Raw genomic sequence first — 72,089 nt, 5'->3', positions numbered from 1 at the left:
CAAGCCATCAAGGAAGGAAAGATCAAGCCATCTTTCGCAGGTATATACACAATCAAATCTAACGATTCTAATCATGCTATTTCTTGGGTTCTTGATACCGGTTGTGGTTATCACATTTGTTCTAATGTGCAGGGACTAAGAAGAAGTAGGGATGTGGAGCAAGGAAGGATCAATCTAATCATGGGGAACAGAAGATCATCGCCTGTGACCAAGATTGGAGTGTATTCTTTAGTGCTTAGGAATAGTTTGGTTTTAGATTTGAACAATTGTTGCTATTCGCCAGAAATGGCTAGAAACATAATTTCATTTCATGGTTTATATAGACAAGGATTTAGATTTTCTTTTAATAATGAGAATGGTTCTATTTTGGCTTATCTAAATGGTGTCTTTTACTTTGAAGCTATACCATGTAATGGAATATATGAAACTGTTATGATTGTTGATAACTTAGGAAATGATGTTTTGAATATTGATTCTTCCACTAGTATGGATAAAGCATCCTTGTGGCATTGTCGTCTTGGACATGTCAACAAGAAACGCATAGCACAACTCCAAAAGGATGGAGTGTTGGAATCATTCGACCTTAGGGAAGATGACACATGCGAGTCTTGTTTACTTGGAAAGATGACTAAGTCACCCTTCACTAGTACTTGTGAAAGGGGTGAGGGCCTATTGGACCTAATACATACCGATGTATGTGGACCCTTTAGATCAACCACGAAGGATGGGAACCGCTTCTATGTGACTTTTACCGATGACTATAGTAGATATGGGTATATCTACTAAATAAAGCGAAAGTCAGACACCTTTGAAAAGTTCAAAGAGTTCAAGAATGAAGTGGAGAATCAATTGGGCAGGAAATCAAGATGCTTCGATCCGATCGAGGAGGAGAGTACCTAAGTCTTGAATTCCACGATTATCTCAAGGAGTGTGGAATAGTTTCGCAATTGACGCCTCCTAGGACACCGCAGTTGAATGGTGTGGCAGAAAGGCGTAATCGAACCTTATTGGATATGGTTCGCTCTATGATGAGTCGTGCTTCACTACCTATCTTCTTTTGGGGGTATGCCTTAGAGACTGCCGCCCATATCCTTAACTGAGTCCCTACTAAGAAGGTTGCCGAAACACCTCACGAGATGTGGACAGGGAAAGCTCCCTCGTTGGTGCATATCAAGGTTTGGGGTTGCGAGGCTTTCGTAAGACGAGATACTCATGACAAGCTTGAACCTCGAAGTGAGCGATGTATTTTCATCGACTACCCGCAGACATCCTTTGGATATCTCTTCTATAGACCGAAAGACAATGTTGTCTTTGTTGCGAGGAGAGGAGTTTTCCGAGAGCGAGAACTCATAAGCCAAGGAGACAGTGGGAGGCAAATCGAACTTGAAGAGATTCAAGATTCGATAGATGAAGGAACCTCTACCGCTGGCATTCAACCCGAGGAGGAAACTCCGGTTGAACCGATTGACGAATCCTTACCTCTTAGACGTTCCGATAGAGTTAGAGTTCATCCCCATTTTTATGGTTTTCATATTACTACCGAAGGGGACACGTATATTAGTGATGGTACACTAGTAAATGTTGATGAACCTAATAGCTATAAGGAAGCCATGGCAGGCCCGGAGTCTGCGAAATGGAAAGAGGCAATGGATAGCGAGATCCAATCCATGTACGATAACCAAGTTTGGAATTTCATTGATTATGTGCCCGAACGTAAGACCGTTGGGTGCAAATGGATCTTCAAAAAGAAGACCGACGTGGATGGGAACGTACACACATATAAAGCGCGATTGGTCGCGAAGGGCTTTACTCAAACTCCCGAAGTTGACTATGATGAGACCTTCTCACCAGTTGCGAAGATTAAATCTATTAGAGTGATGCTAGCAATTGCTGCATTTCATGATTATGAGATTTGGCAAATGGATGTCAAGACCGCTTTCCTTAACGGAAAGTTGGCTGAGGATGTTTACATGGCTCAGCCAGAGGGGTTTGTGGATCCGAAGCATCCGAATAGAGTGTGTAAGCTTGAGAAGTCCATTTATGGACTTAAACAAGCGTCTCGCAGATGGAATCTTTGCTTCGATGAGAAAGTCAAAGAGTTTGGATTTGTACGAAGCGAAGACAAATCTTGTGTATATGTCAAAGCTAGTGGGAGTATAGTAAGCTTTCTCGTTCTATATGTCGATGACATATTACTCATAGGGAACGACATCCCGACTCTGCAGGAGGTTAAGTCCTGGCTCGGGAAGTGTTTCGCTATGAAGGACCTCAGAGAGGCTTCTTACATTTTGGGAATAAGGATAGTAAGGGAAAGAAGTAAGAGACTAATTGGACTTAGTCAGAATACTTACATAGAGAAGGTACTAAAACGTTTTAGTATGGAAAACTCAAAAAAGGGAGAACTACCGATACAAGGAAATGCCAAGTTGAGTAAGACTCAAAGTCCGAGTACCAAAGCTGAGATAGAAGAAATGAGCCGAGTACCATACGCTTCCGCAGTTGGCTCAATCATGTACGCTATGACTTGTACTCGCCCTGATGTAGCCTTTGCTTTGAGCATGGTTAGCAGATATCAAGGGAACCCTGGCAAAGCACATTGGATTGCGGTGAAGAACATCCTTAAGTACCTTCGGAGGACGAAGGAATGGTTCTTAGTCCTTGGAGGGAGTGATGACTTGAAGGTGCGAGGGTATAGTGACGCCAGCTTTCAGATCGACAGGGACAACTACCGTTCGCAGTCGGGCTGGGTCTTTACCCTAAATGGAGGAGCAGTGACATGGAAAAGTTCCAAGCAGGAAACCATAACTGATTCAACGTGTGAATCAGAGTACATCGCAGCAAGCGAAGCGTCGAAGGAGGCAATATGGCTAAAGAACTTCATTGGTGATCTTGGAGTTGTGCCGGCCATAAAGGAGCCCATGGAGATTTTCTGTGATAACGAAGGTGCGGTTGCCTTGACCAAGGAACCGAGGGATCATGGTAGATCTCGACATATCGACAGAAAATATCACTTCATTAGACATCGTGTAGAAGAAGGACAACTCGTAGTGAAGAGGATATCATCAGAAGATAACCCAGCAGATCCGCTTACGAAGGGACTGAGTAGGGTTAAGCACTTGCAGCATGCTAGGAGTATTGGGCTGAAGGATGATATTAGTATAGATTAGATAGTATTAGAAACATATAATAGATAAATGTAATTAACATTTGATGATTAAATAAAGGAGTTTTATTTATGAGTAAAGTTACTGTCACATGTTAATTATTTAACTATTGTTTCACTTTGCATGTTTTGACTTCCAGAATAATTGAGTTTATTAGGAATAATCGAATTATTCAAATGGTCCACAATCGTTCATATGTTGGGAGTAGATATGAATGAAGATTGTCATGAATTGGGGTGTAGAATGTCTAAATGGTGTTAGACATAGTAAGGGTTGCTGCAACGTTCATGAGTGCTTATGAACTGGTTTTGAGCATTGGAATAAACCCGCGCTTGCTGGAATCACCTTATGGAATATGATATAAAAGGTGATCGCAAGACGATAATATCATATAGTCTTAAAACCTAGATATATTGTTTATTATTTGTTAATTGATTGTGCATCGATAATGCGAAAACGCATCAGTAACTTGATGTTATAAAACGCATTGTTGTGTATAGTTGGTTAATGAATAAGTAAATGCATATAAGTCGAAGTTTATCTGTAAATTTTATCCTAAGAGGGTAGAAGAGATATCTTGGCCACTCGATGATTTGATTTGACTTATGTGTCGGGCCCGGTCAGAACTGAATTGATGTGTTTGATTAAGTTCTATATCAAATAAATCGGAGATCGAGAAATCTAAATGCTTGACTAACCATTCCATAGGATTGTCAACATGATATCTAACAGAGAACTGTAAGATCCCTTATCTAAAGGACAAGATTGATTAGATCAGAGTTGACAGCGTCTTTGAGAGCTACGATTGCAAACCGAATTGTACTTGTATAGTTACTAGACTTATCCAAGTGGGAGACTGTTGGAATAGTGTCTAAGGCTGCAACTATATTAGGCAAGTATTTGATCCGGTTGTGCATGGTCCTTTTGGGTTGCCTTCACCATAGCAACTTGAAGGATGATTTGTTAAGAGAGAGTAAATATTATAAGGAATAATATATGGCTATTTGATTAATATAAGTCATAAATTAATTGGTATTAATTTGGTGACTTAAAGAGATTAATTAAATAAGAGGGTATAAACTGTCAATTGTTTGATAGTTACACTTTAGACTATAAATCCTTATCCTAGATAGGATGGACGATTTCTAGGGCTTGGATAAGCCAAAATCGTCTATAGGGTTATCTATGGAATGGACTTGGATAGCCTTAAGAGAAGATTATCCAATTAGGGTTTAGGTTGTAACCCTTAAGGAGTCTACAAGTATAAATAGACCCTAGGGGTGAGGGAATTCGACACACAACCTAAAGTAAGGAACCTCTGGCCGAATTCCTCCCCTCTCCTCTCTCCTAAATCATCTTGATTGCTATTGGTGTTCGTAAGCCATTAGAGGAGTGACATTTGTGACTCTAGAAGCTCCAAGACAACAAGATCAACAAGGAACTCAAAGGTATGATTCTAGATCTGTTTCAATGTTGTTATTCAACCTAATTAGCCATTAGAAGTCTTGGATTCAAAGCATGTTTAATTAGAAAGCCTAAATCCAAGCATTAGGGTTTTGCATGCGCACATAGGAAATTTCTTATGGCAAAAACCCATCAGATTGGACCATATTGGCTCCAGGAGGACATGGCACTAAGACCCATGTTCCATTTGAAATAAGTGTATTTTATTCCTCATGCATGGCTTTTTGCCAAATGTTTCAAAGCCTGTACGTGTGACCTCAGGATATATGAGATAGAGTAGGAATCAAGGTTAACGCATTGGGTAGGCTTGAAAATTCGTTGTTAGAACGAGTATTCTTGTGATGAGTGGGAGCAGGAAGAGGAGGAGAAAGGGAAGGAATGGGAATTGAATCCTCAATGGGTAAATTATGGATGGTTTGAGAAAGAGTTAGGTCAGTAGTGTGAAGAGTGGGTGTAATATATGATGGATTAGGAATTTGACAGGTGATGGGTAAGACTTCCGTGTTAAAGAGAAAGTCATAGGATGGAGGTTCGGTGGGAGTAACTGAACTATAAGGGAAGATAGTCTCGTCAAAAGGTACATGGCAAGAGATTATGATATTTCAAGTGTAAAGGTCGTAACAATGAAACCCACAGTGATATGTGTGATAGCCCAACAAATGCATGGGGTTGAATAGGGTCGAAGTTTATTGGTAGTGTGGATTTAGGGAAAACATAAAATCCAAAGACACGGAGATGATTATATGTAGGATGACAGTGAAATAGGCGATAGTGAGGAGTATTATTGGCTACGGGCACAGACGGAAGGATATTAAGGAGGTAAGTAGCCACGTGAAGAGCCTCTGCCTAAAAGGTTAGTGGGATGTGAGAGTAGAGGAGGAGAGTACGCATCATATTATTGACAATATGGATCATGCGTTCAAATTTCCCATTTTGTTTATATGTTTGAGGGCAAGAAAATTTGAATGTAATGACATGAGAATCAAAATAGTCATGAAATAAATTATTATTATATTCACAACCATTGTCACATTGGAAATGTTTAATTGTAACCCTGAGTTTATTTTTCACAATATTGGAGAAATGGAGAAAATTTTGAAAAGATTCATATTTGTTTTTAAGTTGATATACCCACAGATAGTGAGAGTAATGATCGAGAAATAAAATCTAATATTAAAATCCACTAACACTAATAATTAGGGGTGTAAGTGAGACAAGCCAACTCGCGAAAAACTCGAGACCGACTCGGAAAATACTCGAAGTTGACTCGACCTTAATCTTGCCGAGCTCAAGCTCGAGCTACCCGAGTACCTTATCGAGCCGAGCTCGAGTACAAAAATACTCAGCTCGTAAGGCTCGCGAGCTTAGTTGAGCTTAGTGTAATTTACATATATGCCATTTCTTTATAATTGTTCATTTATAAGATATATATCATTTCTTTATAATTATTCATTTACGACATATATGCTTGATGTTATATTGCTATTAGCTGATTAATAGTGGTTTTTTTTGGTAGTTTGGATATTTACATGTGGAATGTTTAATATTTCTTACTCAATTTAGTGATTTTGATTTTATAAAATATCAGTCGAGCCAAGCTCAAGACTATCGAGTATTTCACGAGCCCGGGCTTGAGCTTAAACTCAAGGCTCGAGTCGAGTTTGAGCTGAGTTTCGTGCTCGAGTATTTTAGTCGAGCCAAGCTTCGAGTTTGGTAGTATTCGGCTCGACTCGACTCGTTTACACCTCTACTAATAATAGGAGAAATGCACAAGTCTGAATGAATAATATCAAAAGGTTCATAAACAATAGAGTTCGAAATATAAAATGGGAGTCTAGTGTGTTTCCCAAGTTGACAAGTTTGATAAATGAGACTAGTGCCTTTATTACAAGAATTAGAGCTATCGGAGTATAAATGTTTCAAAACTTGGTCGCCCGGTTGACCAAGGCGTTGATGCTATATGGTGGAGTTGGTGGTGAGGAAAGCATGACTGGTGGAAGCGGTCACCGGGTAAAGAGGTCTTTAGGTATCACAACGGATGGGAGGTCGCCGTGTCTTATAATCAAGAACAGTAAAACCAAAATGGCCAAAATCAATAGAGCAATTATTTTGAGTGGTAAATTGTCGGACGAATATAAGATTTTTAATAATGTTTAGTGTAATGAGTACGTTTTTTAAATGGAGTGGACGGGAGGGGTTAGATAAGGGAAAATTTGTATGTCCCGAGGTCGTGACAGGAATTGTCGAACCATTACCAACAAAAATTGAACAAGTATAAGCATTATTAAAATATATTTAAGTATACCTGCATTCATGTGAATGTGATTGGTTGCCCTGGTATCGATAACCCACCCATCATTTATTGGGTCGTTTAGAGACATTGTGTTAAACATGCTTGGAAGTGAAGTGGGTTGATCTGGGCTACCCAGTCAAGCCCATGGGGGCTGGAAATTGCTATTGGATTGCATATGAACTTATGGATTGTTGTAGGGTGAATATTGGGCATGGGGTGGTCTACTACCGAGGAGCCCAACTGAGTTATGTGAAGGTGGTCTACTTTTCTTGTTTACACGACCGTGTAAATGGAACCCTTTAATTTACACGGGCCGTGTAAACGTCTCGATAGTTTTAAAGTGGTTTTATCGCTTATAATTCAGACAATCAGTTTTATGGGGAGTTAGGTCAGATTTTGGGAAGAAAGAAGGCGATTTTCAGAGCTTTTGCAAGTAGATTAACACTTGGAAAACACTTTAATTTCTTTTTGTAAGTCAATTTGAAGTTTAAACTTGTTTGATTTGTAGTTCAACCTAGACATGTGTGGTTGATTTTATCATCATTTCCGAATCTGAATTCTTAAGTATGTGTTGTTAGGTTGTAACTTGAATTTGACTTGTGTTTAACATCTAGTAATCTTTGATTTGATCTTAATCATGTGTTTGGTTGGTTCTTTTTTTCACTTGATCAATGAACTAGGGTTCTAGTCAATCTAGTTAATCAAATCATGAAATTCGTATATGTTTTATGATTTGATGTTGGTAACACTCACTTACTTGGTTGTAATTAGATCAAAATTAGTGCTGTCAAAGATTAAACGTTTATATTCCCAAGCTTAGGAGGAATGTTATACATTGTTGGTAATTAGTGCAAGAACTTGATGTCATTTAATGATTTGATGCTAGAGCTTATTTGAATTGAATCAATTAAATGAAGTTTTATTTGAAGAGCTTGTTTTGAATAAAATACTTTTGCCAATTTAGATATTAGAGTTTATTAATATCCAACTTACCAACCTAGATTAAACATGAGTTATAATCCTATTACATCTTTCAACATAATACATATATAAGAGTCAGAATCGGAAATGTACTTCTTTTACTGCGTTTGTTATCAATCTTTCTTATTTATGAAGTTTAATTCAAGTTCAAACACAAACACCCATTTTAATATTATTTGTATTATGTGTGAAAATATGGCAAGATAAGAAGTCTTGTATTCCTGTGGACCGACCCTGCTTACTCTATACTATCTTTAGTATTAGAAATAGTAGTGATTTGAGCTATATTAATATTATTTTATCCTATCATTTGTTGGTTTGACACCCAAACAAATTGGCGCCAGCACAACCGCAACATTCATCATCTGCTGAGTGATATCCATAGAGTTCTTGTGCTCCCCACACAGCCGCAGCAGCCATCAGCATCCCAACCCCAATGGCCTCCCTATTATCCTACAGATTATCCTTCACAGTTCCCTCCATATCCTCCGCCCGGGCCTCAATAGGACGGCTACTCCTCTCTCCAAGCATCGAGGATGATGCTTATTTTAAGCATAGGGAGGGGCATCCATCCATGCATAAATCCCGTTGCATGTAGGTTGCATGTAGTTTTGTACATATTGCATTAATTTTCATTTCATTTTCTTTTTCATTTTTTTCTGCATGGAAAATTTTTCAAAAACCAAAATGATTTTCTTTCTATTCTAATTTTTATTATTTTCTTTGTATCTAAATTTTTGTATTGCATTGCATTGCATTATTTTTCTTTGTCATTTTTAGAAGAAAAAAATTAAAAAAAAAAAGAACCAACCAAACACATGATTAAGATCAAATCAAAGATTACTAGATGTTAAACACTAGTCAAATTCAAGTTACAACCTAACAACACATAGTTAAGAATTCAGATTCGGAAATGATGATAAAATCAACCACACATGTCTTGGTTGAACTACAAATCAAAGAAGTTTAAACTTCAAATTGACTTACAAAAAGAAATTAAATTTTTTTTCAAGTGTTAATCTACTTGCAAAAGCTCTGAAAATCGCCTTCTTTCTTCCCAAAATCCGACCTAACTCCCCATAAAACTGATTGTCTGAATTATAAGGGACAAAACCACTTTAAAACTGTCGAGACGTTTACACGGCCCGTGTAAATTAAAGGGTGCCATTTACACGGCCGTGTAAACAAGAAAAGTAGAATGTTTAATTCTTCCAGGTCTTCGAAGTAGAATGCCCTTGCATATACGTTTACACGGCCCGTGTAAATTGTAGGTATACGTTTACACGGCCGTGTAAACTCCTGTGAAGCCAAATTCTTCATTTCTTCATTCTCTCTCTTCAAAGGTCCAAAACTTCTACAATTTTGTCTCCAACTCCTAATAACTTCCTCCATCAAGATCCAATCTTCAAAAGTCCCTGAAATATCATAAAAGTGTGTGAATGGAATTGCATCATGAAAAATCCCGAAAATATGCAAAATGCATGAGTTTAAACCTAAATGTAATGCACTTTTATGAACTAAAACTACAAAATGAATACATGAAATGCACCTAACAGTTGGTAACCAACGTTTTGTCCAGCGTCGATTGATATCTGACCGACGACGATAGATGGAGGTTGGCAGCAACAATTGTTCCCTCTTCCTTGATTGGAATTGCGACGGTAAGTATTCCCTCCTCCCCGGTTTGAATTGGTTGTGGAAGTATGGAAAATCTGAGGAGAAGAAGAGTGATTATCATTATATGGAGAAGGAACCAGGTTGGTAAGAAGCCTTTGTTCTTCAACTAGCGACATAGACCTAGCTTCATGAAAGGTTGGAAGAGGTTTGCTATGTAGAATAATCCCATCAGTGGTTTCAAACTTACTGGATAATCCGTGGATGGCATGGATAACAATGTTTTTTTTCTTTAACCTTCTCACATATTCCTTCCAGCAAATCCACAAGTTTCTTAATTTTGGTGAAGTAATCATGAACCGAAAGTTCCACTATAGTGATCGATCATAGCTCACTTTCAAGTTGCATAGTAGTGGCATCTTTGTTTTCGCGGAATAGGGCTTCAATATTACACCAAATATTCCTTGTTGTGGCATTGGTGGAGTAAATAGAAGTGATGAGAGATTGGGAGATGGAGCCGAACAACCATAGTTTCAAGATTTGGTAAAATTCTTGCCAATTTGAATTAGTGGGTGGATTAAAAGGTGTTGTCAATGTGATCACGAACATCAAAAGCGACGCAATAGGCTAAGAAGAGATCACACCAAGGGTCGTAGTTATGAGTGTTGAGATCAAGAGCTAATGGAATGTATGTTTAATGATGTTGATAGCATAGGCTTTTGCATGAGGAGTAGGCCGATGTAGTAGAGCACATCCAGCCAATAGGGTTTAACAGGGAAGAAGACGGGAGCAAAAATGGTTAGGATGAGATTGTGGAAGAAAGGGGAGATATTTTAGGAGGTTTTTGAGAAAGGATCTGATACCATGTAGAATGATATCATTCTCATTGATTTGGTAATCGAATACAATATCCTACACATAGAAGATACATAGGGGCACTTGGGCCTGAAGCCTATAGATATACAAATACATGGGATTATACAAATTGTGTACACTAACAAAAACAAAGGATAAGAACAACTTATCAACATTGAAAAGAAACTTTTAATGAATTAATTGGGGCGTTTTTTAGCCAATCAATTCAAGCAGATTTAGAGTTAGAAGAATCCATTTAAAATCACTACAAGAAACTGGATGGTCAAAAAGGCTAAAGGACTAAAGAATAGAGAGAGGAAACTATCCAAAACTATTGGGAGACAACTAAAGTTCGGCGGAAGAAAACAGGGCGATGCATGAAGGCAACGACAAACTAACTAATTTGTACATTGCTGGATTTCCAGGAGGAACCAAGAAGTCTGAACTATGGAAAATCTTTTCAAATTTTGTGCAAGTAGCAGATGTATATTTTGGGTGGAAGAAAGACTCCAGGAAGATGAACTTTGTTTTCTTGAGATGCAGGGGAGTGGAAGATGAAAAAACTTTGGACGATAGAGTGCAAGGTACCAAATGAAGAGATAGCCTACTCCATATCAACCCGGCATTAGACAAAAGTAAAACAAATCAAACAATAAACTGGTATTTTCAACAACAAAGGGTTATGCTGTCGCCACCACCCCAAAATGCAACCAATATATCAACTAACCAGGTTGGTGAAGGAAACAGATATCATCATTCGTTCACTCAAGTATTGGGTGGACTCAGAGGGATTCTAACGTCCGACATCCCCACGATACCCCTAAATCCTAAAATGTATATGAAGGTCCGGATTTTCAAAAGAACCTTGATTGGTGAAGCCTATAGGATTGACCATATTAGGAACCTTTCTAATAGGGAAAATTACTTAGAAGCCCAACATAGTTTCCGAACCATTCAAAAACCCCAATTATGTTTTTTTTTTTCTATTTAAGAAAACCCTAGGAAATTAACTTTTGTCTAAAAAAGCCCAACTAACTTATATTTTTGTTCAATTCTCGTTAAGGTCAAATGGCTAATGAAAGTCAATGAATGACATGAGTTATGGTGTGGAATTAAATATCGAGAAATACCTTGTAAGAGCAACGAAGTTTCGAATCCGTTCAAAAAATCCTAAACACACAGTTTCGATAAGACAAAACATGATTGGGTTTTTTGAACGAATTTGAAACTTAGTTGGTGTTACAAGTCATTTTCCTGATATTTAATTCCACATCATAAGCTATGTCATTCGCTGACCGTAATAGGAATGGAACAAAAGTGTAAGTTAGTTGGGCTTCTTTAGACAAAAGGTAAGGTTTGTTGGATTTTCTTGAACATACAAAACATAATTGAAGTTTTTTAAACAGTTTGGAAACTTCGTTGGGCTTACAAGCCATTTTCCCTTTCGACAACTATGTTAATGAATGAGGATATCAAATACTTGGCTGGCTTGGACATAGCTTTAGGTTTTGGCAATAGACTATAGATAGAGAATTCCACAAGGATAACAATGATGGGATTTATACATTGCAAACAATCCTATGTGTGCATGCAACCCTAATTTGAGGATCTATGTTTCTCACTATTAGACATACACGCATTGAACACAAAACTAGAAAACCTAGGAGGCACATGTAATTTTCGAAATCAACATATAAGTAGGGCTAGGATACATATCTTGATTATTATATTGTAATAACAATCAAATCCTTGAAGATCTTGAACTTTGGTAGCAAGCGCCACAAGTGTCACACCTCTAATGGATCATAAACAAACCTAGAAACCAAGGATTACTATGGAGAGAGAAGGGAAGTGGAAAATCCAACCCTATATGGGTTTATATAAGTGATAAGGAAGGTTTAGGATAAGGCAGATGTATCTTAGATAACTCTAATCCCTTAACTTCCTCCCTAAGGCTTCCAAGGCACCCTTAGATCCCAAGGAAACCATAGGACACACTAGATTTCCTTCCCCACCTCTAAGGGAGGTTCTAGAATGCTTCAATGCTCAACTTTTGAACATTGTCACCTTTAGTCCTTGCAGTTTCAATTAATTCCTTTAATCCTAAAATTAATTCCAAATTAAAATCTGATTAAATATTAATTAAACAATATGATTTCTAATCAATATATTATATCCATAATACATTAATAAATCATTTATCTTGATTTCAAGTTAATTTATTAACCAAGTAATAAATTAATAAATCATTGTTCTCTCTCAAACAATTATCCTATTCCATTGTCAGGTTTGAAGGCAACCCAAAAGGACATTGTTGCTATCAATTCAAGTATATACCAATTATAGTTATGGGCTTAGACACCTAATCCAACAGTCTCCCACTTGGATAAGTCTAATAACTATAGTTTCAACTATAACTTCAAAAAGTGACTAGCAAATTTTAGCTACCAAAAGTCGCTGTCGAACTCTGATCTTATCAGTGACGTGTCCTTTAGATAAGTGATCATATATTCCTCCATTATAGATATCGTATAGACATGAGACATGGATTTTGATCATTCTCTCAGTCTATGTTCTGTTTCCCGATTTTCGATTTATGACGACCATGACTGATTGAACAAATCAAATCAGTCCTGTCTTGGCCAAGCACTTTAGGGTGTCATTACTAAATCATCGAGGGGACCACAAATATCGTTTTTATCCCACTTTGGGTAAAAGGAATGGGTAAAATTCGAATCAATTGCTGGCTTGCACCTACTGATCGAATCACACACAACAATAAGTTTTATAACACCAAGTTACTAGTGCATTTACTTATTGTCAATGTGTAACTGACCAGCAAATAAAAACTCACACGTCTCAGTTTCAAGAATATACAATGTTATCGTCTCACTAATCACCTGTGATAAATCCATGAAGTGATTTAAGTGAGCGTGGGTTTAATCCAATAATCTAATCTTATCAAAGCACCCATGAACTCTGCAGCAAACTGGCGCTATGCCTAAACACTTTAGACAATCTACAAACAGATTCATGACAGTCTTCCTTCATACCTACTTCCAACATATGACTGACTGTGGAGGTACATCATAACCCGGTTATTCTGGAAGTCAAAACATGCAAAGAGAAACACAATGATAATACATAATCCTATATGACCCCAAACTTGTGAGTATAAATAAAATACCTTTATTTAATCACCAGATTGGTTACTCATTATGCATTGTTTAATGTTTCAGATAATCAACTTTATACTTGAATTATAACCACAATTGTCCCATGCTCCAAGCATGCACACTTTGGTTTCCTATGGTCCATACTTTGTGAAATAGATCAATTGAAAAACTTTTCCAATGAAACTCATTTCACAATCCCCAATCCTCATCATTAGTGTAAGAATACCAAATTCTTGCCACTTTTAGAATATGTCAGATTCTAACATTTTATGCAATGATCCTTTAGTAATGTCAGAACACAAAGTCACCAAGACTTGGCCAATGAAATTACAAAGTATTCTATCAGAAATTGTTACAAAACAATTCTTTAGATGTGATGTCTCTCATTCAAAGTACCTTCCTTTGAACATCCTTTTTGCATAAAATTTTCTAATCTAGACATAAATTCTTAATTTGCAACTCCCAATTATGGAAACATTTTCATAGTTTCCATACGACAACTCATTCTAAATAGAATCTTATCTATAATGTTGATATGGTTCATCCAATACTATACTTCCAACTACTCACAAGCGACCAATCCTCAGTGAACTTTGGATTGTCCTTTGATAGTTGTTTAATTATTTTAGTCAAAACCGATTCTAGTCCCTTTTCCCTCTTTATGCCCTAGGCATTTAGAAAATTTTAGAATGGTTAAATATTATAGCTTATGTAATCGATCCTATACCAGAAGCGTATTGAATACGATGCATAATGTCTCTCATAAAGATATGATACTTTATCAGTCTTCTGCCACAACATTTTATGTGCCATGTTCTCACAATTCGAGCTATGAAGTGGAATACCGTAATCATAATCGAAATTTGAGAATACACTATGTATCCTTGACTAAAGTTTATTAAAATTTCTTGATCTAAGCTTTTAGATTTTGAAACGAAGTATAATATTCTTTCCCTTAATTATAGCAAAACAACTTTTCAACCCCTACAAGTTTGCAAAGTGAATCCTTGTTTTCTATAACTAATATTTCTAAATTGCAATACTTAAAATAATAATCATGCTCTTACTACCATGATGATTATCTCATCACTAGCATAACACTTATGCTCCCACTAGCTTTGACATGTATTCAGAAAACAGTTGAACTTCCAGAAAACAATTCTTATTGAATTTTTTAAGTTCATATTTCTAATACCTGATGCTTTGAGAAGCCTTTATACAAGCTTCTTAATCCCATACACCTTTCCTTAAATAGCTCACATGTGTGTCTAAACTAATTCAGAACTTAAATCAATAAGTCCCAAATGTCCAAACTAATTGCCAAATCTCACAATTTGAACAATGAAAAGGGATGCCGTAATCATAATTGAATCTGAGAATACAATTTTCACAATCGCTATCCTTTTAAAATCTCTCATAGTGAAAGCGTTTCCTCACAATCGTTTTCATGAATGGAGAGAAACCTTATGACACTTAGATTTATCTGGTGTATGTGTTCCTATCCATATGAATTTGTCATAACATAATCATAAGATAATGTTTGTGACAAATCTAACTCTTATGGATCGAACTTGTTCAATCTTGATTTCTCACCTTATGGCATCACGAATTCCCACCATTGCTTCTAGGTTGTTAAGCAGCTCACCCTTTCCTTTCAATTGACTTTCCATTGATCAGGGTGCCTTGCCTATATGCAATCAATTGAGAACTCATAGAACTCATATGCATAGTTTACTCAAACTTGAATGAAACAGAAACAAGATTATGTCAACACGATAGGTCGCAAACCTCATGTCGTGTGCTAGTAATTAACTATCCGTTTATTCTTCATTTAGCTCTCAAACTTTTCAAGACAATTGTGACGCCCGTTGACCTCCTGACATATATGATTCTCTTGTCAATGAACTTTCCTTGACAAAAAAATATATTCAAGAGTTAGTGTGAAATCCTATCAAGATTATCACCTCACTCAATTGGTTCTGGTTGGTCTTTGTCTTCAGCAAGACATCACAACTTACCAATTTCAAATGTGCAGGAATAAGAAACTTTCCTTATTCCATATTTGATAAGTGTTATAAACCTACAAAGTGTGTCACTGAATGTCACCATCTTAACTCTTAGACTCGATATTGGAACGAATCATGATCAACTTTTTCGATTTTAACCATTTCAACAATTCCAGTTCCTCTTCTTAGTCATACAAATGCACTAAGACTCACTTAGAGGATCAATTGAGCTATGGTTCTTAATCATCAATTCAATCATAAAACATGATAAAAGGTACTCTCCCCTCTTCTTAGAATGGAGAAAATTTTATCTTTCTGCCTTATTGCTCCTTCTTATTCATCCTGCCTTTCATTGAGACCTTTCAAGTGATGCATAATTATACTTAATCTTGTAAGCATAACCATATTCACCAAGCTTTTGGAAAATCATGACGAATCTTTTATTTTTCTTTGTGGTGGTGGACTAGACCATTGCACAACATTGCGAACTTGATCTCTTAGTCCTTCACTTGACTCTTTGTCAATGAGTTAGTCTTAAATTTCCAAATATAAAGTTTCTCATTTATCACACAAACCAAGTTGTAGATTCCAAGTTTCTGTCCAATTAAAACTTAGGCGATGAGAATATTTCCTAATTTAGGAAATTCTCGACATTTCCACAAATAACATAATTAAGAATCAAATCTATTATTGCTAACAATAGAAATATACAAACATCAATTTTTCATTCATGTCATTGCAAGGATAAATAAATAAGACAAAAACAAATTTTATTTTATTGCGGAAAAACTTTATCCTTACAATCAAATTCAAATGAAAAACTATGCTATTACATATCTCTTAGCAATCTACCCTAACTCTAAAGTAGGATCTCACAAATCTGATCTTTGAATCCATGCGATCGAAATCCATTTCTTCATGATTAGATTCAGCATGCTTCTTCCTTAAGCTTCCTTTCTTTTCTTTGATCTTGAAGTAGAGCCATATGTTTTGATTCTCCCATATCTTAAGTCTCTTAGGTAGTCAGGGCAACTTCGTCTCCAATCTCAGCCTTTTCTGGACTACCAATGTTGCCAATGTCCAATGAAGTTTGGGAGTTCGATTGACCAATGAAGTTTGCTTTACCACTGTGCCAAATCATCGCCGATTCGGCCGCAATTAGCAAATAGGTCAAATCCATCAGGGTCACGTCGTGTTCCATCATATAGTACTCTCTTACAAACTCACTATATGATTCCGGAAGTGACTGAAGAACCCAGTCTACAGCCAACATCTCTGAGAAATCGACACCAAACATCCTCAACCTGTCAATATGTGACTTCATCCTTAAGATTTGTGTACACACAGGTTGTCCATCTTCATGTTTCATATCCATTAGGGCTTCAATGAGCTTAAACTTTTCAAGCCTTCGTTGATGTGGGTTAGGGAGAACAATAAAAGGAGGTGGAGGAAGTGAAGCATGACTCTCATTTCCTTGATCGTATCGTGGAACATCATCTTCATTTGGAAAACTTGTTCCAACGAATTTGGGAAGAACATTGTTAGATTTAGACATCTCCAAAATGGGAGAATATTCAAGTTAGTTGATAAGAATCCTTGATGTAACATCCAAATGAAACATCAAGGCTAGGATCCAACACAATAATCTACAACCTAGAAGAGGGATGCCGTAATCTAGTTGCAGAATATTTGAAGGTAGGTAAATGACGATTTACCAATTTCCACCATGAAAAACAAAAAAGAAATTTAAGTTTTAAATGTATTGAAAACTCCTAGATCCTTTGAGATTCATTGAACTTTTCAATGACATGTTTAATCAAGATTATGTCCTTCAAGTTTGCGACTGGGAAGTCGAGAATCACAAACAAGGTGTGCATAACCATGCGAATCAACATGGTGCACTCAATGCTACTATCACCTAATCAATGTGTCGGTTAGCCACACACGCTCCATTGATCTATGATAAACATTGAGTCGTGTTTCGCTACCAATGTCAATCCCAAATTAGTGTGCTCGTTAACCACGGATGCTCCACTAACGTTTGACAAGGGTGCAAAGTGTAATTCCATGGATTATCATACAATTTCACATTTTGCCTAAAGTAACTATGATTTGGGAATTTGTAAAAACATTTAGTTACTTTGTTCTTCATTATACTTATAATGGAAGGTTGTGTCCTGTCACACCCTAAAACCGAGAACGGCGGAAATGTTAAAAATCTATATCTTCTTCATCCGATGTCCGTTCTCATCAGACTTTTCACCGTTGCGCTACTATTGTTGAGACCTTCGATTCTTATTTAGGTTGTTTTGGCCAAAAGTCTCTCGATCTCTATTTAAAGTTTTTAGCTGTCTACTGCTATATCCGGATCTTGGAAAAATCATAACTTCCTCATACGAAGTCAGATTTGGACGTTCTTTTTACGTACGTTTAGGGTTTAATGTTATCTACAAATTTCATTTAGATAGTTAAGGTTAAAAACTATTGTATTGAAACTTCACGTTTTTCATTTAATCGGTGTTGTCGTTTTTGTTGGGAATCTTAGAATGGTTATAACTTCTTCGTCATAACTCGGATTTTAGTGTTTTTTATATGTATGAAAACCTTGTTACGATTCCTACCATTTTATTAAACCCAGATAAGTTTTTTGGAAAGTTATATTTTGACCTAAATTTGACTGGTGTTACATTACATTGTCTCGGGATATCGGGTTGTCACATGTCCTATCCTACCCGTTCGGCTAACGATCCTCCACTAGTCAAGAGTGCGGTGGGTAAAAGTGGAAACCCATTCAATCGCCATTTTATAGGCAAATTCCTTAAACATCCCTTATAGACCAGGTTCGTGAATGAGGCCTACTAATGGTAAGACTAACTCTTTACTCATGCATATATATAATTTTAGACTTTTAATGTTACAGATAGTGTAAGGGTGTATTTTATACTTTCAAAATACTAGGGTTTTAATCATACTTAACTTTTTCAAAAATCAAAACTTTTTAATTTTAAACTCTTAAATATTAAAATATTGATTTAATAATTATTCAATATTAAACAATTAATTTAAAATTATTAAATCTTGTAGGATTGTCTATTAAAGTAAACAATTAATTTAATCTAATCCCATATCCCCTAAGATTTGAAAATTTTATGGAATAGGATAATTCATAAGATCTTTAATTATCTATTTAAGGAATCAAGGATAATTACAAGATACGGCATTATCCAAATCCCTAAAATTTGGGAATCCTATCTAGGGGACAAGGCAAATTTCAAAAATTCTAGAGTTAGACAACCCTAAAATCGAAATCTTAGGGCCAAATGGAAGGGTTTAGGAAACCCTACCAAAATTTCGAAATCTAGGGTGTAGAAACCCTAATTTCGAAAATCAAGCCTCCAGGGTTTATTAGCCATAAACCCTAATTATCATATTCATACATATGTATAAAATCTAATTGAAAACAAATACGTAGCTTTGATACCACTGATGGGATTTATACATTGCAAACAATCATATGTGTGCATGCAACCCTAATTTAAGGATCTATGTTTTTCACTATTAGACATACAAGCATTGAACACAAAACTAGAAAACCCTAGGAGGCACATGTAATTTTCAAAATCAACATATAATTAGGGTTAGAACACATACCTTGATTGTTATAGTGTAATTACAATCAAATCCTTGAAGATCTTGAACTTTGGTAGCAAGCGCCACAAGTGTCGCGCCTCTAATGGATCACAAACAAACCTAGCAACCAAGGATTACTATGGAGAGAGAAGAGAATTGGAAAATTCGGCTCTAAGACTCTCTTGGAGTTCCTTATACGAAATCGAACCCTATAGGGGTTTATATAGGTGATAAGGAAGGTTTAGGATAAGGTAGGTGTATCATAGATAACCCTAATCCCTTAACTTCCTCCATAAGGCTTCCAAGGCACCCTTAGTGCCCAAGGAAACCCTAGGACACTCTAGATTTCGTTCCCCACCTCTAAGGGAGGTTCTAGAATGCTTCAATGCTCAACTTTTGAACATTGTCACCTTTAGTCCCTACAGTTTCAATTAATTCCTTTAATCCTAAAATTAATTCCAAATTAATTTCTGATTAAATATTAATTAAACAATATGAATTCTAATCAATATATTATATCCATAATACATTAATAAATCATTTATCTTGATTTCAGATTAATTTATTAACCAAGTAATAAATTAATAAATCATTCTTCTCTCTCCAACAATTATCCTATTCCATTGCGAGGTTTGAAGGCAACCCAAAAGGACATTGCTACTATTAATTCAAGTGTATATCAATTATAGTTATGGGCTTAGACACTTATTACAACAAACAATAGGTGGAAGGAATGGGTTAAATGGATGATTCTTGCGGAAGATAAAGAGTTACCACATGAAAGAACTGCCTAGTTAAAAAATTTAGGTTTACCATTACGTCTGTTCAATGAGGAAAACTTCTCAAAAATTTGTGTGAGGCTTGGAAGAGTTATCTCCCCCTTCAATAAAAGCAGAAGAGATTACTTGATGGGAAACGTAGAAGTTCTATCGTCACAACGAAGATAGATTAATTACGAAGTAACAATAATGGTGGCAGGGAAGTGTATACTTTAAAGGTGGTTGAAATCACTGATGATTGGTCCCCCTTCCACCCTGCCTCATTTGAAAAAGCAGAAGAAGACTTGCATGAAGAAGACAATAAGTCGGCAGATAAAGAAAATGACGAGGAAGATGGCATGTTAGATATCTGGATGGGTAAAGATAACCTGGATGTGGAAGAAGGAGAAATCACACCTGAGGAACAATATTCACTGCAACTTGTTAACAAATCAGACATGTCTGCATCTAAGCACAGTGATGCCACACAAAATCAAGAGCAAGATTGGCCGACACTGACTTTGTTAGTGACATTGGAACTCAGTCCAACAGTTGATGAAACATTTATGACATTTAATGCAAAAAAGAAGATTTCCAAAAATTTAGAGATGATTGATATCCACCACACAAATATGGATGATGGGGTGAGTAATAAGAACATGATACAGTTGGAAATCAGAGATAATAATAATGAAAATGAAACTATAGAAAAATCAGTTGTAGCCTAAGGTGGTAGGCTCGTTATCCAATCCTTTTGTGCTCTCTCAAATTTTGGCCCGATTTAGATGTTTTGGGAATATTCCTAAACCCATTCATCTCAAATTTAAATAATCTGGGTCACAACTCGAATTCGAATTCGGGAACGTATTCAAATACGATTGGACCAATGGTTAAAAAAAGAAAAAGGAATTATAGTAGCCCTCAATTGGCTTCTGGTCAAGTGTGCCCTATACGCAATTATGTTATGCCTCAAAGCACTCCACTTATGATGTCTCTATTAACAATGATGAAGATAACACGGTTGAAGTTTCCTCATTGGATCTTAATCGAAACTTGGACACAATCTTACATGAAGATTCAACGAAAGACAATGGTGACTGATTAAGTTCCAAATCTACAAAGGTAATTCAAACCACTGTAATTAGGGTGGAGCATTGATTCCAAATCAATGCGAGCAACAAGGTTCTCGCTTAAGTTGTTGGAGAAAATAGAGTGCTCAACTGTGGCCAATGAATTGTCTTTCTCTTGATGTTAGAGGCATTGGTGTTGGTGCCAATGTCAATTGGATTAGGAAGCTAAAAGTAGAACAGAGGTTGACTTTCGTTGGTCTTTAAGAAAATTAACACTTCGAGTAGTAGCAGGATCCTTGTAGATGATCGAACAGGTTATCCATCCTCGAGAGTGGATATTCGTTTTAGATGGTGAGTTTATTCAACTCTCGATAGCCGATGCACATCCTGAAAGATCCATCCTTCTTTTTGACAACCAATACTAGAGCTCCCTAGGGTGAGAAGCTTGGCCGGATAAAGCCTTTTTCAAGAAGTTCTTGGAGTTGACTGGAGAGTTCTTGCATTTCCGAAGGAGCCAGAAGATAAGGAGATCTTTCCATTAGTGCTGCACCCGATACTAGGTCGATTCGGAATTTGACCTATCTGACTAGAGGTACTCAAGACAAATCTTCTGGAAATATGTCCGGGTAGTCACACAATTAAGGATTGTCTTTGATTTCCTTACCTTTGCCTTCCATATCCAATAGTCTCCCAATTACGAAATGTCTTTGATTTCCTTACCCTTACCTTGCATATGCACCACATGGGCCAAAAAAGCGGAGCATCTTTTCTGCAAACACTTTATCACCTTCGTGCAACAGATGACTCTTAGATTCTTTCCTGATTTATCTTCGTAAATCACAAGCGCTTTTTTGTTGTGTAAGGGTAGTCGAACGACCTTTTCATAACATAAAAACTCCACTTGATGATGTGATAACCAATCCATTCTAATGATTATATCGAAACTTCCAATTGTAATAAGCATTATGTTGATGTGAAATACATGGTTATTCAGGATGAGAATCCAATTAGTGAGTATTGCTAGAGTGCTTTCTATCTCACCGCTTGCTACTTCTACCATGTAAGCTTCATTAAGTTTGCATGATTTATGGTTTATCATGCTTCTAAGCTTATGGGAAATAAAGCTTCTATCTGGACCTGTATCAAATAATGCAGAAGCATAAATATTGTCGATAAGAAATGTACGAGTAACCATAGTTGGTTCCTGACAAGCATCTCTAGAACCTATCACAAATTCTCTTCAATCCTTCCGTTTCAGGAAGTACTTCTTAAAATGCCCTTGTTGATTGCATTCAAAGCAGTTATGGCTTCCTCCTGAAGTAGTGATTGAGTTCGTAGTTGAGTTCCTAGTGGTTGGGGCCCTTCTACAGAACTTAACAGTGTGATCTCCCATGTTATAGTGGTTACAAAACATATCCTTGCAATTTCCGAGATGGTGGAAATTGCACCAGGTGCAGTGGGGTAAATTCCTGGTGTAGGACTTGGATGGGGTGGGAGTGTTTGTGATTATGGAACAAAAAGACACAAGATCTGCCTTTGGTTTGTGGTGCTTGAAGTTCCTTTTTTTACTTTCCATGGAACTTTAGTTTCATACTGCTTATCAGGTTCTTTTCCATTTGTGCGGTCATGGTACCCCGACGGATACACTGCTCGATCAATTGGAAGGTGTTACATGTATTTTTATGTTAATGTCACTTGAAATAAGTTGAGTATTGATTTCCATTTTATAAAAAACATTATCAGAATTTTTCAGGTTGGAAAGATCCTAAAGATCCAACAAGTGTTTGAAGAATCAAATGTTTGAGCACTTTAAGTTGAAATAGAGCACTTGCTGAACATGGAGAACTTGAAGCTTATGTGGAGCACTTGAAGAAATAAAGATGGGTCATCATGATCTCAGATGGCACATCTAAATCATATGTGGATCATTAAGATATTGGTCGATCATCTGGAATATTGATGGCTCATCAAAAACATTGTTGGCTCATCTGCAACTCTATGGCTCAACAAGATGTTGATGGCTCAACATGAATACTTAGTGGCTCATCTCAAGTCAATGGATTAACATGTTCACGTTAATGGCTCAACAAGATTGCACATGGAACATCATGTACAATGATGGCACTTCGAAATACTCAATAGCATATGTGGTTCGTCCATGGTTCATCATGAACACATGGCTGTACATCTTTAAGTTCAAGACACATTCCAACATTTAATAAACAACTCAACTTGATCAACGACACTTTTGGAAGTTGATGGCATCTTAGAAGACAATATAGCAACATGATGCTCATGTTTCTCATCACACTTTTAATGTTGATCAAGAAGGCTCAAAAGATATGAAGACTCAAAACTTGGATGGAGCCCTAACAAAACACCAACGAAATTGGAATATTCCATCCATTCTCTGTTAAGTGGGTAAAGGCGTCAAGTAAGGACTAATTCATGATGACGTGTCAACACTTGATTGGTCAAGCCATGTCATGCACTTTTCCAAAGTCTATAAATAAGCCCCTTAGGCTCCATTATAAAGTTGCTCAATTCTAATGATTCTGCTCATTCCATGCTCTTCCTACTCGTTTATGCTTAATTGTTGTTTAGACTAGTTTTCAGGGAGCAACTTGAGATTTTTAGTGTGTTTTACATTCAAACACTTGTAACTGAATTTTGATGAATATGAGATACATTTGAATCATTAATCTTAATCATAAAAACATTTTGTCCTTAACTTGGTTGATTCACAACTCTTTATTTTCCGCATTACTTGCCACTTGACGGTTCTAAAACTTTGTTTAAGTATTTTCAACACTTGGACTCTTCAAGTCTAAGTTTACTGAATTTTCTCTTTCCTTCGGTTGGTATCAGAGCTCGTGTGATTGACATTGATAATTAAAAAAAGTTCAGAATTTAAAAAAAAATGAAACATCCCAAAAAACGGTCCAAAAATTTTGTTTTTAAATCACTATTAGAACAATAAATATCATTGCCATAGTATAAAATCATAAACCATGTGTCTCAAATATCATAATATTTGTCAACATATCAAAATCTGATATCAAATATCAGTGTAAATCTCCCAGGCTAGAAAACTGTTATGTGTGCCATGCGATCATCCTGATCCCTTCCCTTTGCTAGCTGAAGTACGTGAAACCAAATTGAAAACTATAAGCATGAAGCTTACTGAGCTCCGCCAAACTACCACATACCATACACACACAACACCGCCCAGCTGCATCAGGAAGAACTCGATATCGGTTTACCCGACATCGGACTCCTGCCAAGCATCAAGCTCACCCCGATATTAAACCATGTCTGGCATCGGGCTCACCCCGACATCGGGCTTGCCCTGGCATCGGGCTTACCCAGGCACAGACACAACATATCATATATCATAAACACATAACATAGGCATATAACATACATCGGGCTTACCCCCGCATCGGACCGAAGCCCGTAACACATAACATATATCATATAAGCTAACATGATTCAGGCTTGCCTCGACATTAGGCTCACCCCGGGTCACATAACACATAACAGATACACTACCATACATCGGGCTTGCATAAAATCATATAAGGTATCATAAATCATTTAGCACATAAAGGCAATTTAGGTATCTTTTCTAAAATAAACTAATGCTCCTGTATATTCAAGTATATTTCTTAAATATAGCAAACCCTCATCTCATAGTCGTCACTTAGAATTCTAAGTTTAAGCCTAGAAATCCTACAAGATCCTAGTTCGCTCAAACTAATGCTCCGATACCAACTGTGACATCTCTAATTTCACGGCGAGAAAAGACCGATATGTTTATGCTTTATTTAAAAATCAAAGTATCCTTTTGAAGAATAATATTGCGGAATTTTTCCCAAATTTTGATAAAGATATTATCAAAGTATTTCCAAATAAATGTATTTTAATTGTATTAAAAATGTTGGGATGTCATCGTCAATATAGTACATAAGCATAAACAGAAATAACATAGGCCTTACAAACATCTATTATTCTACTGACCTATAATCCATAAATCTCTCATCTGATCATCACACATGTGTTCTTGTGCCACTACCTCTAATACTAGAAACTGAGTGGGGCAGACTTGACAGCCTGGTGAGCGCATAGGGTTTTCAACCCACAATAATTAAACTCTTTATTGTCATCAAATCATTCAAACCGATTATCCATTCCCGTTATCCTCACTTTTTGTCCCTAAATCATCTAATTTAAGGGATCTATCCTAAGGATTATCTTCGGGATAGACAATAATGCTTAGGGGATTCCTTAGAAACACATTTCAATAAGGAAACCATGGTGGTATGGAGTACACTTGGTGAACACTTAGTTCAAAAACACCTACGTGTTGCGAGCCTGTTAGCATTCCGCTAGACTATCAAGAATAGTCTGTGGTCGTCTTCTATAGTCTACTTGCCGATTGGAACATCTTTAAAGTCAAGGCCTCTCATCATCTATTTCATCTATTATCTTTTATCATCTATATTATCTTTTATTTTCCCATGTTTACCCAACATATTTATAGGTAAAAAAAATACATATACAGTTTAAAAAACCATGTATAAGTCATTCATCTAGCATGTATATGTATATATATATATATATATATATATCTATATATATATATATATATCTATATATATATATATATATATATATATATATATATATATATATATATATATATATATATATATATCAGTAACACAGATAATAGGCACATATATCATGTAATGTATATTAAATACTTCCTATCTATGTTTAAGATGAAAGTAACTATGCACTTACTTGTTAAAGTGATGACTCGAAATTTGGTCAGCGCTTCGCTTCTAGCAATTGTCTTTTTCCTTTGACGTAACCTAGCATCATTATCACTAAGTCTTAATTTAATATTTATTTCGACTAATTATTAGTCTAGATTTATCATTAATTCAAAGTTTACTTCAAGATCTATCAAGTAAGGATCAGCTAAGTAGGACAGTTGGGAGGCATGACCATTTCAGTGTATAGCCTTTCTGAAATCCAACAACGAAGCCAACGTGACCATTAGAGACACCTCTCCCGTAAGTAGATCAATCAGTATAACGACTTGGAATCACTGATAAATTTTTTTATAGGTTCATAATAACAATAATGAACTTAGACATAAGTTATACTTAAAGTACAATAAGCATAACTCAACTTACAGGTGCTTTAGCGAGAAACCAGACTTTGTGCCGGCAGAACTTCTAAGCCGAAATCTCTACTTCTCGGGACTTTCTGGCACTCTAGCGCTTCGCAACTAACACCTGGGAAGTGATAGAGAAAGGAATTGAGGCATTGGGGGAGGGGAGAATTGGATAAAATGGTGTGAAGAAAAGAGTGATTTTTGAGCTGTATTTTGTAGGTGGAAAAGCCAATTATGCAGGCCGTACTTAAACATTACACAGAGCGTAATCCAGTATGTTGGGCGTACTAAGGCCACATGTCGCAATCTGGTGGCAAGCCGTGGGGAAGAAGATGTGGTCTTAGATCATGCCATGTGTCGATTTCTGGTTAATCTGAAACTTAATTATCTTATAAAATCCATAACATTCGCATATGAGCTCCATTTTTGACATTCTTTATATCCACACGTGGATATCGACGAGATCTACAATTTTTGTTTAGACTCCGTTGGCTAATTTTAATTTTATTTTTCAAGTTACATTTTATCAGGCTTAGATAGTTAAAGTCCATTAAAAATTCATAACTTTGTCATCCGACATCCGTTTTGGCTGTCTTTATATCAGTGAGCTCCTATTATTCGATCGATCTAAAATTCGATTTCCGAGATGTATATTGCTATGCTGAATCTTAGAAAAAGCATAACTTCTTCAAATGAAGTCAGATTTGGACGTTCTCTATATGCATGCTCATGTTTTAACGTCTAATACTACTTTCATTTAGATCGCTAAGGCTATAAAGTGTTTTGTCAAAAATTTACTTTTTACGAAACCCAGAGCCGTGCTGGTTGAATCGCGAAACCTCGACGGGTCATAACTTATTCTTTATATCTCCGGAATCCTTGTCACGGCTACTTCAACTTTATTCAAAGATATTAGGTCTAATTGTTATTCTATTTTAGATGCGTATTTTTATTCTTATGTTATTATACCGTTATAAGCACATATATTGCACATAAATCACATAAATCACATAATGCTCAAATAATTCTTCTTCATTACTTCAAAATAGGTTATAGTTGGTTACTCTAACCATTACATCATCATAATAATGCTTAGTTAGAATTGCAGGTGTTACATAGTTGTTGGGTAATCCAACCACTACATCAAAGTGTTGGAAATTTTTGTGTGTGTCAGTGATGAGTTTTTAAATGTATAAGTGTTATGAACTTGACATAAGGACTCTAAGGTACTAGGTATCTACTGCGAATCTTGAGAACATTCGTTAATCTATAAAAACCTCAACCATGGTAGTCTGTTAAACACCTTACTCAAGGTTGGTTGTGCACCAGCACGCTCGTAAATAATATAAGCACGCATTCCAGGTTTATTTGTGGTATGACTTAGTTACAGTACTAACCATTGTCGAGGTGTTTGACCTAAAGGATTGTGTTTTTTGTTTTAGTTGAAGTTATGTTAGAATTTTATTAAGTTTTCTCATTGCAGGTCATAGTATATATAACTCATATATTTATTATTGGTGAGGTTTGCAATATTATTAGTTTTTGTTTTGTACTCCTACACTATCAAGTAATGATAAGCCAGGTGAGAAGTATTGGAGGGTAGGACCATTTTAGCATATATATATATATATATATATATATATATATATATATATATATATATATATATATATATATATATATATATATGTTTTGAAATCCAGCAACCCAAGCGATAGTTCAAACTAGACACCTCTCCCGTAAGTAGTTGAGAAGTAGGGTAATTAATAATAATACTTTTATTAGGAGCATGCAGATATAATTGTATTCTTCTTTCGAGGATACAAGTTCTTTATTTCAAATTTAGCTCTGATGCTAATATGTCACATCTGCGACCGAGACGACAGAATATGCCGGGCTATGCGACATAGTTCATGGATCACATGTAATTAGATATATAGCATAAGTACAACGATAAACAAAGCAGTACATGTATTTCATCTTAAAGTTTGAATATAAGGTTCTTATAGATAATAATAATAGAGTACATGGATTGCCTTAAATAGGTATAAAGGTATAACAAAACTAGAAAACTAAGTTGCCTAAAACCCATGACTATTCCATTATCTAAAATGCTTGTCTAGTGATTTCCTTAGAATACATGTAGTTTTGAGGGTTAACAGAAGGTTGGCGAGAGTTGTAGGTTTACAGCTAATGCAGTAATGATACTTTTAAAATGACCAAAAAGTATTTTTCCTTGAAGGTAAAACCATACTTAAAAATGTATTGTAAAGAGAGGCCATAAGTAAATCCATACTTAAAATGTTGTGTAGAGAGAGAAACCAAGTCCATGATTTGTAGAGAGAGAGTGAGAGAGAGAGAGAGAGATCTGGTTAATGTTTATTGTGTGTCCTATAACTTAGCTATGTGACTAACATAACCATACAATGCTTCATTGGACATTATAGAAATGAATTAAGATATTTATCAACTACTTCAACTTAACCGTCATGGTTGTAGCTAGCAACTGCATTTGGGGTGTCAAACCTGTATAGATCTATACATACATATATCACTGCGATGATTAATGGTTACAGTGGTGTGGGTATGCTAAATATTTACACTAAGGTATTGAATATCATCTTACTATAAAAGCCATTAACTAATGTACATAAATAACCTGCCCTATCTAATACGTGGATAAGCATATCTGGTGCAATGATCGAGAGTGGATAGACCTAACTTATACGTGGGTAAGTCACTAGGAAAAATGATTTATTGAATAAAGTCTTACTATAAAAGGCGAGTATGTTTGATAAGTACATATGTAAAGCTATAAGGTACTAGCTATAATAAAGAGGTAAATCTCATGGTAGTGTACACATGTACATGTAAAAGTCCAAGTTATAATATTTATAACTTATATATATATATATATATATATATATATATATATATATATATATACATGCATGACATAAGTTTTTGAAATACTACAAAGGTGGTAACCTTTCATGACATGTGATTTATCACACAAATAAAATCATAACATTTTATAGCATATAGCATATGTGAATTTGACTAGTTATTTCATTTTAAATATCATAACATGTGTATAAATCAAGTTTATTAACTAGTTTCTTTATATCAAAGTTGTATTTATCAACTAGTTTTAGTAAACGAGATGTGTTTTGTTTTTCACAAACAAAATAGTGAGAACATGTATCCCCCGAATATATAAAAGCTATAAAAGGGGTTGTAAACATTCACCTTAATGTGTGATTTATGGTATAGACTTGGTGATGTGATCATGTTTGAGAAGCATCATGAGATAGCACTAACTAGCAACGAACTTTTATCCGGATTTTTCGAATCAATACTCACGAAACAAAAAATAAAAAGTCGATACTTGTCCTCGGAATAGTCACAAAAAACAACAAAAAGAGGTGGCAACCAAGTGGTGGTAGCTGAAAGTGGAGTTGTGACAGCGGTGGGTGGTAGTACGACAACAGAATTGCTCCGGTAGCTTCAATTCTTCTTTTCAATTCTGTCCCGTAGCAAATGATCAAGGGGAGGGGGTTTGTGGTTGTTGCTAGTCATCAAAATCGTCGCAAAAGAGGGTGTAGGGCTGATGGTTCTTGGCGATGGAATGGCACATCCAGTGGGCCATTTTGGTTGAGAAAAAGAGTGAGGGATGATGCTTGGATAATTTTGGTGTGATGAAATGGGAAAAATAACCTCCTTTTATAGTCCTAAGCCTCCATGTAAGGCCATTCAAGCCATGCTTCTTTGTGTAGTCCAACACATAAAGAAAAGACCCATGCTTGTACCTTGGATGTGAGGGGGTAAGGTGGTGATGGAGGGTGGACGTGATTATGGCCAAGAGAAGGGAGAATGGGCTGATTTTTCTTTCCTCATGCATGCAAGGTGGTCATGGTGATGTCACTAATTCCATAAATTCCTTAAAAATCATTCTATATTTGTGTCCCAAAATCCAAAAGTCCAATATTTTTCGAAAGTGGCGAATGATAGAGTCGAGTGTACTGATTCTAGAAACCCGAACAGATTAATTTTTCAAGTTGTAGAACTCCATTAAATCGCATTTAATTGACCCAAAACATCCGATTTTTTTACTTTTATAAATATTTTTGCTAAAAATATTCCATGTATGGAATCAAATAATAGACCATAGTCTGAACCCAAAAACCTTACCGGAATTTCCATCTGATGTGTGCATGTGCCCCAACGGATCAAAACGATTTATGTAGTTTAAAGAAAATCGGTATAATATTGCTTTGTTTTCTTATAACGGTCGTATATGTTCCATACGAACTCTGTTTTGGATGTTCTTTATATATCCAAACTCATGTGAATATGTACTGCGAGACTAGAGTGTGCTTCGCTCACAACTGCTTAATACAAAATTTTAGTTTTTCAGATGCATTAACTAGGATTACAAGTTGTGTTGCATGATTCATTTGAGATTTTCCACAATTGGAAGTAAGTACCATCTCATATCTTATTTTAACTGTAATGGATCTATTTATTTTTCCAAATATGCATTAAAGCTCAATAGGTTAGGTTACAAAGAAGTTCACGATGAATTGACTATCTATAATTTTAGACCTAAATTATACGAAGTCATAACTTAGTTGAGTTTATAGTTAAGTTATGCTACATGAGTTAAGTAGTTGGCTTACCCGTTTACTACTAGGGATGAATATTATCCAGAAACCAAAAATTTGCTTATAAATATTTGAGCCTGAAACCATACTGATATATCCTAAATTATACATATTTTAAGAGATATTCACTTACTTTTTTTTTAATGTTTTTAAGGTTAAAATAGGACAATACTTAAATGTTATATATTGATATTTTGCAACCAAAAGTGACCATGTGAATAAAAGCTAAAAATGGAATGAATATAACATATTTTCCTGGATTAAGAGCTAAGGAATATAACATATTTTACTTTTTTTGTCTTTTTATTTTAGTTTATAGACGATGTTCCAATACTTTTGTTTATTTGTAGATAATCTTATTATGATTATGTTTTGATTCATTGAAAGAATTTTGGTAGATATTCAATTTATTATGATTGCTTGATTAAAGATCAATGCATATTAATATTAGTGTTATTATGTTTATGTAGATGGGTACATGATCTTGATGTAATATTCATGATTGTGTTATTAGTTTCACCAATTTGAGAAGTTGTCACTAACCCTAAGACTGATCAAACCAATTGAGTCTTTCATAACACAAATTTAATAGAATGGATCTAAGAAGACAATCCTCGATGATAGATACTTAGAAACATATGATTAATGAAATTAGGTTGGAGTTAACTAATTTAGAAATCGTTGGATATCTGATGATGGATACTTAGAAACATATGATTAATGAAATTAGGTTGGAGTTAACCAATTTAGAAATCGTTGGATATCTGTCAGTGTTCATTGTACTTATTATGAATCAAACATAATCACTAGTGAATCAAAATCCAAGAAAAACTATCAAAAGTATTATATAGGTTTTCAAAATTGAAACTAGATTTGTAGTTTAAATAGTTTTATTCCATTAGACTGTCTAAAGCATATCACACATTCGTATTTGTAGGTATCTAGTATTAGGGTAGCACATTAACCAATGCTAACTCCTTGAGACTTTCATACATAGACTTGTAAAAGGGCACTAATGTACCATCATAGTGGCTCAGAAGGGGCTCCAAGGTTTTTTGAGTCTTTCATAACACAAATTTAATAGAATGGATCTAAGAAGACAATCCTCGCTGATAGACACATAGAAACATATGATTAATGAAATTAGGTTGGAGTTAACTAATTTAGAAATCGGTGGATATCTATCAGTGTTCATTGCACTTATTATGAATCAAACATAATCTCAATCAAAATCTAAGAAAAACTATCAAAAGTATTATATAGGTTTTCAAAATTGAAAATAGATTTGCAGGTTAAATAGTTTTATTCCATTAGACTGTCTAAAGCATATCACACATCGTATTTGTGGGTATCTAGTATTGGGGTAGCACATTGACCAATGTTATCCCTTTGAGACTTTCATATTTAGACTTGTAAAAGGGCACTAATGTACCATAATAGTCACTCGGAAGGGGCTCCAAGGTTTTTTATATGTTGGTTCCTTGATATGCTAACCATTGGTTTGTCTGTGAGCATTGTGGGTTACACCACCAAATAGGTTGACACATATCATAGGCGATTTACATAAATATCAATAGATGTACATCACATCAATTTATCCATTTATATATTCTATTTTGTTATGTTAAACATATGTCGATGATTATGTTTACCATATATTTTAAGTTTATGTGAAAAAATTGGCTTGCTTTTACTAATGATTATACTAACATATAACTTTGTTTAACAAAATCAATATACTATTATCAAAATCATATATCTTTCCATTTTATGACACGTAATTTAGGATAATCGTATAAGAATTTTGCTTTCTCTTTATCAACTTATTCCTTTTATCTAGCTATTTTTTTCACTATTATTCCATAAATTATACTCTATATGTGAATATCATGTTGGGATTTCTTTTATCTAATACTCAGCAATTTAGATTTCTTTTTTCCTATCCACTATCCATTTTTTCTTGTTTTCAGTGGCTCCTACCTTATCATTCCTTTGTTGCTCGGCTCACTTAGATTTCAATTTCAGTTATCCTTACTCTACTTCTCTTGAAACTAACAACTTCCTTATGGATCCAGAGATGTCCTAATCCCTTAGCTTATTAGTGGAGGTTAAACGACGAATAGAGTTGAGAGTGAATTTCGACGTGTCAAAAGAAATTTTTTCAAAAAAAATTGTTTAATGGCTAGCTTTTGTTGTGAATTATGTTAAGATGACTATTGTTGTGACTTATATTATGATATAAACTTGTTTAAATAGATTGTTAATATGTTGGTAGGTGGAAAATATAATGTGGAAGATAAGATATCATAAATAGTTATGCAAATTTATTGTGAAAATAAAGTTGTAGGTGAAACAAAATGGTAGTTAAATTAATTACAATGTCAAAAGGTATATTTTTTCTAATAGAATTGGAGCCACAACAATTAATTGGTAATAATTAAACCGTTTTTTTTATAAATCCGAAATGAATACTAACCAAAACATACTCTGGAATATAATGTTGCAAAAAAAATTATTATTATAGAAATAGTAAAAAAGTTAGTTGTTTTGTTTGGATAACTTGTTCATAATAGACTTTATTTATTTAAGAGCCTTCAGAGTCTAATGATACTAAGTTGTATTTGAAATACTAACCAAAACATACTCTGGAATATAATGTTGCAAAAAAAATTATTATTATAGAAATAGTAAAAAAGTTAGTTGTTTTGTTTGGATAACTTGTTCATAATAGACTTTATTTATTTAAGAGCCTTCAGAGTCTAATGATACTAAGTTGTATTTGAAATATGAACAAAAGACATAAATTTAGATGTATAATTGTCTGTTTACCATTAAAAATAATAGAAATAAAAAAAGAGAAATTAAATATCATCCTACTTTTTCTTTCTACAAAATCCTCATATATAATTAAATGATGACATGTGTCATATTAATATAATAAATATCATTAAATGAGCATTAAATATTAAACATGTCACTATGTAATTTGGTAGGAGGATTTGTAAGAACAAAAAGTAAGAGAATATTTAATTTCTAATAAAAAAATCATCTCTAATAAAAAAATCCTTATATAGAAAACATTGGTGAGTAAAAACCGCTAATTAAAAGGCCCGCTAATTATGTCAAATGGATGCATTTGCCATATTAAGGTGGCTAAATTCGCATATGTAATTGAAAATTATTAGTTTTACAAAATAAAAATACTATATAAAATTATAAACGTAATAAACCCCACTTTGAAAAGTGTAGGTTGACCCCTTTTGAAATAAAATAAACGACTCTCTTATCTATTAAACTAGAGGGGTACCCATGCTTCACATGGGGCGGAGGTGTCAGCTAATTATAAACGTGCTAAAATCTTCGCTTCCCAACCTCCTATCAAAGTGCATAGCTCTAACCATATTATCTTCCACCACTATCAGCATATTCAAATTCACACACAGATAAGTCATAATATTGCAGATATAATAAAATACCTTACTTTTAATAACAACACTAAACTATAACTTTTTCCATTTACGTTTCAACTTTCAACATAATGTGGTAGTAATCTAAGAGTAGCCAAATACGATCTCCATTATATTACATATATTACAATAGAAGTAATTAATATTGTTCTTAGACATTTCAAAGAGATTTGTCAAAAAAAAATCAAAATTTCAATTTTACCCTTTCCATCATGAAAAACCTTGGATACCTGAACATAAAGTCTGTTTGGGATGCTAAAATTGGTATATTTTCAAATCATTGTGGTTAAAATGGTATGAACTAAAAGTGGTACATTGTAATTGGTACAATTTCTAACTATGGTGCCTTATAATCATTAAATGAAAGTAAGCTGTTGAAATTGAAAAAATTTAAAAGTAAAATGCTATAAAAATATCCTACTTGACAGTTGCCATGTGATGAAAGTTGCACACCTTTGTCTCTCTTTCTTTTCATCTAGCAGTCACTATCTTTTTTCCTAGCTAAACTGTCTTTTTCCTATCCTTAAGTAAAAAATCACTAAAGATTACATTTTTGCTTTGACGACAATATCCTCTATACTCCTATTGTTGTACTCCATTATTGTCATGGATCTTAAAACCTCAGGCTATCTTCCCCCTATTTAGAATAACAATGAATCCGTCCAATAAACGAATACAAAATATGGTTGTGAAATCATGAAATACAGGTAAAGTGATGATAAGAAAATAGAATAAGCAACCTATTCATATCATCGAATGCTTGGTAGGTGGCGATGATTTTGTTGCGATGTACAACTGTTCATATAGAGGTACAGAGAAGCCGGATAACCTTCTGGTACCTACATATGTGGAGCAGAAGGGCCACTAGGACACCGAGCAAACTGGATAAGTTGATTTATTAATTGTGAATAAAAAAAAGATAAATGGAAAGAGTTCAGAAATTTGTAACGAAATCAATTGCGGAAACCTATGCCAAGGGCTTTGCTTTTTCAATGTTGTCCCAGATTGCAGAATCAAACAATGAGGACTTTCTATATATATATATATATATATATATATATATATACATACAGAGAGAGAGAGAGAGATAGAGATAGACAGAGCTAGGTTCAAATGTTTCTAGCAACTATTGTGTGCATTTATGCGCCAATCAGAATTAAGCAAAAACAAATTCAATAATAAATCATAAATGGGTATAATGGAAATCTTGACTACGCTTAATTATGGTAAATATTTAAAATATTTAATATTAGAGAATTTATTTGTAACCCTACAAAAACATCGATCCTTCATCGCCACACACTCATCGTATTCCTTGTTTCCTCTAGGAGGAAACCCTACCCCTTTCTTACATGTACGGTTCTGAAATTTAAAGACACCTGCATCCTAAGAGCAACAAACAACCACTTTCAATCTCTCGTCTTCATCAAGGAGAGAACAAGAACGAAGAGATACGGTGCTCTACACTTCAGACTCGATTTGGTAAAGAAACTAATAATCCTTTTGTCTTCTTACCAAATCGAGTCTGAAGTGTACATCAACGTATCTCTTCCTTCTTGTTCTCTCTTTGATGAAGACAAGAGATTGAAAGTGGTTGTTTGTTGCTCTTAGCATCTGCATCCTCAGGTGTCTTTAAATTTCAAAGTTGTACATATAAGAAAGGGGTAGGTTTTCCTCCTATAGGAAACAAGGAATACGATGAGTGTGTGGCGATGAAGGATCAATGTTTTTGTAGGGTTAACAAATAAATTACCGTAATATTAAATGTTTTAAATATTTACCATAATTAAGTGTAGCCAAGATTACCATTATACCATTTTATGATTTATTATTGAATTTGTTTTTGCTTAATTCTGATTGGTGCATACATGCACACAATAGTTGATAGAAACATTTGAAACTAGCTCTCTCTCTCTCTCTCTCTCTCTATATATATATATATATATATATATATATATATATATATATATATATATATATATATATATATATATATATATATATATATATATATATATATATATATATATCTTATACTAATAAAAGAGTAGCTCTTTTGCTATGTGTCACCATATTAAACATTTTAATTAATGTGTTGCCACTTGTCAATTTATTAGTTTTTCATTTTAAATTTATTAGACCTCCTAATTAATGTGATTTTATTTTAAATTTTAAATTTTAAATTATTGTTTTCATTAATTCACAAATAAAAAAAAATATCCAATATATCTTAAAAATTAATTTTATATATTTAATTGAATCAATGATTATAAATTCACATAACTAATAAAAAATATCTCTTAAATTAATAATTTATTTAAAATAACTTATTAATAACTTTGTGTTTATACTATAAAAGTTTGATTAATTTTATAACCGTGGTTCTCACGGGTTATAAACTAGTATATATATATATATATATATATATATATATATATATATATATATATATATATATATATATATATATAGATATATATATATACACACGCTAAGTTCAAATAAGAACACTATTTAATGTGAGAACATGAGAATACTACTTTGCTTTACTATTCTACTATGAATTTAATATGCATACTATTGTAGTAATTATAATATGAATATATTGAATTTTATATTGCTATTCTACTATAAAATTTATATATATATATATATATATATATATATATATATATATATATATATATATATATATATATATATATATTAATTTAGTAAATTCTAATGTGAATGTTAAATATGTGATTATTCATATATCCAGTGATGAATAATGTTATAAAGTTGTACAGACAAAATTTTAATATGAATATTAACGTGCGATTGTTCGTATATTTGTTGATGAATAATGTCATATCGTTGTATATACAAAATTCATAGTAGAATAGTAAAATAAAGTAGTGTTGTCACAGTCTCATATTAAATAGTGTTCTCATTTGAACTTAACCCTATATATATATATATATATATATATATATATATATATATATATATATATATATATATATATATATATATATATATCCGGTAAGAAATTTTTTTTGGTAGGAAGGTAAGAAGTTTTTTTTCTACATATTTTTTTGACGAACAAAATAAATGAATCACTAGATGATTCATTTGTAAGATGATTCACAAAAAAAAATCCCAAAAAAACATATTTATGATTCATTTTTAATTAAATTAAGAAAAAATTCACTTTTATAACAATTTTAGTAAATAACAACCAAATCATTGTATAAATGAATCATCAAGATGTTTTTTTGAGAATTTTTTCTTATGAATCATCTTACAAATGAATCATGTAATGATTCATTTTGTTTGTTCGCGAAAAAAATATATAGGAAAAAACTTCTTACCTTCCTACCAAAAGTTTCCTTCTTATTTGATCTTGACTCTCTCTCTCTCTCTCTCTCTATATATATATATATATATATATATATATATATATATATATATATATATATATATATATATATATATGTGGGAAAAGTGAATATACCCTTAAGGGTATATAAACTTACGTACCCAAACACGCAATAATACATCGTTTTGTTTGATATATTCATTATAATATTGTTAAACTTCAACCATAACTTGATTTACTTTCAAGATACTCAAAATTTCACTATTATCATTCACTCACATCACATATTTTTGCCGAACACCTACTAGGCTATATGTATTGTAGTTGAAAATGAAAATTATATAAGAGGAAGATAAATGTGTAAATTATAAAAATATTGGAAGTAAATCAAGTTAAAAGTTATATTATAAGAACATTGGACAATTAGAATGTATTATGTTATACAAAACGATGTAGTATGATGAATTTGGGTACCTAACTTATATACCCTTAAGGGTATATTCACTTTTCCATATATATATATATATATATATATATATATATATATATATATATATATATATATATATATATATATATATATATATATATATATATATATATATATATATATATATATATATATATATATATATATTACTTTAAAGGCGGTTTTGTTCAACTTGCTAACATGAAAACCAATATTTAAGAGGATAGCCATCCAAACCCATTTATGGAGATACTTTTTTGTGCTTTATTTTATGTGGTTTATCATTTAGTACTTCTTAGAATCGTAACTAATATTTGTGGTTTTAAGTTTTCATTAATTATTATTTAAAACCCGATCCGGCTTGTCATTGAGACTAGTTTTCTAAAACTTGGTCAAAAATGATCTAATAATACGATATGAAATGCTTGCCAAAAATGTTTGGTAAAACAGTGAAAAGATAGTCCCGTAAATGAACTTGTTACCTACAACTTAGGTATATAAATTCCGTAAATGAACTTGTTATCTACAAATTAGGTAATCGTATCTCCTATATATAAATTGTCTCCCTTGACATCTGTCATTACTTCTTTAGAGGACAGCCGAAAAATAAAGCCCACAAAGCAAATAACAAGAGCTTCAATAAAATGCATACAGAAAACTCGATTCGACAAGCAATATGTTGCTTGTTTCTTATGGCATACATTGCAAGAAGCCATGCTGCTGTTGTCAACATTAAAACCAAAGGTGCTAAGGGCGATGGCAAAACCGATGATGGCAAGGTAATAATGATATACATCAATTAACATTATACGTTTCTTATTTGTATATATAGATCTGCAAATTGTCTTACTTCAGACTTGTGTTAGATAATATCACCGACACTTTAGTCCTTAATCATATTCAATAGTAAAGAACAATAAGAAAACGGAAGCAACACCGTAAATCTTTATAATGAATCAACTCTGGCAATTTAATCTTTAGAGAGAAACACTTAAAGTGCAAGTGTTCTTTAGTGGGTTGGTTTAGTTTCCCAATTTCAGTCCATTTTATTAAACTTTCTCCGATTTTGGCTGAAATTTGTTTTGTCCGAAGAAAAAACAATTTATAAGCCCAACGGAGTTTCCAAACGGTTCAAAAAATCTCAATTATGTTTTGTATGTTCAAGAAAACCAACGAATTTAACATTTTGTTTAAAAAAACTCAACTTACTTACGCTTTTGTTCAACTCTTATTATGGTCAACTGGTTAATGAAAGTCAACAAAAGACTTGGCTTATGATGTGATATTAAATATCAGGGAAAATGACTTGTAAGACCAACAAAGATGATTAGTCGGTGGACTGTAATAAGAATTGAACAAAAGCGTAAGTTAGTTCGGCCCTTTTAGACAAAAGATTAAGTTTGTTGGTTTTTCTTGAACAAACAAAACATAATTGAAGTTTTTTGAATAGTTTGAAAACTTTGTTGTGCTTATAAGTCGTTTTTCGTTGTCTGAAAATCGTTTCCTGGAAAGACCGTCAAAGAGGTTCGATTATAAGGAATCTGAATGTATATTTTTGGAATTTTTATGCTATTAGAAGGTCCTAAAAAGATCAGTCAAAGTTTCTCTTTAACATTCAACGCTGTCGGCAAACTCCCGTCCAGCCAGCAACTATATGAAGAAGATGACCACGATATCTGCTACGTTATCATCTACATCAACAAGTTGACTAGATTTTAGAAAGTTGAAGATAGTTCCTATAGTTCTAAAACATTGTATAATGATCCTATTCGTTTTGAAAAGTCCATATTGCTCTGAGAAATCTTCGATATTGGTCATTTCTGCTTACTATTTATACATTGGTCCATTTGAAAATGTGTAGTTTGGTACCCGTAGCTTAAAAGCTTTTGTTTTGATCCCTAAACTTCTGAAATTTCCATATTGGCTCCTGGTAATTTAAAAAATTTACAATTTGGTCTTTGTAGTTTTGGAAAGTTACAGATGGACCTATCATTTTTCATGAAATGTTTTTATGACCCTTAGAGGTATCCAACAGTAGCCACGAGCCTGGTTCCAAAGACACCCCGAAGCGGACCGAGAACCGGATTAAACGATCGAATGAGAAAGGAAGAATCAAGAACTATCATGTATACTGAAATTTGGTTTCAGTTTGACCTCGGTTTTGTTTCCATATAAATGTTCATTCTTACACTTTGACATGAGCATGGTTCGAAAAGCATCGTGAACTGTACCAGGAACTGATTGAATAAGAGAGGAAGAATCGAGAATTGCCTTGTAGAGTGAAAATATCGTCCCGTCCAGTATCATTTCCAGTTCGTTTTGTTCCAGTCAGTCCAAATGCTCATTTTAGCTTACAGTCTTCGACCCTTCCGGATCCTAGCATGTGCTCAAGTTTTTTCTAATTCTTCCCCAACTTTTTGTTAGCATCCACTTTTCATGGAATATACATGTTCATATACGATGGTCCAACTTATGCCCACAAATTATAATATATGGAAAACAATGATCAAAGACTTATTAATTCAAAAGATTTAACAGAACTATTAGAGAAAAACATTGAAAAACTTGATGATGTTTAAAAGAGAATAAACAAGAAAATTGTCGCACAAATTCAAATAAGCATCAAGGCCTCTGTCGCCCTTTCTAATGTATTAGGCGAAAGAAGTGTAGTTGAAAGTCCAGTAAATTCTATTTTTAATCGATCAATAATAGCTCACAACTCAACATGTAAGAATATCTTATAATGGTAGATATTTATGGATCTATCCACTGGCCAATTCCATTCATGTCGTAGTCTCAATCAAATAGTCAATGACATCTCCACTATGTTTGACCCCACCAATATTTCTTTCTGGATTGAGTCAGACATTGATCTCTAAATTAAAGAAGCTTGGCTATGGAAAACAACTCAATATTTTTATCTGAAGTGACCTCTCATAATGCTTTTTCTGGGTGACTCACCAACCTACCCCCACAAAATGATAATAACAAATTAAAGTCACTAAATTTTGTAGTTCTATATAGATTTCTCTCTTTATCCCTTTGTATATGTTCATAAAGGGGTTTCTACCTCTAGATAGGTGGAGGTTAGCAATCAAGAAGAGGCAAGTATAATGAAAGTATTTTCGTTGGTCAAACAAAAAGAGGCTGCGAAAATGAATTCATTGATTCGAGAATTACTAGTAAAAATTTTGTTAATCGGAGAAGTACCTCAGCTTGAGGTTAACAAAAAAGAAGTTCATATAGTGGTAGTAGCTAGAACTTCTTCCTTTTGGGCTTACTAGCTCAACATATGCAAAGAGTACCTATGCTAGTTTAGAATCTGATACCACACTCTAAAATGAAACAATAGTGACATATGAATAACCTTATCTTGAGAGTATTGCTAGTGTAAACACCAACCCTATCATGGTATGATACAACCATAAACATGCATGTGTTATTGTCTAAGAGAACTTATGTGACTACTAGTGTTGGCAATGTCATGCAACCTAGGATGAATTAAAATAAATTGATGGTTAGTTGTTTTATAGGATTTAAAAATTGTTTTTCTTTCTAGTATGTGATTAAACAAATAAAAATCCGGCCTCTCTACTATCTCGTAGCTAGTATGAGGTAAATATATGTATGTCATTTCACTTCAGTTTTCTAGACTACAACAAATTCTTGGGAATTTTATTTTAACAATATGTTTGTATTTGATTTAGAATTTATCTTATACTCCAATGAGCCTTGTGATATGAGAACATTTAGAGGACTAATAGCAACTACCCAACTCACATTAAGTATTGACTCATCCCACAAGTTGAAGCTCTTAAGCCTGATTTTTGAGGGTTGATGGCCTTGACTTTCTAGTTGGAAATCATAAGTGGAAAGTGAGTAATCCTAATTAGGATAGGTAGAGCTTGAATAAAAATGTGATGAAGGGTCAAATTTGCAGGAAAGAAATTGACTAAAAATATGTCGACTTAGTAAGAGACATATCTCCTACTTCCTTTAAGGCTAGTTATATGCCTCATAATAACTACCTTATAAGTGTTTCTTAATTATATTTTCATTAGAAGTAGATGCCTCTTCCAATGGTTTGTTTAGTATTGTCTTCTATAAATGGATGAAAAAATGTTGAGAAGCTTGTTGAATAGGCTAAATTTGTTCTTTAAATCATGTTGGTTAATCTATGATTTCATCATGAATCCCCCTTTGTGGCAATAAACAAAGATAATTCACACTAATGTAATTCAGTTAAGAACTACCTGGAATGTATTTACTTTATGTATGTTTTTTCACCATTCTAGTGACATCCTTTTTCTTTTTCACGACTTGTGTGAATTTGATTATGAAACTTTCAAGTAACTAGAGTTAATCCTTCCATTTCTCTTCCTTTTTCCCCAATGATATTGACTTATTTCACTTTCTTTAAATAAGAGTACAAGGAGTTAAAGCATTTCGTATGTCATTTTTGGTTGTTTAAATAGGCCCTATGGTCATACAGAGAACATTAATCTATTTGTCCTTTGTTCATGATACCTACCTTTTGAATAGAAAATTATACATAACTGGTCCTTGTGATTTAGAAAATGTTACAACTTTAATCCCTATTAATTATTTTGACTCACATGGTCCTTGTGGTCTTTAAAAATTATATGGTTGGCCCTTAAGCCATATAACCCTTTTAATTTCTTTTATCCTTTTTAGTTCATTTAGGTTTTATAAAAAACAAATATATTAATAAACCCCAAACATCGAACCTCAACCCCAAATTAAAACCCAAATTCTCCCATCTTCCATTTTTGTTCTTTAACATAGGAAACTAAAGGGTTTTCTATAAATCTTTACACTAGATTTAGGTAATTGAAGCATTTTAATATAATCCTAAGGGTACATACACCTAGATCTACTACGATGGAAACATACTTTCGTATGTATACTAACCTTTCATATATAATTGTATATACTTGTGATTCCTTGAATGTATCGAATTTTTTTGCAATTATTTGGAAGGACTAGCACCCAAAGTATATTACCTCTAATGGATCACACCCAAAAGTCTAAAGCTCTAGAAATCAAGGAGAGAAGAGAGAGCACTTTGAGAAATCTGATTTCTCTAAGTCTATGGAGAATTAGGAATGAAGGCCAAAGGGTATATTTATAGCTGAGGTAACTTGCAAATAAAACTGATTTGAATAAGTTAAATAATCAAATTTAATTCAGATTAAAATCCTTATCCTTATTTGTTATTAAGATCGGTTCTAGAACCCTTATAGCTCCCAAAACCGTCCATCCCTTTAAGGGGTTCAAAAATGTGCCTCTTGCTCAAGTATTGAACAATTAACATTAAGTCCCTACACCTTTAATCAAATTTTGATTAATCTAATTAATTCCAATTAATTTCAAATTAGTTTTAACTAATCTCTAATTAATTAATCAAGTTTTGATAAATTAATAAACTATTTATTTTACTCTCTCAAATTTATTTCTAGCTATTTTAACTCTTGAGAACAACTCAAAAAGGACTATGTTATTATTCCCAAAGTTATACCAAGTTGGTTATGACAGTGGACACCTATTTCCAACAGTATCCCGCTTAGAGAATTACTTAACTAATATTGGTAAAATAATCTTCGAATAACCAACAAAGCGTGCCTTCCACGCCAACTACTGAACTCAGATCTAATCAAGTATCAACCCTTTGATAAGTGATCAAGTATTCCTCTTTTCCTATAAGATATCATTGTGAACTGATTCATGGATTATGAATCAAACTAACAATACGATATTACTTTTCTTAATTTTCGATTTCTGATGATCAAATCAGACTACTAATTGAACTCATCAATTTAGTCCAGACCTGGCTAGGCACATTAGATATCAATGCAAAATCATCAAGGGGCCCATGGATATCAATTCAAGGTACAAGAAAAAGATAAAGTTTTACTACGTAGTTTTTGTGTACTTGGACTTAGTTGTTATGACCACTAGTTACAGACAGCGTTAGAGAAAGACCAATGCATAGCCAACTTGTATGAAAAGAACTCAATGTCTTTCCATTTTAAGAATAAAATATATTATCATCTTAGAATTAATAGTGATTGAATCTGAGCATGGGTTGTTCTAATACTAAAAATCACCATTTCAAGTATTCATGAGTGTAAACACAATCTCCATTATATGTCTAATATCAATGGACAATCCACCAACCTCATAACAATTTTAATTCCTATACCCATTCCCAAACTATGAGCTTTTATGGAGTTTTGAATAAATTAATATTCCAGAAGTGGGTTCTAAACATGAAAAAAGAGAACACAATGCTAAACTAATTGAAATGACTTATCCCAGTCATATATTAAGACCACTACTTAATAATTGTCATATCAGATTAAGACTTTATGCTGCTTAAGTTATCAAATTTAAAATAAACTATTCAAACTGGGTATAAGTCAAATCATTTTGAAAATAAAATGCCTCGTGGAAAAGTTTTACTGTTAGACTTGTTACCTTAGTGAATGGATCGATAAGATTTCTATCGTATGACTCTATTGACTATGATGTTTTCACTTCTGAACAACTATCAAACACGATAGTTCTTACCGAGTATACACTTTGTGAGCTTGCATGACATTAGGATCCACACTCGAGGTAAATTCACCCTTTGAATAACAAGAATTTTTCATAAGGATCATCATTGATTGAATTTAAACAAAGGTGCCACTAATGAATATCTTTCAGTCACATATCTTCCTTTGCAATTTAACTAATTACAATATACTCTAAGTTTATTGTTAAATCTACTATGCTATATTACTTATTATTCTCAAAGAAAATACTTCACCATTCAGTAAAAGATATGAATTCTGACTATAAACTTAAATCATCTTTATTAATATTGAACTCAATGTAACTTTTACAATGATCTCTTCCATACCATCAACATATACTTTTTTCTTTTGGGACACTAAGGAATGAACTTGATTTTGATTCATATATTTTTGATAAGTTGATCTTATCTGACATGTCATGCTCGAGGCTTTCGAATCATCAGATCTGGTATATGTCATGTCTCACATGATCCATTACATAAACAAAAGCATGTAGGACACAAATAATTTCGTCTAACTTAATACTAGAACTAGAACATTAGCTCAATGTCTTGCGATACATTTTGAACTATTTTGAATTACTTTGAGACTTCATGTACTTCAGCTTATCCTAATGAATTACCTAGATCTATTTCCATATATCAATATATTCAGTATGTGTATTTTTCTCCTACTAACATTGGCATACACATGTCTCATCTTTGTTTCTCCAAAATTCAAAACTCTTTAAATTTTTTCATTGAAACAAAGATCCTTGTTTCTCCCACTAGCTTAGATTATCATCGCTTTCCTGAAATTCAAACTCTTGGATCTTTCTCAATGAAAATAAATCCTAATTGCTCCCACTATCGTTAACATATATGTCTATGACTTATTTTCATATCTTAAAATTCAAACTCCTTAAATTTTTTCATTAAAAAAAGAATCCCACTAACTCCAACTATCTTCAACATACCTTATGATCCATATTTCTTTCTTGGAATTCAAAATCCTTGAATTTTGTCATTGAAGTAAAGATCTTATCTTGAGAGATGCTTTTTTAGATTATAAATGAACTGTGTAAGCTTACACATTCTTCACAACCTATCTTTGTTTGACTATGTGTTAGTCTTATCCATGTTTGTCGTTTTTCTTGAAGATTCACTAACACTTACAATTTTAATGCGAACTGTTTAATCAATAAAATTCTCAAAATTTCTTGGATTAAATCTTGTTATCCATGTTCTTCTCGTATTTAGTAGACTTATAGGGCATGATATAGCTTTCAATAGCTGGCATGCTCTGATTATTGTATTCTAGTGACTCACATAATCTTAATCTATATGATTAGGTATATGATGTTCTCTATCAAGTCTATTAGGAAGAGTTGGAAGTATGTCATTTCTATAATAGCTCTATCAATATCGAATTGAATGTTAGGACCAACTTTAGGTTCTTCGTTAGTTACCTCTTGAATCTTATCAAGATCAACGTGACTCCCGCTAACTCTTTTGGATGTCAGCTCCCTCTCTTGGAAGACTACTCTTCGAGTAATAAACATTTTATTATTAGAATTTGTGTTGAAAATTATCCAAAGTGCTTGTTGGGATGTCTAATGACATCACACATCTTTAATCCAAGTCTTAGATCGTCGAGCACTTCAGAAAGAACATGAACCTCATAATCATAGACTTCTAAAGGTACTTAGTGAGGGATGAACCCTTACTCCACATCTCAGAGAGTGTTTCAAAACCTTCTTAGTTGGTATAATACCAAGGACTCTTGAAACACTATTCATGGTACAATCCATGAACTGTTCTTTTAAGCACAATATGACCCATCAAGGACTCAGAAATAAACAATATTTGATTTCTCTTCTCCAACAACACTCAATGTGACATTATTTTGGGTAGAGACAACTTATGAAAAACTTTTCATAATTCTTTAGATGATCAATATGGTTTTTGACTAAGATGCTCACCAATCTTATTGGATCTGAGTATCTTATCCTTTTGTCTAGTTAATTCACAACTTTGTTTTATAAAAAACTATGAATACCTAGAAGGTTCCAATTTAATGTTTATTCAGATAAACATTTTCACACGAAGTTAATTTTACTATGTATTGTAGTTTATCCAAATGGTCCCTTAGTGCAAACTAAATCCAACATATACTTTCATCACCAAATGACGCAAATGTCATCTATCTAGAGAAACAAGATCTGCAATTATCATAAGACTTAAAATCTAATGATATCCATCCAACATGATACTTGTTAATCTATTTTAATTTTACATTTTCAAGACAACGATTCCACAAATGCATATTATCTAAACTTTTGGATGTATTCGAATTAGTACGTCTTTTGGATAGTCTAAATGGGATGTTATTTAAAACTAATTCCAAAAAGATATTCACACTATCACATAGATTTTTTTATCATTTTTCTTGATAAGTAAGACTTTCATTTATCGTAAGACTTATGGTCAAATGAATTCCAAAGTCCTATCTAACTAGATCTTTGACAATGTAATTCTTATTCAAGAAAATGATTCCACAATATTACATCCTGTTCAAATATTTGAATCAACGTTTTGAACTGTTCCTAACATATCAGTTTCATATATTTCATGACTTTTCTTTTAAATACAAAGCATATTAAATGTTCTACATTTAAACGAGTCAAAATGATCTCATAAAATTTGTATAAATAGTTTTAAACTATAATATCATAGACTAAACATTTATGAATGATGCTTTTGATACTATGAATAGTTGCATGCGCCCGATATTCATGATATATTTTGATTCTCCTTGTTTTAATCCTCTTTACTCCTTTACAGTCACTACACTTTCATACGAATGTTAGCACATTATCCTTAGTTAAAATTAAGGTTCTAAAAGGTGTGAGGTGTAGCTTGTCAATAAGGCCAAGCCTCAAGCCTTACAAGCCATGTTGAGCCATTGTTTTTTTCAAGGTGTGATATCAGGCGAGTATTCTATATTATTTATAATTATTTTACCATATAAATATAGATTTATATTAAATATAGCCACTTTTTAGAAGTGTTATATCAATAACTAATAACAAAAGCTTAAAAAATACACAATACTTGTATGTTTGATCAGAAAAGGCATAAGAAAGAGAAAAAAATGTGCCTCAATCAAAAGAAAAACTTGTGCTATGACATGCATAATGTGCCATGCCTAACAGGAACGCCACATGGCTTTTCGTACGATGTAATCACGCCTTAGCATGCGCCATTGCACGCCTTTTAGAACACTGGTTAAAAATACTTAAGTATTAGAAGTAATGTTCCAATGTATTACGAATTATTATATTTGATTATAAACTAAATGTTCATAAGTTTCCGTTTGATCCTAAGGATAGTAGCATGGGCTTGTGATCAAATTATGATTTTTATGTTTCAATCTTATCGATCAAACATATTAGGCTAGAATGCTTTTAAGTCCTTTTATTATTTCGGACACGATAGTTTATCTGAACAAGTCTCAAAATAAGCAATCCTGTTTTCCTTGGTGTGTTGGGGACAGATTAGGTATTTCAACATTAATCACCTTTTACGTATGGCAACAAATTTCTTCTTGAAACTTCTACTTATAATAGGAAATATGAGATTATTTAAAGTGCGCGTTTCTATGATTGGCTATGTCAGTCACAAAGGGTCTCTACATCCATTCAACTCCTTAATAGGTATTTCTAAGTTGTTCATATAAAAAACAGAGTGAATTGGTTATATGTACATGGTTAGCTTAGTTGATAACCATAGAGAACTCCTAATTAAATGAAATTCCATTTCACTTTAATATGTTTATTTGATAACTATTCTTAACATGAATGTAATGGGCAGAGAAACCTTAGGAAGAGCTTTAAGTAAGACATGATCTTTCTATTCATAAATGAGAACTATTCCCAAAATACGAATTTGATCATCCTTCAAGCTAATCATTTTGAGAGGTTTTTATTGAAGTAGATTTTAGTGGATTATCATATAGACAACATCCAATTTTAATTCCATTCTTATTTGTGTTATTGATCCTTTAAATATTTTTCTAACCCAAATTATTATTTACAAAGGCTAGGATCAATATTTGACTTTGCGATGTGTAACGGATGTCATAAACACACTGCTAAGTTATTTAGGCAGGTAATGCTCTTTACCAATTTGAATCATGATTAAATGTCTAGATCTTTTGAGATTCATTAAAACTACTCAATGAAATATTAATATCATATTTTCACATCCTCTATTTGTGTTAGTGATACCATGGTCTCTCAATAAGATGGTGAACCAACCATGCAAAACCGTGTCATCCTTGATTATGTCATGGCTCTCAAAATTGACATGTTGACTAACCATATACACTCCGCCAACAATCCATACACATCACTTCTTCTTATGTCTATCATTTATGTGTCGGTTAATCAAACACGTTAAATAAGTAGACAATAAGCAATAATGTGTTTTATTCATGGGTTAGAAGCTTTTCACATTTTCTAATATAACTAAGAAAGTGAATTTTGTTTTTAGCACTTTATATGCTATACTTTTAACGAGACGTCATCCTATCAAACCCTTTCAACTAACGACAATAAACCATACAAAGAAGTGGCGAGTGAAAAGGATACTCATTCAACGGTCATTTTATAAACCGTTTTCTTATATATCTCACTTATAGCATGGTCTTATGAATGAGACCTACTCTTAATTTAACTAACGAAATTTAGTTAAACATGCGAGGACATATGTTGTATTATTATTTACATATAGTAATAGTATTACATATAGAAAGGCCTTTGGTATTTACATATTCTTTTATAAATTTTTATAATTATATGAAAGGTATATTTTAAACAATTTAAAATTATGTGATTTAAACATATTATATTTAATTAAATTTTATTTAATTAATTTTAAATCATTATCTATAATTTCAAATTACTTAAGCATATTTATCTTTTTATTTTAATTATCCAATTTTAACAAATTAAAATAATTATTTAAAACTAAAGATAAACCCTACAATACGAAATTGTAGCAATACTTTTGAAATGTGCTAATTAGCAGAAAGAGCACCACCCCCTGTGAACAACAAGATTCTTGTGTTTATCTCATATATTTTTTTTTCAAATAGTTTATAATTCAAATCTAATCACTTTGATACCACTAAAGGGTTTTCTATGATTTTACACTAGATTTGGGCTAGATATATATTTAAATATAATCCTAAGTATACATTTCTCACCCTACATCAATATTTTACTATCATTGCAACCTACTTTCAAAACTATAAAATTAAACTAACAAGAGAGATAGGTTTACTAACCTTTCAGGTATCATCATATGTACTTGTGATTCATTGAAGATCTCGAACTCTTTTTCAATAACTTGGAAGGACTAGCACCCAAAATAGAATATCCCTAAGGACTCATGCCAAAAAGTCTAAAACTCTACAAATCACGAAAAGCAGAGAGAGTACTTTGAAAAATTGGATTATCCAAGGGTGTGGGGAATTAGGAATGATAATTATGAAGGCCAAATGCTCTATTTATAGTTGAGGTAACTTGTGGCTAAAGCTTATTTGAATCCATTAAATAATTATTTTTTATCCATATTTAAACTTTATCTTTTTCAGTTATTAGGATCGATTCTAGAACTCTTCTAGAGCTCCCAAAACCATCCATCCCCTTAAAGGGTTCCATAATGTTCCTCTTGCTCAACTATTGAAAAATTAACATTCAATCGCCGCACCTTTAATCAATTCTTGATTAATTCTAATTAACTTCAATTAATTCCAAATTAATTTTAACAAGTTTCTAATTAATTTTTAAAGCTGTGAGAAATTAATAAACGAGTTATCTTACTCTCTCAATTTTATTTCTAGCTATTTTAGCTATTGAGGGTAACATAAAAATGACTTTGTTATTATTCCTGAAGTTATCCCAATTTAGTTATGACATTAGACACAGTATTTCCAATAACTACCTCCTTAGTTCTTTGCTTCCATCTTGTTCCAAATGAAGATTTGTGATTTATCGATCATCCTCAGTTCTTCGCTTCCATCTTGTTCCAAACGAAGATTTGTGATTTATCGATTAGGAAAAGTCAAGTATTGAAGGTTGTTGGTTTTTTCCAACACTTTGAACTGGAAGTCTAAGCATCAGGTTCACTGTTGATTCTTAGTTTGTTGTCAGGTAGTCAGATTGGTTTCCAAGGTTCAAGCCACCGACTCTCTTGTTCTCTAGCATTGACATGGACACTGACCTTATTTGAATTGGGGATGAGCTTCTATAAGGCCTTCTTCTTCTCATTTATCTTCCTTCTCCTCTTATGTCTTAAGCAAAGTTTTATTATCAAGGTCGACAATCACATAGAGTACCAACGATCTATGGCTGATTATAGATTTATGATCAATGGTTGTTACATTTTCGGATAAATTATGAACAAAATACGCCAAGGGGGAATGCGATTAGAGGAGAGAGAAGAGGGAAAACATACTTTCAACATTTTATTCTTGCACCTGTAAGGATGTTGTCCCTCTACAAAGCTATGGATCATGAAAATTTCTAGTTGAAAATTCCAATAGTCACTTGCGATTTCTGAATTTCTCACCGGATAAGAGCACGATCAATGGTTACTTTGATTCTTTTGATTGAACACCACAAGACATCGCCATCATTAAGCAAAAGACAAACCTAATTCTATTTCTTGTATTTATGTTTTCCTTTGTATGAGTCCCCCTCAAAGCAAATCGGAATTTTTTTATTTTGATTTCTAGAACAAACATCGACCCCCCTTGGATCCTTATTAGTATGTTTGTCTGTTTCTTTGTATCTTGAATCAATTAGCATCAAGGAAATGGTTCTTAAATTTCTTAAATTTATCTTAGGTATTAAGTTTTGCTTTAAGTATTTGGGCCTTTTAGAGCCCTTGTTCTACAATTTTTATGGTAGAAACTCAACGACACTTTGATCCTTTTTATTATGTTTGTGTGTTACTTTAATGGACATCAAGTATTTTGAAGATATTGAAATAAATTTTCATTAGGGTGCATCACTCAATCCCACAAAAATCTTTTGGTTGGCTTGGAAAAACGTTTTGTCACCCATTAATCCAGGTGGCCTTGGAATTGGTACGTTGCACACCTCGAATCTATTGTTGCTAGACAAATGGCAATGGAGATACAAAATGGAAAACAAGTTTATTGTTTTTTAATTTTTTAGAGGTATTCATGGTAGTAACGATATAATTTTCTTATTTGGGGTGCCTATACATTACGTGAATAGACCTTATCTTAAACCAATATGGTAAAAGGGTTTAATAATATTTTTGAACCATTGACATAAATCCTTCTTGATTACATGTAGTTATTGGACATTTTATATATAGCTAATATAAATGTTTAGAGTCTTTTTATTTGTTGCCTTGTGGTCCATAACAGGGAGTGGTTTCATGCTTGTCATGACCACCTAAGCTCCACATAATATGTATTTGTATTTACCATTGCAAGGAAAAGAAATAGAGTGGTGTCATGACAATGGAGAAGATATGACGAAGAGAGTGAAAAAGTAGGATTTAATACACCCACATATAAATGGAAAATGGGTGTCTCTTTTCGACAATGCAATGCCAAAAATGATTCGTTTTCACAACATGTTGAGGTGGAAGGGCATTGTAACCACAAGGTGTTGAGCTCCACATTAGTTTTGTCAAAGACTTTTGCTATCCTCTCCCTAATGATATCTTAAGTAGCCACATTAGGAATGAAATCTTCATCATGATACATGATAACATTAGCAATGAATATAAATTGAGTTCTTAACAAAAAAACAAATTCTTGCAGATGAGATGTCATAAAGAAAAAAAGATATTTATCATGAGTTCAAACAACTCGCGTATCTCTTCTAGGGGCAGATGCAGGTGAGGGGTGGCACGTGCCCCCAAGGGTTGGGAAATTTTTGCATGTGATACATATGAAACTAGATATAAAAAAATTAATTGGTTAGGCCCAAACAATTTAAGCTTCGTCTATTGGATTATTTGAAAAAAAAAATTTGAAGCCTGCAAAATGGACAGCAAACGAAACAATAAATAATAGAGTAAATTACAAATAGGGTCTTTATATTCTACTCATAGTTGCAACTTTAGTCCGTTTTTGGAAGTTTTCGATAATCATCCCTAACTTTGTTTCTATTTGGCCATTGCCCCAGCTCAAATAAAAAGATTTTTGTACCTTTATTTCAAATTTTACAATTTGATAACGAGCGATTTATATGTCGTGAACTATTTGACCCGACCCATTTTTCTTATTAAATATATTTTTGTGCCCCCAACCATTCTAAATCCTAAATCCGCCGTTTATCTCATCAACTATACTTTATTGGGAACATAAAATAAACCCATAGTTAACTAGTGATTTATGTTATTAAGACATTGTTATATCATTTTTAAATAGATAAAATAGTTCCAATAAGGTGAATAAATGATTAAGCTACACTATATGCTTAATATAACTTTACCAAAGATTGTGACAAGTTGACCTTAAATTGTTTGTTTATATTGTAGGCGATAGTGAGTGCTTGGAAAGAAGCCTGTGGAAGCGTAGCACCAAGCTCGATGTTGATTCCACCAGGGACCTATATGGTATTTCCTCCTGTTGATCTCATTGGCCCATGCAAGGGTCCAATTCAGATCAAAGCCACTGGAGCCACCATGAAGGCCCCACCCGAGCTTAAAAAGTTCACAACCGCATACTGGATCTCCATAAGGAATGTTAATAAGTTGACTATGATCGGTGGTACGTACAACGGCCAAGGCGAACAAACTTGGAAGCAAAATTTATGCCCCGACGGGGGGCCAGGACCTTGCCCACTTCCAGTCGTATGTGTTTTCTTTTCTAATTAAAAACTTGGTTAATCATTTCAATATTATCATATGCCATCTTTAACCAATACTCTCCTCTCCTTTTCTCAGAATCTTCAATTCAATAATATCACAAATTCATTGTTGCAACACATAACATCCACCGATAGCAAATTCTTTCACATGTATATAACTTCATGTGACAATACAAGACTTGATAATATCACCATTTTATCACCACCACACAGTGTCAACACAGATGGAATTCAAATCGGGCGTTTAAGTGGTGTCAACATCACAAACTCAGTAATAAGAACGAATGACGATTGCATTTCTATTGGTCAAGGATCGAAGAACATCCATATTAACAATATTATGTGTGGACCAGGAGATGGCATAGGTATTGGGAGTTTAGGAAGACGCGAAAAGGAAGAACCTGTACAAGGAATCTGGATCAAGAATGTCACCATGAAAAACACAGAAAACGGACTCAGGATAAAGACTTGGCCTACATCTTTCCCAGGAAGTGTTAGTGACTTGCATTATGAAGATATCACCATGGACAATGTGTCTTTACCCATATTCATCGATCAAAAATTTTGCCCTATGAATAACTGCAAGGTATCATAAATAAGTTATAGATAATTTAGTGTTTGAACTTAAGTGAATGAGTACAAAGTAGAAAATTTAATATAGTTTTTTTGTTTACGACGACTAGAATGGAACTCCATCAAAGGTGCAGATATCGAATGTGAGCTATAGGAATATAAGGGGAACATCAGCAACTAAGGTGGCATTGAAGTTTGATTGCAGCGCGGGTGTACCATGCAAGGACGTAAATGTGGCTGATATTAATTTGACATTCAAAGGACCTAAAGGAGGACCTGCCACCTCTGAGTGTGCTAATATTAAACCCAAAGTAGTCGGTAAAGTTGTCCCTTCAGCTTGTCCAGGGTTAAAAGTAATATGATCTACTCCATCGATCGGCAAAGCATATATATGGGCGGGTAATGGTTGTGGAATTCTCTGAGGAAATAAGTAAATGAAAATTTTTACACAATTTCGACGACATTTCTACATAGATGGACATTGCATGTGCTGGAGTATTTTGTATTGTATATTACTATTCATTGGTTATTAAATGATTGTTAAGTGGGATTTGCTAATTCTTGAAAACTTCATCCATAAAAGTTACTTGTATTTATAGAGGATTTTAATTAATGTTTCTTGTTTTAAAGTATATGCTAGTGTGTAGAAAGAAAAACGTGAAACCGAAAAAAAGTTCCGAACCAAATAAGATTTGGTTTATTTGAATCAACTTAATTGGTTTCTGGTTTGATTTGGATATGGATTTAACACATTAAATGAATAAATCAAATCTTAATTGGTTCAGCTTTCTTCGGATATATATTTTTCATAATTTGTGTTTCAATTTTGGTTTTATAATGCTAATTGTCATTTGATTAACGTTCTTATTTATACCATTTATATTTAAGTTTTAATTCGACTTTTGCTAATGCTAATAATTGCTAATTGATAAATGTTTTCGAGTTCGTGGTTTTCTTTGATTAACAGTAAAAGGTTTTTAATATTTACTATTTACAATTTGTTGTAGAATAAACACAATTCGAAATGATATTTGAGAAACTTCAAGTCTTGAAACGAGTTCTACTGTGTAGATCTCCAAATAGATCTCCAAATACAGTTTAATTATACGCTATTAGAAAACATGGGCGTTAGCTACGTATACCAACAGATAATTTACGGAATAGGATGTCCTAATTTTGTAACGAAATAGCAACGAAAGTAAATCCATAGATATTCCATTGTTAATTACGTACAGAATAGCGACATAAGTAATTCCTAGTTATTTCATAGGTAATTAGTTACTAAATAGCCACAAACTACGAATGTAAGAGTTTAGCTACAGTATATATATGAAGTACCATTATATATATATATATATATATATATATATATATATATATATATATATATATATATATAACTCCTTTATGAACAGGTGTTGACCACATACTGTTCATGGGTTGGTTTATTCCACCGCCTCAAATACCTCAGTTGCTTTAATCTTCTTCATCTCTTTCTACATTCTCTCCATTGTTCTCTCCGCATGGTTTGTGTAACATCCCAAAATTCAGGTATATCTATTTAACCCTTCTTCTCTAGCAAGTTGTCAAGTTTAGTCCCTAAAGGAAAAAGTATGGCTATTGAGTACGCTGGGCGTACTGAAGAGTACGATGCGTGTACTCAGGCGCTTACTTTTGACCCAGACTCGCCTAGGTACGTTGGGCGTAGCTGGCCCAGATGCAAACCCTAATTGTGGCTTGTGGACTATAAAAGGAATGATATGGTCTTGTCCCCAGCCACCATTCCACAGAGAGAAACCCTAGGAGAGCAATATTATCATTCTAAAGCTAGTGTGTGAGTGTTCTTGAGCTAGAAAGTACCTTTGTGTGTTACTGAAGAAGAAGAGGAGGTTCTTGTGGAGGCTACAAGTTGGAGTACAAGCTTGGGTCTGAGTTCTACAGAGGGAGGAGCTTCACTTGGAGGTTAAAAGCTCAAAGCTTTCCTTGTCATTTTTGTTTTGTGCTTCATGGACCAATTTTTAGGGTTTTTGGTCCCAAAGTGGAGACTTTATGAGCAAATGGTCTCCGTAAGCTTAGATCCGCCATATTTCAGAGTAATATGAGTTGTAGGTTCATAAAAATCCAATCATAGACGTGAATATTAAGTCATGCATGAGTTTAGGGCTTTATGGGGAAATAGGTTATATGTTTGAAGTGAATGGTGACCTTTATAGTCATGCAAATGCTTAAAGGTTTCAACTTTATGGGTTAAGTGACCTTAGAAAAGTCAGATCTGGAGTTTGAGTTTATGTCTTAACCGTTTAAGACCAAAAATCCATAAGAGAATGAAATAGAGACTTACATTGGGCGTAAATCTCAGTACGCGCAGCGTAAGGGTTTGAGACCCCGATTCTGGATCGCCGGAGTACGCCCTGCGTACAAGAGCTGGTACACGCCGCATACCACCCCTATTGACTTTCGTTGACTTTTAGGGTTTTAGTCAACATTTGAACTTTTGGGTCAAGGAGGGGTAAAATGGTTTTTTACCCTTCTGTGGGATTGTAGAAAGGGATTTAATCTAGTCATTGAGAGCCATTATTTATTTGAGGATATTGTTTATGTGATTAGGCGGGGACTAGATTAGTATATTCGTGTGTGAGATTATCCGAGTTACCCAAGATGAGTTTTCTCACTATACGTTACCTAGAGTGGTAATTAGAGTTATGTGACAGAGTATCTTGTATGTTTTTTTTTTTTTTGTATGATGTGATTTCTATGTGATTCGTGTTATGTATGATACAAATTTTATAGAGTTAGGACTAGTGGGTCCACAGAGTTAGGACTAGAAGGCCACAGAGTTATGGGACTAGAAGGTACCACTAAGACACACTGACCAGAGGGACATACAGAGTTATAGCCTCGAGTGGCTAATATGTGTTGTATGTAGTATTTTGGGGAACTCACTACGCATTTATGCTTACGGTTTTATGTGTTATGTGTTTCAGGTACTAGCGATGATTGTGGGAAGGCGCTGACATGAATCGTACACACTAAGGGATTTTATGTATTGAGATCTTGGGATTTGTTTTATCGGATAATATGTGAACATTGAATTTTGGGATTTCTTTATGAATGAATTATGTTTTTAAAATGAAAAAAAAAAATGTTTTGAAAATTTATGTTGTTACAGTTTGATTTGATTTTTATTCTCTTCGACATTCGTTTTTTGTTAGGTTTCTTCTGATTTTGTTTTTTGATATTTTCATTGATGTAGTTTTTTGATTTTCAATAACATCATGTAAGCAATATGATTCAACAAAGGGACAAAGCAAGAGGTCTGCAAAACCTATTGCGTTTGCTATGTGGGGGTTATTACCATGACCTTATTGTTTTATCTATTTTCGATTACACTATCGTAAAAGGGGTTCTCGATTCCCCTGTGTTGTTGTGTGGTCACACAAACAAAAGTTAATACCCTACATCGTAAGTTGAAAGGATTTAGTGTTTTTGATTCTGTGACATCCCCAAAATCACAGTCAGAAAAGACCGGTTTTGTTTATGCTTTATTTCAAAATCAGAGTTATCTTTTAATAAAAGGGTTGCGGAATTTGTCCCAAAACAATAATATGATAAAGATTTATCAAAAGCATTTCCATAGAAATGTATTTCATTAAAAGACTCGGGATGTCATGTTCGTACAGATCAAAAGTATAAATAGTACAATATAAGCCTTACTACATTATTTCATATCTACAGGCCTATATCCGTAATCCCCCATCCAAAACATCACACTTATGCTCATGCGCCACTACCTGTAATACATAAAACTGAGTGGGTCAGCCTTGGGAGCCTGGTGAGCACATAGGGTTTTCAACCCACAATAAATAAGTTTATTAATTTCATCAATCAACAATAACCCGATTACCCGTTCCCGTTATCCTCACTTTACGTCCCTAAACACCTATCATAAGGGACCTAGCCTAAGGATCATCATCGGGACGGACACTACTGCTAAGGGGATTCCTCAGCAATAAATATCCTAATAGGCAACCATGTGGGGGATGGAGTACACCGGTGAACACATCATTCACAACACCTACAGGTTGCGAGCCTGCTAGTGTTCCACTGGACTGTCTAGAAGAGTCCGTGGTCGTCATCTATACTCCGCTAGATGACTGGATCAACAACAACAACATCGAGGCCTCTCATCATTTTATCATACATCACCTATTACATCTACCCATGTTTTACCCCAACATTTTTGTAGATATAAAATACATATACATTTTAAATCATTGAAAACATGTATAACAACGTTCATCTAGCATAGATAGCAAGTATTCAGATAATATGCATACAAAGCACGTAATTTATATAAAATACTTCATATCTATGTATAAGTTGAAAGTAACTATGCACTCACCTGATTAGGTGGTGACTCAGCACTCGGACAGCGCTTCGATACTCTCAAAATGATATTCCTTCGATAAAACCTAGTATCGATACCGCTAGGGTTTAGGCTAATGATAACCGCGACAAATTAATTGTCTGACTATTAATATTATTATATAAGCGTTAATAACACTCAATATAACTCATAATAATATCCCAAATAATTATTTTAAGGACCTAATAACATTCCTATATTAAAACATAAGGTAAACTAAAGATAAGATAGGTACAGCTCACTTACAGCGGGTTTTTCTCGAAAACCGGGCTTTGCTGGAGCAGCGTTCCCGAGCCGAAAGGCTCTTTTCTCGGGACTCCGGGAGCCTCGGGGCTTCCTTCGGGTGCTAGGGGGTTTACCTAGGCTTTTAGGGGGGTTAGGGGGCTTAGAGAGAGAGAGTTTAGAGAGAGAAAGAAGAGGGTTGAGGGGTGAGGAAATGAGGGAACCCGACACCTCTATTTATAGGGGAGAAATCTGATGGACTCGCCGAGTAGGGGGGACCTACTCGCCGAGTTGGTCCATGTGGTGGCCTTCTGGTGGTGCCACGTGTCCAATTCTGGTGGTGCCACGTCACCCCCTACGTATCAGCCCTCAAACTTAGAAAAATCATAACTTTCGCATACGAGCTCTGTTTTCGACGTTCTTTATATCCACGCGTAGGTAAAATGAAGATCTACAACTTTCGTTTAGACTCCGTCGGCTAATTCTCGACCGATCTCAAATTTAACAGTAAGAGGCGTTTAGACTGTTAAATGACCGCGAAGAGTTCATAACTCCTTCATACGGACTCCGTTTTCGTCTGTCTTTTTACCGTTGAGTTCCTATTAATGATATCTTCAAACCTCATTTAGGTTGCGTAAGCCAAAAACCGCTCGAACTAAAATTCGAGTTTCGGGCCGTGCAGTGCTAAGCCGAATCTTAGAAAAATCATAACTTCTTCATACGAAGTCAGATTTGGGTGTTCTTTTTATCGATGTTCTTAGTTTAACATATTCTACGACTTTTGTTTATATTGCTAAGGCTAAAAAGTCTTCTATCGTAAATTCACTATTTACGTCTCTAGGTGTCATGTCGGTTTTGCCGTAAAACTTCGGCGGGCCATAGCTTCTTCGTTATAGCTCGGATTTCGGCATTCTTTATATGTACGGAAACCTTGAGACATATTATACAACTTTATGTAGATATATCGGGATTATCTCACAATTTAATTTTGACGCTCATTTTTATTCTTTATTAATTATACATTTATAATCAAATAATAAACACATAAACACACATAATTCACATAATACTCAAATATTTCATATTTATTACTTCAAAAGAGTTACAATAGTTGACCTAGACTATTACATTGACAAAAATGCTTAGCCATGAAACCCGGGCGTTACAATTCTCTTCCCCTTAGGATGATTCCGTCCCGGAATCATGCATCAGCAAATAGATGTGGATAGCGACTCATCATGTCATCCTATGTTTCCCAAGTGAGATTCAGCCCATTCAAATGTTTCCATCGGACTAGCACTAAGTCGACCATCTTGCATCGTAACTTCTTAGTCTTACGGTCAACAATTGCCTCGGGTTCTTCGATCAGCCTTTTATTCTCATCCATCCTTAACTCTGAGATTGGAATTATGTCGGGAACATCTCCCATGAATTTCCTCAAATAACACACATGGAAGGTGTTATGAATACCATTGAGTTCTTCGGGCAATTCCAGCTTGTAAGCTTGGTTCCCAATCTTCTGAAGAACTTTGAACGGTCCAATAAACCTTGGACTCAACTTTCCTTGTTTCCCAAATCGTATAAGTCCCTTCCACGGTGAGACTTTAAGTAAAATGGAATCCTAAACTTTGAAGGTTATCGGTCGTCTTTTCTTGTCAGCATAGCTCTTCTGACGATCCTGAGCTGCTAACATTCTTTCCCTAATCACCTTCAATTTCTCAGCAGTCTCATGGACCATCTCGGGGCCCATAAACTGCTTCTCTCCGGCTTCAAGCCAACAAGACGACGTACGACACTTTTGTCCATACAAGGCTTGGTAAGGTGATCTTGATGCTCGAGTGAAAACTATTGTTGTAGGAAAATTCTACTAGAGGTAAGTGCTCGTCCCAATTCCCTTGGAATTCGAGGGTACATTCTCTTAGCATATCTTCCAACGTCAAAATCGTTCTTTCGCTCTGACCATCAGTTTGCGGATGGTAAGCAGTACTCAAACACAACTTTGTACCCAGCTCCTCTTGTAGACTCCTCTAAAACCTTGACGTGAAACGACTATCACGATCTGACACAATCGTAAGAGGGACACCGTGAAGTCTTACAATTTCCTTCACGTAAGCATTTGCGAGCTTATCCATAGACCACTTCTCGTTGGCGGCTATGAAGTGTGCACTCTTGGTGAAACGATCCACGACAACCCAAATCATGTCGTGACCATTCTTCGTCCTAGGCAGTTTAGTCACAAAATCCATGGTGATGTCTTCCCATTTACCTATGGGTACAGGTAAAGGTTCTAAACTCCCATACGGTTTCTGATGTTGTGCCTTAACCCTCGCACATGTTACGCACTCGGCCACGTACTTCGCAACATCGAGCTTCATCGTTGGCCACCAGTAGTAGGGTTTTAGGTCCCTATACATTTTAGTGCTACCTGGATGAATCGAGTACATGGTCTTGTGTGCTTCTTCCATTAGAAGATATCTTATTCCTCCCGTCTTAGGTACCCAGATTCGATCTTGGAATACCTTCAGTCCTCGACTGTTTGTACCGAACACTAACGTTTTTCCCAAACGTTCTTCCTTTTGTTCATTCTTCTCTAAGGCTTCTTCTTGAGCTTTCCTGATACTTTCCACAATCGTCGAGACGACTTCAATTCTTAACGCTCTTGGCCTTTTTCCTTTCAAGATTGACTTTCCGACTGAGAGCATCAGCAACAATATTTGCTTTACCTGGGTGGTAAATTATCTCACAGTCGTAGTCCTTGAGAAGTTCTAGCCAGCGTCGTTGCCTCATGTTCAACTCCTTCTGATTAAAGAGATACTGGAGACTCTTATGATCAGTGAAGAGCTTGCACTTCATGCCGTAGAGGTAATGCCTCCATATCTTTAAGGCAAATACTACCGCTGCCAACTCCAGATCATGAGTGGGGTAGTTCTTTTCGTGCTCTTTCAATTGTCGAGATGCGTATGCTATCACCTTTTCTCTTTGGGTCAGAACACAACCCAACCCGACTCCAGATGCATCACTATAAATTGCGAAATCTTCAACTCCATCGGGTAGAGAAAGTATTGGTGCTTCACATAACTTCTTCTTTAGCTTCTCGAACGCCTCATCCTGTTTCTCACTCCATGTATACGTAGCTCCTTTATGGGCCAAAGCTGTTAATGGAGCAGTTATCGAAGAAAAGCCTTGGATAAATCGTCGGTAATATCCGGCTAATCCTAGAAAGCTTCAAATCTCCGTGGGACTCTTCGGACGTTCCCACTTCATTACAGCCTCGATCTTGGCGGGGTCAACCATTATTCCCTCCTGGTTAACAACATGGCCCAAGAATTGGACTTCCCGTATCCAAAAGTCGCATTTGGAGAACTTTGCAAAAAGCTTCTCCTTCTTTAACACCTCCAACACTTCTCGTAGATGCTTGCCATGATCCTCCTGGCTTTTCGAGTAGATGAGAATGTCGTCGATGAACACTATCAAATATTTATCGAGGAATGGTTTACAAACCCTATTCATCAAATCCATGAATGCTGCGGGAGCATTGGTTAGTCCGAATGACATAACCAAGAACTCGTAGTGTCCATATCTTGTTCTGAATGCAGTCTTCTCAATATCCTGCTCTCTCACCTTCAGCTGATGATATTCTGACCTAAGATCGATCTTTGAGAAGTAGCTCGAACCTTGCAGCTGATCGAATATGTCATCAATCCTCGGCAATGGATACTTGTTCTTCACCGTTGCCTTATTCAGCTCTCGGTAGTCTATGCACATCCTCATGCTTCCGTCCTTCTTCTTCACGAATAACACCGGAGCTCCCCAGGGTGATGAACTAGGTCGAATGAAACCGCTGTCCAACAGCTCCTGAAGTTGCGTCATGAGCTCCTTCATCTCTGTCGGTGCTAATCGGTAAGGTGCCTTTGCTATCGGTGTTGTTCCTAGTAATAAGTCTATACGAAACTCCACTTGCCTATCAGGTGGTAATCCGGGAAGATCTTTGGGAAAGACTTCCGGATAATCGCACACAACCGGTATATTCTGCACCTCTTTCTTTTCTTTCTTAACATCGATTACGAATGCCAAGTATGATGCACATCCCTTGGACAAACATTTACTGGCTTTCATCAGGGAGATGATTCCAGAATTCACTCTGCGTTTATCCCCGTACACCATAAATGATTCCTTTCCGGGTGGGTTCACCCTTATTTTTGGCATTGAATCTCAGCATCGTTGGCGCTAAGCCAATCCATACCCAAAACGATGTCGAAACCGTTTAACTCTATGGGTAATAGCTCTTCATGGAATTCGTTTCCGTTTAAGTCAATGACGATGTTCCTAATACGATTACTAACAGGTACGAATTCGCCACTGGCAACTTCTACAATCAGGGCATTATCTAGTTTTTCTACAGGCAATGCTAATTTCCCACTAAATTTATGCGACACAAAGGAGTAGTTGGCTCCGGAATCAAATAGTATATTTGCTGGTAAACCATTTACAAGAAAGGTACCTGAAGCGACGTCTGCTGCCTCCTTTGCAGCCTCGAGCGTCATCTGGAAGGCTCTTGCCTTTGGCTTTGGTGGTATGTTGGGTCTTCCTGCTTCCTTCTTCTTCGGGCAGTCCTTCAAAATGTGCCCTTCTTCATTACACCCATAATAGGCCTTCTGGTTGAGGGTGCATTCATTAGCATAGTGCCCAGGCTTTCCGCATTTGTAACAAGTGATCCCTCCATCACACTTCCCAGAGTGCTTCTTCTTGCACTTGTCACACCACTTTTCTTCTGATCCTCCTTCTCTCGAACCAGACTTTGAGAATTTACCTTTCTTACCGGACCTCGAGGATCCATCAAATTTCCTTTTCTCTCTCACTTCCGCTCTCTCCAGACCCTTCTCTCGTATCTGGGTCTCCACATTCTTAGCAGCCTAGATGGCGGCTTTCAGAGTGGTAGTTTGCTTGACCATTGGACCGAATTCCGCTGGTAATCCGAGGGCAAATTTGTTAACCTTGGAGAGTTCAGTTGAGACGAGGTGAGGAACAAGCTTCATTTTCTCAGTAAAGCTTGCAGCGTATTCAGTAACGCTCATTCTTCCCTTCTTCAGATTCTGGAATTCGTTGTTGATCTCCAGAAGATCCTGCTCAGAGCAGTATTGCATCTTCAACTGTACCAGAAAATCCTCCCACGACATTTTTCTTGCTTCACCTTTGGGCATCGAATCAACTAATAGCTTCCACCAGCTTAGTACTCTAGATTTCAATAGAGGAACTACGAGAGCGGTCTTCTGCCTATTGCTACACTCGCAACTCTCAAACATTGTCTCCATCTCAGAGATCCAGTTCATGACTTCCACCGGCATCGGGCTTCCAGATAGAATCGGTGGCTTGGATGCCATGAAATCCTTGTATTTGCATCCACGTCCATCATTTCCTCTATCCTGGTGGTTTTGCCTAACTATCGATGGGTTGGCTTGACCAATAGTCCCACTGTAGTTTCCTTCTTCAGTATGCGCTTCGTTCAACTCGGGCTGTTCGATCTGAATTGTCGCTTCCTCTCGATTTTGCTGGAGCAAACGCCTGGTTTCCTCCATTTGACGATCCAACATTGCCTGGATCATCGCTTGCACTCCGGCCATCGTTATTGGTCCGGCAGTGGCTTCCACAACTGGTATTTTCTCGATCACTAGGGGTTGGTTCCTACCTCCATTCGCGTTCACGTTTCCGCTACGGGTCCTTGCCATCTTGATCTATACACCGAATAAGGTGAATTTAGATCTTTATTTAGGATAGACATTTAAATCGTCCTTATCACTCCGAAACGTTTACATGCTAGTTCTAATATCGTAGTCGTACGTTTAGAATCCTAAACACATAAGGTTTCCAGATTCGGTCGGCAACAGACCATAGATCCGAACAAAATAACAGCATATCATGCATAAAGCATTTAGCACATAAAAGCATTTTAGGCCCAATTCCTAAAATAAGCTAGTGCTCACACCTCACAATCATCGCTTAGCATTCTAAGTTTAAGTCTAGAAATCCTACAAATTCCTAGTTCGCTTAAACTAATGCTCTGATACCAACTGTGACATCCCCAAAATCACGGCCAGAAAAGACCGGTTTTGTTTATACTTTATTTCAAAATCAGAGTTATCTTTTAATAAAAGGGTTGCGGAATTTGTCCCAAAACAATAATATGATAAAGATTTATCAAAAGCATTTCCATTGAAATGTATTTCATTAAAAGACTCGGGATGTCATGTTCGTACAGATCAAAAGTATAAACAGTACAATATAAGCCTTACTACATTATTTAATATCTACAGGCCTATATACGTAATCCCTCGTCCAAAACATCACACCTATGCTCATGCGCCACTACCTGTAATACATAAAACTGAGTGGGTCAGGCTTGGGAGCCTGGTGAGCACATAGGGTTTTCAACCCACAATAAATAAGTTTATTAATTTCATCAATCAACAATAACCCGATTGCCCGTTCCCGTTATCCTCACTTTACGTCCCTAAACACCTATCATAAGGGACCTAGCCTAAGGCTCATCATCGGGACGGACACTACTGCTAAGGGGATTCCTCAGCAATAAATGTCCTAATAGGCAACCATGTGGGGGATGGAGTACACCGGTGAACACATCGTTCACAACACCTACAGGTTGCGAGCCTGCTAGTGTTCCACTGGACTGTCTAGAAGAGTCCGTGGTCGTCATCTATACTCCGCTAGATGACTGGATCAACAACAACAACATCGAGGCCTCTCATTATTTTATCACACATCACCTATTACATCTACCCATGTTTTACCCCAACATTTTCATAGATATAAAATACATATATAGTTTAAATCATTGAAAACATGTATAACAACGTTCATCTAGCATAGATAGCAAGTATTCAGATAATATGCACACATAGCACGTAATTTATATAAAATACTTCATATCTATGTGTAAGTTGAAAGTAACTATGCACTCACCTGATTAGGTGGTGACTCAGCACTCGGACAGCGCTTCGATACTCTCAAAATGATATTCCTTCGATAAAACCTAGTATCGATACCGCTAGGGTTTAGGCTAATGATAACCGCGACAAATTAATTGTCTGACTATTAATATTATTATATAAGCGTTAATAACACTCAATATAACTCATAATAATATCCCAAATAATTATTTTAAGGACCTAATAACATTCCTATATTAAAACATAAGGTAAACTAAAGATAAGATAGGTACAGCTCACTTACAGCGGGTTTTTCTCGAAAACCGGGCTTTGCTGGAGCAGCGTTCCCGAGCCAAAAGGCTCTTTTCTCGGGACTCCGGGAGCCTCGGGGCTTCCTTCGGGTGCTAGGGGGTTTACCTAGGCTTTTAGGGGGGTTAGGGGGCTTAGAGAGAGAGAGTTTAGAGAGAGAAAGAAGAGGGTTGAGGGGTGAGGAAATGAGGGAACCCGACACCTCTATTTATAGGGGAGAAATCTGATGGACTTGCCGAGTAGGGGGGACCTACTCGCCGAGTTGGTCCATGTGGTGGCCTTCTGGTGGTGCCACGTTGTAACATCCCGAAATATCAAGAGTAGAGTTGAAGGGGCTAAAAGAGTAAGTTGTGAAAGAGTGACTCGGTGAGTCCATGGATGGACTTGGCGAGTAGAGTCGCGACTTGGTCGTCTGTTAAGTTGCCGACTCAGCGAGTCAGTGATATGGACTCGGCGAGTAGGCGTTGACTGAAGAAAACCCTAATTCTCGGGGTTGAGCCTTATATAAAGATCATTATGTTTTCCTCCCAGCCTCTTTATCACCCCTTGAGCCCTAGAATACCCTAAATCGCAGAGCAGCACCATTGTTGAGTGGATTGGAGCTTGGAGAAGTAATTGTTGAAGGAATTTTGGGAGATTGAAGGCTTGGAGCAAGGGGCTTTGCTTGGATTCGAATTACATTGCAGTTGGGGCATCTCTTAGAGGTAATATCTCGTTATTGGGCTGTTGTTATGTTGTTTCTTCATTTTGGGGTTGTGGGAATTTGTCTATGGATGAAATGGGAAGTCTAGAGGTTAGATCTGAGGTTGCTACCTTAGATCTGGAAGGGAGAAGAATCAGAGAGCATGAAAGTCCCTGTGTTGGAGTGTTTAATGAAGCTTACATGTCCCAAACCCTAGCCCAATGTGCAAACGACCTAGATCTCTTTGGAGTCACGTAAAGTTTGCCACTTTACGTGATGGGTGAGTGGTGGGAGGCTAGACCTATGTTTTGGAGCAGTTGCATGGCCTGGAATGCTTCTAAATGGATTCAGACCGGTGGTACTCGGCGAGTCACATGGGTGTACTCGACGAGTTACTTGAAGATGATCTGGGACTCGGCGAGTTGGAAGAAGAACTCGGCGAGTAGGTTGATGATAGCCTTAGACTCGGCGAGTCTGTTCCTGGACTCGGTGAGTCTTGTCGAAGGGTCCCGATATTCTCTGGTTGAGTCGAGAATCGGTGAGTCGAGGGATGACTTGGTGAGTTGTGTGCGAGTGGACTCAGAGTTGTTGGACTCGGCGAGTCTCGGGGTGACTCGGAGAGTTAGGTCGCGGATTGAGTGAAGTTCTGATTATGGGAACTCGACAAGTCACAGGGTTGACTTGGCGAGTAGGGTCAGTCAGGGGTTGACTTTGACTGAGGACTTTGATTTTGACCAAGGGTTGGCCGTTGACTTTTAGGGTTTGGTCAGCGATGTGGCCTTTGGGCCAAGAGAGGGGTAAAATAGTCTTTTACCCTTAAGAGGGTGCCATGAGAGGATTGATTCTAGTCTCAAGAGTTATATTCATGAGAGTATTTGCCTTACGTGTTAGGCGGTGGCGAGTTCGAGATTTAAGTGTGGGGATATCTGCTTTCTGCTCGCCAGGTGAGTCTTCTCACTATACTTACCTTGAGTAGGTAATCAGAGTTATGTGATCAGAGTATTTGTATGCTCTATGTACGTGATGTGTTGTACTACATTATTTCTATGTGATTTATGCTGTGCATGTTATAGAGTTGGAACCGGAAGGTTCCCAGAGTTAGAACCTGAGGGTTCACAGAGTTTGGGTGTACGGACCCATAGAGTTATAGCCTCGAGTGGCTAATATGTGTTATGTGTGGTATTTTGGGGAACTCACTAAGCTTCGTGCTTACAGTGTTTTGTGTGATGTTTTCAGGTTTCTTTCAGTATCACGGGACGGCACCGGGTTGATTATACACACCAGAGAAAAAGTCATATTTTGGAGGATCCTGGTTTTCTATGCAAGTGAAAATGGAATTATGTTTTGTAATTCAACTATGAATGAGATTTTAAACAAGCGTTTCTAAGAATAAAATGATTATTTTAAATGAAAAATTTGTCTTGAAATTTACGGTGTTACACACGTGTCCAATTCTGGTGGTGCCACGTCACCCCCTATCGCGTATCAACCCTCAAACTTAGAAAAATCATAACTTTCGCATACCAGCTCCATTTTCGATGTTCTTTATATCCACGCATAGGTAAAATCAAGATCTACAACTTTTGTTTAGACTCCGTCGGCTAATTCTCGACCTATCTCAAATTTAACAGTAGGAGGCGTTTAGACTGTTAAATGACCGCGAAGAGTTCATAAATCCTTCATACTGACTCCGTTTTCATCTGTCTTTTAACCGTTGAGTTCCAATTAATGAGATCTTCAACTCTCATTTAGGTCGTGTAAGCCAAAAACCGCTCGAACTAAAATTCGAGTTTCGGGCCGTGAACGGCTAAACCGAATCTTAGAAAAATGATAACTTCTTCATACGAAGTCAGATTTGGGCGTTCTTTTTATCGATGTTCTTAGTTTAGCATATTCTACGACTTTTGTTTATATTGCTAAGGCTAAAAAGTCTTCTATCGTAAATTCACTATTTACGTCTCCCGGTGCCGTGCCGGTTTTGCCGTAAAACTTCGGCGAACCATAGCTTCTTTGTTATAGCTCGGATTTCGGCATTCTTTATATGTATGGAAACCTTGAGACATATTCTACAACTTTCTGTAGAGATATCGGGATTATCTCTCACTTTAATTTTGACGCTCATTTTTATTCTTTGTTAATTATACATTTGTAATTAAATAATAAACACATAAACACACATAACTCACATAATACTCAAATATTTCATATTTATTACTTCAAAAAGAGTTACAATAGTTGACCTAGACTATTACATTGACAAAAAATACTTAGTCCTGAAACTCGGGCGTTACAGATTCATAACTTATTTTTGTATGCAATGTCCATTTACCCACTCAATTCGTGTTTCTTTGCTAAACTGTTGTTGATAAATATGCCACCATCTGCCTACCAAGAGTGATGACGGAATCATCAAGATGATGACTGAAGTATCGGTACAAAGCGGGAGAATGATTTGTTTGAAAGAAAGGTCGACTAAGAGGACATGATGTCTTTTTTAGTTGATTCTCATAGACTTTGCTAATAACGTGCTTCCTGACTCCATTTTCTTTGTTCCTTTTATCCTAATTCACCGTAATAGAAGTATAGTTCTTATATTAGGGTTTTTTCCTTCTCTATTACACCGCAATTATTTGTGAAATAGATAGGATTTTTATAATATTGACGGTTGAATTTTTAAGTTTAAACTTTTGTGGTAGTTTTACTTTGATTTGTAATGTGATTTTTAGGAATTTAAGGATTAGTGAAATTTGGTGGTTTTATGTTGCTCTATCATATTATATAATATACTAAATGAGAAGTCCCTTGTGAATAGTTTTTCCCTGTGATTGGTTGATTTTTTTAAACTTGTTCCTAGTAAGGTGTCTTGCACTATACGTGTCCTCCATCGCCGCCATCATCCCAATAGATACACACCAATGCCTCTTGATATACTCCGCCTCTCCAAAACCCACCGTCTCTCTCTAAACTCATCGACATCCAAGAAGAATCAGTCCTCCATTGTCTTCTTTAGTTTATCTCGATGCTTTAACCTTCTCTTTTTGTAAACCGATGATGCTTCGATTTTGATTGGAGGTTGTCGTCCTATCCATCAATCAGTCACCACCTTTAATTGATTGGGGCTTTCTTTGGTTCAGTACTTCAATTGATTGTTGTTTACATGATGAGCCTACATCAGATGAAGCCTTACCTTCGATTAAAAGTCGTCTCCCTCTGCTTTTAATTTAAGCGGTACAAAGTTCGTCCCCGTTGTAGCATGCTCCAACCACTATGTACAAAATTGTGTGTTCTCCACCTACTAACCGACATACGCTTATATAGCTTTGATTTACTTGAAACCTAGGGTTTGAAGTGGGCGAATTTTGTTTTGAAACCATTTCTCTCGATCCGGTTCAGATTGTCGCTGATTTCATAGATGGTTATTCCATAGCTACTACTATGCTCTCTTTTGCATTAAGTTTTTTTTAAACCTCCACTGGTATTGTCCACGTCTTCTACTTCATCCTTAGAGCGTCTTTTGTTCCATTCTGATGCCAAATATTTATCATTCTCTTGCACCTCTGCCATCACTTACTTACGACAATAAAATTGTAAGCGGAGGTACCACCACATCCCACACTATTAACCGAGTTTCAGTCGTTGATGATTTCTGTGATTGGACCCATCCGACACATGGAAACCTCCCCCAATTTCACCTACTGTTTGTGGCCTTTAGTTTCTTGACGAGGGTATCATCGACTCAATTGGTTTGACAACGAAAACACATCATGTTCATGTATGGAGAGTGAAAAAAGTTGTTTTGAAGGCGGATTCAGGTTATTCACTTCATACCAAATTGTTTATGTTTTTCGAGTACTGAACTTCTATTTTTTGATAGATAATTGCTTCAGTTTATATTTTTGTGCAATGATTTCTATAATTAAATTCTGAAAGATAGTGTGTCTTTGATCTGCCCAGGTTACTGTTTTGTGGTTATGGAGTGTAGTTACTAAGACTCTTTGGAATTGAACTAATCTGCACTTTGATTTGGGTGTGATTTGGGTTGTATTTTTATTTTTCCATTTAGATTCCCATATGCTGTTGTTGTAACACCAATACAGACATAAGCAAATCTGATCCATTCATCTTTCAATATTTAAAAATTTTCATTTATGACATAATTAAAAGTCTGGATCACGTGCATTCTATTCCATCTTATTTTGTTGTAACTCCACTCCAATACAAATTGTTTAACATAGTTACTATATTCAATTTTGTTACAAATTCATCATTAAGTATCAATTTCTATTTACAAATGTGAAATGGTTAACTTCCATCTTTTTAGTGATAATAATTTAGTCCATTTTACCTCTTCAACTAAATACCATCTAAATTTTGGTAGCATTATCAGTTTTTATCATGTGTTTTGATGCAATAATGCTACTTTAACCTTTTAACATTTCTATTTTAGTTTTTTTATGAAGTGTTGGAATCAAGGATTGTGAAGATATGGAGTTCAAAAACAACTGAGGATGATTAGATGATAAAATAGATCTTGCCGTAGACCTATACTTTGGAATTGACAAATTGAAGACATGAAGGATAAAAATGATACAATAGTGCATGGAATGGTAACTAAGGTCTAAATCAATTATAAAAAAATAACAAATGATTGCAATTTCTGAGTCTACTGTGATGGCACCAAAAATCAAAGCCTATGAATTGATTCTAAATAAACACAGGAAAATGAGGATATATTCCTTCTTGATAGAAAATAAAATCCAAAGATTTATAAAGGAAAGAAAGATCAAATCCTTTGGCGTTGCCAACCTCGCAAAGCAGGGTTCTTCCCATGTTTTGTTCTTATGTTTTAAATGTTGAAATTTTGTTTACAATGACTAATTTCATATTTTTACATTAAATCATTATTAACAACGCATGTTAATAGTGTTAAGAGACCCTAGGTGACAAAACAATTTGAGAGGGATAAAAAAGTAATTTTAGTTAATTGTATTTCTAAATGGTGTGTAGGCTTAGTAGTTTCAACACTGAAGAATTTATTGATGTGGTAGCAAATGAGCTGCGCGGGTAAGTGGAGGGATGTTTGAGTGTAAACGCAGATTGTTTCATTTGCTATTTCAATCGTGAGATCGCTAATATTCATCTTCAACATCTCTTGCTTTTCATTTTATTTTCTAGTATACATTTATTGGTCTTTCCAAATCAATAATCACATGTATAAATATAATCAACTACTAACTTTACGAAAATCCATGTCAATACATTAATCTAATTTTTCTTA

At 35.0% G+C, this 72,089-nt stretch overlaps 1 protein-coding gene across 1 annotated transcript; it reads left to right on the top strand.

The window, feature by feature from the left end:
• The first annotated feature begins 38,713 nt into the window (after positions 1-38,713).
• LOC145005888 (exopolygalacturonase-like) lies at positions 38,714-54,826 on the top strand. The gene is made up of 4 exons (XM_078965003.1): positions 38,714-38,936; positions 53,324-53,638; positions 53,732-54,241; positions 54,339-54,826. Exons 1-4 carry the CDS (start codon positions 38,802-38,804, stop codon positions 54,588-54,590), a joined length of 1,212 nt encoding a protein of 403 aa, XP_078821129.1. The 5' UTR covers positions 38,714-38,801; the 3' UTR covers positions 54,591-54,826.
• Positions 54,827-72,089: the final 17,263 nt, after the last annotated feature.

The sequence above is a fragment of the Lactuca saligna genome, chromosome 7 (assembly GCF_052625555.1).
Source record: "Lactuca saligna cultivar CGN05327 chromosome 7, ASM5262555v1, whole genome shotgun sequence".
Classification (NCBI taxonomy): domain Eukaryota; kingdom Viridiplantae; phylum Streptophyta; class Magnoliopsida; order Asterales; family Asteraceae; genus Lactuca; species Lactuca saligna.
The sequence above is the reverse complement of the archived record's forward strand: the minus strand, read 5'-3'. Positions and strand labels throughout refer to the sequence as shown.

What these genes read in the sequence shown, in the direction of transcription:
- LOC145005888 (XM_078965003.1), top strand. Translation starts at nt 38,802, where the DNA reads ATGCATACAGAAAACTCGATTCGACAAGCAATATGTTGCTTGTTTCTT. An exon ending in GCAAAACCGATGATGGCAAG is followed by an intron (nt 38,937 to 53,323) that starts GTAATAATGATA and finishes TTTATATTGTAG; the next exon opens with GCGATAGTGAGTGCTTGGAA. An exon ending in GCCCTATGAATAACTGCAAG is followed by an intron (nt 54,242 to 54,338) that starts GTATCATAAATA and finishes TACGACGACTAG; the next exon opens with AATGGAACTCCATCAAAGGT.